At 42.7% G+C, this 72,089-nt stretch overlaps 1 long non-coding RNA gene across 1 annotated transcript; it reads right to left on the minus strand.

Moving 5' to 3' along the window:
- Positions 1–28,350: 28,350 nt before the first annotated feature.
- LOC307221856 lies at positions 28,351–33,307 on the minus strand. Its single transcript, XR_013841571.1, has 3 exons — positions 33,177–33,307; positions 30,596–30,685; positions 28,351–28,553 (listed from the first exon to the last, which is right to left on the minus strand). It is a non-coding gene; the product is annotated as an uncharacterized lncRNA (long non-coding RNA).
- Positions 33,308–72,089: the final 38,782 nt, after the last annotated feature.

Raw genomic sequence — 72,089 nt, forward strand, 5'->3', positions numbered from 1 at the left:
TGCCATTTTCTTCTAGAAGCTCAAGGTGGCATGCATGGTTCTTCCCCATGTCATGTAATCTGCAGAACAACCCTTTGAAGTAGGTTAGGTCGAGGAGCAGTGACCGACCCAAAGCCAACCATTGAGCTTCACGGCCAAGTGGAGATTTGAACCCTGGTCTCCCAGGTCCTAGGCCAAAACTCTAACCACTACACCACACTGGGATGGTCAAGCAGAACTATTCCCCTCTATGGGGAAGCTTGCTCATGCAGTAGCCACACAGGAGCACATGGGGAATCTCTTGTATAGGATAGGTAAGTCCTCCCGACAGTGTTGTATCACTGTGTGTCTATGGGCCCCTTCATAGAAACACAACTTTCCAGTCCAAATGGAAACTGCAAATGCTTTGTGGGATGGCGCGTCGCATGAGCAAGAGTCAGAGAAAGAAAAGTGTCCCTTTTCAGGGAGGGAGGGGGAGGAACCAGTCATAAGGTACAGCTGGGGAAAGATCATTAAGGGACGCACTGAAGCAGGCCACATCTGTGATTGAATACTCCATCTTTTTAGTACCCCACTGCTGTGTTTACTGCTCTTTAATGTGGCATTGTTTACTCACAATTAAACTCTTTACCATTAATTTAACTTTCAGATGTTGAATTGGTCACACAGATTCAAATCCCAAGGCTCGGACAGATGTGTTCTATACACTTGTTTAAACACGGCTCTCATTAGGAAGTAATGCATGTACGGCAAGCTGATTACACCACAAAGCAGGGCGCTTTATCATGGGGGGGGGGGCTCTTGGGAGGCCTTGGCAAGTTTGTCAGCTGCTGCTGTTCCTCTTCTGCCTCTTGCATAATGAGTGACAGGAAGGCTCCAGGCCTACGAGAGCTGAAAGATAGGAGCTGCATTGCTTCAGCCACAGCCTGTCCCCCCCTCACCGCCACCGCCATTCACTCTCCCTCCACCCCCCAGACGAAAGCTGTAGAGCTGCTGGGATAGGAAACATTAATTGTTGTCGGCCTACATTTCACACCAAAGATAACAAATGTTTGCAACCAAGGCACTGTTTAAGGGAGATAAACAAGCCTGCCCCCTCCTTCCCTGGTTCTCTCTCTCCCCCCCCCCCATTCAACCCCATGTAATTAAGCACAGCCTGCCAATTGAATCAAGATGTTTGCTAGAATATAGAAGTTGTGAACCCGTTAAGGGACAGGCATGGCTAGGAAATATTCCTGGGTACAGGTTCTTGATAGGTTATAGTAGGTTTCTGAAACTGGCCCTGCTGTTTTTTTTGCAGAAATGTTTTTTGTACTGCTTTTTTTTGCAGAATTGTTTTATTTATTTATTGTGTGCAGTAAAGGATTTAGGACTGCAACTGTTGTTTTGTAGACAAATTGCCAGGGACACATTGGCCCCAGAGAGAGAGAGAGATAGAGAGAGAGAGATAACACACAAAAATCAGTGAGTCGTATCTGTCAGTGGTTTTTAAGATGTCACAAGTTTCTAACTTTCAAAAAACTTTACACCGGGTATTTTGGTCACGGTGTTTGCTTGAGAAACATAAAAGCAATAGAGCTTCAGGCAGAGTATGAAGCATTGGATGGATGGCAACAAAAAGGTACGGAATTGGGTCACCAAAATTGTCCTCAAGGAAGAAGACAGTGGTAAAAATGTAACCCTTTAAGGCTTACTTGAATCTAAGAGCTGAAGCTACATATGCTCATGGGGTCGGAACAGGCAGTGATTGACCAGGAACGAGACCTTGGGGTCACAGTGGATAGCTTGATGAAGATGTTGACCACCGTGAAACATCTGTGGTGGTGAAAAAGGCAGAAAATTCATCAGGAAGAAATTGAAAATAAAGCTGCTGGTATCCTAATGCCACTATACAAATCAATAGCATGACAACATTTGGAATATTGTGTACAGTTCTGGTCACCTCACCTCAGAAAAGATGTTACAGACCTGGGAAAAGTTCAGAAAAGGGCAACCAAAGGGTTGGAGCAATACTATGGAATTTGCTCCTCCTGGAGGCAATGACGGCCACCAACTTGGATGGCTTTAATAGAGGATTAGAGGAGAGGACTATCAATAGCTACTAACCATGATGGCTGGGCTGTGCCTGCACTGTCAGAGGCAGCAATGCATCTGAATACCAGTTGCTGGAAAACAGCAGGAGAGGGAAGGGATCTTGTGTTCGTGCCCTGCTTGTTTCCTAGAGGCATCTGGTTGGACCATTTGACAATAGGATGCTGCACTAGATGGGCCACTGGACTGATCCAGCAAGATGTTCCTATGTTCTTAGAAATGCATAGAATTATGCATAATATGAAGGAAATGCCATTCTTCTCTTTCCTCCCCCAAAACATGAAGAGTTCAGCACAACTCAAAAGGTGGTGCTCATAATTTTTAACACTGATCATTCCAAATAAATAAAATTTCCTCCCCACTTGCTTTAAACGTGGATACTAAGGTTTTGTCATAGAAAATAAAGGACTTTCACCACTACCCCACTTTGCCATCCCCTACTGATCACTCTTTTTCGTCTTCGCCCATAAAACTCAGAGTCATTCCATGAAGCTGAATGTTGGAAGATTTGGGGCAGATAAAATAAAGTACTTCCTTGCATGGTGCATAGGTAAACTATGGAACTCCCTCCCACAAGAGGCTGTGGTGGCCACCAACTTGGATGGTTTTAAAAGAGGGTTTGACAAATGCAAAGGTAACAAACCTATATCCTGTTTCCACGGTCAGAGGCAATATGCCTCTGAATACCAGTTTCTGGGAATCACATCTGGTTGGCCAATGTAAGAAGAGGATGCTGGACTTCATGGGCCTTTGGCCTGATCCTGTAGGGTTCTTCTTATGTTAATGTGTAAGGGGGTCAAATGAATCTTAACTGGAAGAGAGTTCCACAACTGTGGGGCCACCACTGAGAAGGCCAACGATCTGCAGCAGGCTTGCAAGCAGAGTTGCTCTATTGGACAACAGTGGCTGTATGAGAACATGCCTGTGTTGAGGTTCAGTCCTTGAAATCTCTGGTTAAAGGGGTATCTGATAGCAGGCTTGGAAGTGCCATTCAGGGTGGACACTACTGGGCTAGGTGGGCCAGTGGCCCACCCAGAGTTCTTTAACAGTCCATCCTTCTCCCCAGAAAACTCTGAGAACTGCAAATCAGGGAAGGGAATAGGGGTCTCCCAAGAACTCTCAAAGCCCTTAACAAACTACAGTTCCCAGAATTCTTTGGGGAAAGCCATCACTGCTTAAAACAGTACAATCCTGCCTTAAATGTACAGTGCAGACATGGCCCTAGTGTTTTATAAACTGTGGCTTTATGATTTGCCATTATACTATGAATTTTTTTTAAAATTATGTTTTTAAAGCTCTCCCTGACTTGGGAGAGTTTTATAAAGAAAGAAAGAAAAACACCATTCTTCTTCCAAACACACTTTAACAAAAGAAGGAAGAAGAGAAAAACAAACATTGTATCTTGGGTACTTATTGCTGTTCTAAGGTAGACATACTTTAAGCAGAGAGAGAGAGGGGGAAAAAGATTGTATCACAAATTCTTTCTACATTTCTAAAGGTTAACCCAAAAGCCACAACGCGATATAGAAAATTATGTTTTATAAATTTAAGAGTTTCTAGATTGTATATATAGATTCGAATTAAATTGGCTCTAATACAGCTGCTCAAACATTATTATATTGGGAGAGTTAATCCCTAAAAGGTAGCCTATATGTTTCAAAATAAAATAAATAAGCCAACATGTCCTTGGGAAATCCTTTTTTTCTACTTTTGCCTTATGAAGATCACCATAAGAAAAATCTAGGTGAAATTGATAGGACACAGAAGTGTTCAACTTAGCATGGATCATGCCCATTAGCTCCTGTTTGTTTGATGGCCTGCTTTTCCACCAATATCCACCCCTCCCCTTCCAAAGAGATAGGGGGTTCTGTAGAACTCAGAAACCTTTCTTCTGACTCTGCTTCACAGGGCCTGTATTCCTTAAACCAAAGTTGTCAGCAGGGCCAACGCAAATTTATTTTAAGAATGGGTTCCCTTTGAAATTCAGTTGACTCAAGTAATGACTACTCTGTTGGCAGCAGGACCTCTCTTTTAAAGGCGAGAGTGAAAAAGAAACCCAGTCCCTAGCCCCGTTACTCTAACAAGTGGATCTGGATTACGGTACATTAACTTTTTTGAAATGTCTTTTGCTAATTCTTGCACATTGTGTGGCATTTAAATGGGGAGATTCTTCCCCTGGTGCCCGGGCTGATGCATTCATCCCACTGCATGCACTTTATTAGGTATTGTACTCCTGCCACACCTGCAGGTTTTAAACGACTAACTGGAATGTTAAAATGCTTGTGATTTCAGTCAAAGCAAAAGCGCAAAGGGCAAAGGTCAGTCTATTGTAGCCAGCCGCCCCAAAGACACAGAGGAGAAGTGCTTGTTAATGATAGCTACCCTATTCTGCAAAGATGCTTTCTTCTAAGAGGCTGCTGTGTCAAAACACTAACTGAGCAATTCTGGGCATTGTCCACTGAATAGGAGTTAAATTATTCTGTTTTGTCATTAAGTGATCCTTGATTGGCAATCCAGCACACAAAGGGGGTGATCCTTAAGGGACATAAAATTGTTAGGACTCTTTAAAAATGAATTGTGAATGGAGGGAGGACTCCACAAGGCCCATCTCTTTTGAGAAATTGCAGCTGCCCCAAAAGCACTGATAGAAATGCTTTTGGGTGGTGTTTGAGAAGATTCATCTGCTCAACAAGTCTGCTTAATTTCATATTTTGGGACTGGTTGGCTCTTTATTTCTGGATGGTCATTAATGGTTGGTATAGTGATGGCCACTTCAGTTAGAGGGCTTTTTCTTTTTAAGAATTATACAGATTCATGGGGGATTGGTTGGATCAACAACTATTAACAGACACAGCTAGAGAGAACCATCATGATTTAAGGCAGGACACCTCTGTTTCTGAGGACAACAATATGCTAAGAGCCATCTTCATGGCCACAGTTTGAGACAGGGTACCTGACTAGTTAGACCTTTTAGTCTGATCTAGTTGGAGGGTCCACATAGTTTTTATTTTTTAAAAAAACCCAAATGAAATCTAATTTATTTAATTCCTTACAGTTTGCACCTACTTACTCTCTAACCCAGAGGTTGGCAACCTAAGGCCCATGGGCCACAAGCGACCCACAGGGGTTGTTTTACTGGCCCCTGAGCTCCCCTGAATCAAGCCACCCACTTGGCGAGTCCCCATGTGCTGTGCTAAACCAGTGCAGCACGGCGCAGGACTCACCAAGCGGTGCCGAAATCGCTGGCCCACAGAGGGGGCCTCACGGCAGTGAACTGGCCCAGGCAAGGTAAGCCTTGCTGACTCCTGCTCTAACCTGAGATGTTTTGAGGTTTAGTGGGGGTTAGAGCAAGGATTGGAAACTTTTGGTTCTCTAGATGTTGTTGGACGGCCATCATCCCTAACCATTGGCCATGCTGGCTGGGGCTGTTGGGAGTTGGAATCTCAATTGCATATGGATGGTACTAGGTTCCCCATGCCTGGAATAGGCACTCTAAATGTGATCTGAGTAACTTCTTTTATCATGATTTCCAAGCCTGAACCCTAGAAAAGACGACCCGTTCTAGTGAGCTCTGTCTCAAATGATGTTCTTCATCAATTGGACCGACTTCTTTAGGTGTACCACTGCACAAGTCTCCGTGTTCCTAAGTACTCTGGGAGGCAGAATAGGCCCAACTGATTACCCATGAGACTTAATATAGCTCTGATTCATAACTTCAGTGCATAAAGAGCTGGTCAACTTGTGGAGAGCAGAGATGGAGAAAGTAGACATGATAACACTGTAGGCACATATAGGCTCACTATATATGTACTTTTAGAAGGCCTGGAATTCATTGTGAATTCTGAAAACCCTGTTCTCTGGGACCACAGTATAAATGGGAAATCCTTGAGGCATTTGATGTCTTTGAATTCCAAGGCAAAGCACACTGACCCACATCTCCCAGACTAATGTATGGATTAGAATGCACATCCTTCAGATTTTGTAATTCTCAGAAATGGTGACACAGTTCTTGGTTAAGAAAAATATACCAAGTTGTGTTCTAAAATGTGTATTTTAGATAAAAATTATTTAAGAACGTGTACATTGAGATAAAATACACATATAAATACATATCTGGTGATATGAGGTACAATATTATGTAATACATTATAAAATATGTATGTAGATACAAATTTAGGGGCACATTTTGCTTTAAATTGAGGATTAATGCGGGAAAAAGATGGAAAAGACCTGCAACTTTTACATGACTGTGATATGTCCATCCCTAGTACAAATCCTGAATTGACCGTTGTCTTAAAAACAATCGATCTCCATAGTTATTTATTTGAGTTGTACCCCACTCTTTCTCCTGGAAGTTCCAATGGCTGATAGAACTCATTATTTTGGAATGTGAGCCTGCGTGTGAGTGCATGTGCCCCTCGAAAAGCCCCAGTGTTTGAAATATTAAATGGCCATTAGTTTTGTTTATCTTCTGAGCTGGTCACCAAGATTTACCTGATGATCCATTATAATTAGGTCATTCTTGGACCTTGTGGGTCACTGTTGGAGCAGAGGAGAGAGAGGAAATGCTCATCCACAGTGAAGCCATTTCTTTTTGTGCACAATCCCCCCCTATCCCAACCTGGAGGCTCCTAATCTTAATTGAATCAATTTCTTGGCATATGTTGACAGTGAAAGATTGCTTGAAGCTGAGAGGGCAGGCTGGACGGAGCTTCCAGAACAGGGTGGGGGAAAATCATCCTTAATCATTAATTTGTTCATTCACTCCCATTTACTTCCATTCTTCAATGTCTCAGAAGATGTGCCTCTTGCCACCTACCTCTCCAGCAATTACTTCTAAGTGTTCCTCCCAATATACTTGCCTGTGTTTGAAGAACCTAATTTGCTTGAGATTATAAGATGCTTATTTCTCTCTCTCTCTCTCTCTCTCTCTCTCTCTCTCTCTCTCTCTCTCTCTTAATGTCAAGCTTAGTTTCTGGCTGATTAGAGTCTTGCATCTCAATGCTGAACTTCGTTCATGGGACTAAACAGGGCTGGCCCTACCATTAGGTAGAATGAGGTAACCACTTCAGGTGGGAAGTGCTGGTGGGTGGGGTGAGGTGGAAAGATGTTAGGGGACAAAGGTGTGTGTGCCACATGACTTTCCCAGTGCCTCCTAAATGAACCTGCTGCCTTCAGGAGCAGTGGAAGATGACAACCCATCACAAACATAGATGGGTTCCAGTTGCCGGTTTGATCAGCTACCCACATGTCTTGGGTTAGCCCTGAAATGAAGAATCCATGGGTAGTATTCAGCTACGTTTTACTCAAAGTAGACCCACTGAAATGAAAGAACATTTACCGGTACATTGCATAAAAGTTAGCTGAATACTACCACATGTCTGGACAGGAGTTTTGAAGAAGGGCAGGAGTGCATCTAACCTCTGAGATTCTGATGTGATGAATCCTTCACCCCTCATGATCTCCCCCCACACCTTCTTTATCTCATTACACAATGAATTCTGTAATGACCTCTCCCCCCCCACCTCCCTTCCATTGCCAGAGCTAATGAATCCTGATGAACGTGGGAGAAAAGTCATGACTCAGTAGAAGAGTATCTGCTTTGCACACAGAAGATCCCAAGTTCCATCCCTGGTATCTCCAGGTAGGACTGAGAGAGAACCTTGCCTGAAATTCTGAAGAGTCGTTGCCAGTGAGCGTAGACAATAGATATTATCTGACTCAGTATAAGGCAGCTTCCATCTTTCACATGGTTGTATTCTAATGGGATGCGGGTGGCGCTGTGGGTAAAACCTCAGTACCTAGGACTTGCCAATCGCATGGTCAGTGGTTCGAATCCCCGCGGTGGGGTGAGCTCCCGTCTTTTTTTTTTTTTTTAAATGATATTTATTAAGATTTTCCATAAAATCTTTTTCCCAATAACATCTTTTCGGGACTTCCCCTCCCCTCCCCCTCCTGTATTCCAATTCTTACAAATAAACAAAAAAAAAAAATTCAACAAATTCTTATCCCAAATTTAAACTTATTATCATTGACTCAATTTTAAAAATATTTTCCCATCCCCTAAAATCGACCTGTTCCCTACCGCGAGTTCCCCCCTTTGTTATGCAATACAGATTACAATAGAAGAAAAATAAAATAATAATTTTACGCCCTTTGGATTCCAAATTTCCCTCCCCCCTTTCCCGGTTGCGTTCCCAATGTTCCTCGACGTCTGATGTCTTCCTGGAGTTCCCACATCTCTCTAAACCATAGTCCTTTCCCAGTCATCTTTAGTTTCAAATGTCCAATCTTGGAAGGAGTCTGTCTCAAAAAAGGCCCATTTCTTCCATCCAGATTTTTATATCTAGGAGTAAAAGCTCCAATTTTATTTCTTTAAACCTGTCAAATCTGGATGTCCCAAATGTTCCCACTTCCAGCTTTAACCAGTTCTTATTATTTTTGTTGTTCTTGTTGATCTCACTCCTCCTTTTTTTTTTTCCCCTGCTCTCCTGCACAAATGTTCCAATTCCAAAAGCTTCTAATTCCTCTGCAGAGGCTTGTTATTCAAGAACAAAACATTACGTCAAGTCCCTTTCATTCTTCAATAGATAAATCTATTGTCTCCTTTAGTGCGTAGACCTCTGTAGACAAAATAGTGTTCCATTTCTGCAGTTTCCCAGGAGATAGAAAGTTCTGGTCAAATTCCACGCCAACAATACTTGTAATGTCCCTCGGCTCCTCTAGGTGGTTTGCAATAACTAAATTCCCTTCCAGATCACGTCCACCAGTCAAAATAACTTGTTATTCCTTGTTTGTAACAATTTGTATCCAATTTGTAACAAATGTAACCGGCAAAGTCCTCGTAACAAAGTTCTCTATTTTATTCTTCCGCTTTGACAGCTCTTTGACAGCTGTCAAAACCTCTATTTCTCTTCTCCCGGCGCTCTCACAAATCGCTCCCAGGGTTCCAGGGGGGGGGTGTTGCTTTTAATTCAATTCAATTCCACCTTTCTCCTCCAGCTCAGTCTTATGATTTTCCCTCGCGGAGTTAATAACTTTGTCAAAGTAGGGTTGCACTCGATCTTAGTTGTCAAATCCTTTGCTTTAACTCTTCTACAACGGGGGGGGGCTGACTTCCTTTTTGCGCCTCCCCCGCTCGCTCCGAATTTTTTTTTAAAAAAAATTATCCCCCTTTTTAGTCCAGGTTCCGATTACTCACGGGTTATTCTTTTAAGTCCAAATTTTCAATAGAAGAAGTCAGCGCTCTCCGTCAAATGGCATGCGGCTTCGCTCGGCAGGGGAAGCGAAGGACTCAAAGCACCACCCCCCCTGTCACCCGCTCCGCAGCCTTTAAAAAGGCTCCTTCGTGGGTCGGGGGGCGCAAAAGGTGCCCACCGAGTCACCATGTCCATGGGTTTCAGCGCCCATGGTTTTTGAGGGTCGACGCGGTAGGACCCAGCCCCTGCCGAGCAGGCTCCCTCCGGAGCTCGGAGGGAGTCTGCCATTCGGCGATGGCGCCAACCCGGAAGTGAGCTCCCGTCTTTTGGTCCCAGCTCCTGCCCACCTAGCAGTTCGAAAGCACCCCGAAGTGCAAGTAGATAAATAGGTACCGCTTTATAGCGGGAAGGTAAACAGCATTTCCGTGTGCTGCGCTGGTGCTGGCTCGCCAAAGCAGCTTCGTCACGCTGGCCACGTGACCCGGAAGTGTCTCCAGACAGCGCTGGCCCCCAGCCTCTTAAGTGAGATAGGCGCACAACCCTAGAGTCGGACACTTGCCTGTATGGGCAGGAGTACCTTTACCTTTACATCTTTCACATGGTTGTATTCTAATGTGTCAGATCTTGGGAGGTACATATCATGGCTTTCACACTTGCTGCATGCCCTGCCTAAGTGATCCTTTGGAAGAACTACTGTAGCCTGAGGCTTCCAACCTGATTCCATATTATAATGAATGTGCATCACACTATATGAAACTATATTTAGACAAACCAGAAGCAGAGAAAAGTGCAAGGGTAATGGGTGGCAAGGATAATAACACTCGATGTTGTTTGGATGGAACCCACCAGAGCAACTCTGTACTACAAAAGATGAAGTACAAAATAGAAATGTCAACTGTGTAAAGCCCCAAATACTTGTATAACCACTCAGAACTTTCATTGCCAACTAAGGAATGGTAGGTGTGTTTGTGGAACAAAGCCTTCTTGGTGGTGACTCCCATCTTTTGGAATTTTCTGCTTGGGATCCTGATTGGCTGCCTTCTTACTTGTTTTTATATACAAGAGATTGCAAGGTCCCATCATCTCAACATGCTTTTGCTCTGGAGAGTTAAGTCCTTTCCTTAACTGCACACAGTTCTCTCTGATTTTGCTGCTTCTTTGATCTTGGTTGACTGCTGCTTTAGCTATGATGATCCATGTGTTATGGATTGCTGCTAGCCATCTTGACGTCCCCACATCCTCAATGCAGGAGCCAGAAGGCCTTGAATACATGGGAATAAGAATCTGGATGTGGGTTATGCTTAACAGATGCAGAATGTATTGCTAAGGTTCTTTCCCAGTACTCTATACAGCCACTCCTCTTCTTCCTTCTAGAATGTTCCCTTGTCCTCCTAGTCTAGCATGGATTCTGAATTTGACCAACGTGTCATAAACCCAAGGCATTCTGAAATACCGGCTTGGACCAAATAATGGATGTCACTAGCATCATGTGCAGAATAAAGTTACCTCCACACTAGCACACTGCTTCCCCCAAAGAATCCTGGGAACTGTAGTTTGTTAAGGGTGCTGGGAATTATACATTTGTGAGGGATAAACTCTGTTCCTGGGATACTTTGGGGGGAAGTCATGTGCTTCAAATGTATGATGTAGATGTGATCCAACTGCATTATAACTTAAAAACCCCCAACAACTTATAGATTTGTTGGATACAGTTTCTTTCTATACAAATTTGAAATAAGTCTACTTTACAGGATTGCCGTAATGCCCAACATAGCTGTATAAATATTAATGCTCACCAGAAGCCTTAAGGAGAGATGGCAGGAAAATGATGATGATGATGATGCTTGATAAGAATAACATTTAGCATATGAGTTGTTGGTGTTTAAAAGTCTGGAAACAGTATTTTTTTTTAAAAAACAACAACTTGATTTACATCTTCATGGTGGAATAATTAAAATGTTTACAAATAATGGATGTTAAGCTTGTTCTACTTCTGGTGAAGGTAATAAATCCACACACACGTAGCTCTCTGTATTTGAGAGATCCTTGAAGCAAGTGCAATTTTAACATTTTGATGACAGCTTTAGGGCACTACGAGGCAGTGATAAAGCTAGGAATTACACCATGTGATAATTCTGCCTTTCATTATGAAAAGCACTGGTTCCTCCATACTAAACGAAGAGAAGACTCAGGAAGTTATCTAAGGGCGAAATTCATTCATTATGCATGTGTGTGATTCCTCTAAAAACAAACCAGCAAACAAACAACAGGCCAACAACAAGCCCATCTTGATATTTATAGTACCTTTTAAATAAGTGAGTTTACATACATGAACGTTTCCAGACCTATTTACCTTTTCTTTATCATAAAGATGTTGGCAAATACAATCGGGGTTTAAAGTGATGGCTGGAAGGGTGTAAGTCAGATAATTTTTATTTTATAGAGAAATGGGGAAAGCTTGGGGTTTATCCTCTATTTTATTTACTAATTCATGCTGACCCTGAAATATTGATGTTTTCAGCTGGTAAATCCATGCCTACATAGGAGAAAGTGGGAGTGGTAGGACACCCAACTGAATAGTGCCTACGACAAAGGAAGAAAGGACATGCTTTCCAAGCAACATGGCTATAGCTTAAGCCCGCAATCCTGTGGTACCTGGGATAGTGTTGTGTTGCAGGGAACATAGGAAGCTTCCTTATATTGAGTCTGTTGGTCCATCCATCTCATTACTGTTTACACTGACTGGCAGTGGGCCGCCAGGGTTTCAGGCAGCCATCTCTCTCAGTCCTACTTGGAGATGACAGGGATTGAACCTGGGACCTTCTGCATGCAAAGCAGATGCTCTGCCAGCTGAGCTAGACCCTTCCTATACAAGCCATCAGGTTTGTTTCTTGAAGGCCACAGAGACAGATCGATCCTTGGAGAAGGAGGTCCAATGTAGGACGCCTCCTCTTTGGCAACATCAACACCATACATTTAAAGCAGGCTTCCTCAACCTTGGCCCTCCGGATGTTTTTGGACTACAACTCCCACCATCCCTAGCTAGCAGGACCAGTGGTCAGGGATGATGGGAACTGTAGTCTCAAAACATCTGGAGGGCTGAGGTTGAGGAAGCCTGATTTAAAGCATCATGATGCCACTTTTAAAAAGTCATGGCATTTCCCAAAGGATTCTGGGAACTGGTGTTTGTTAAAGGTGCTGAGAGGAAGCCCCTGTTCCCCTCACAGAGATATAATTCCCAGAGTTCCCTGGGAAGAGGAATTGACTGTTAAACCACTCTGGGAATTGTAGCTCTGTGACCCAACTCCTCCCCATCCCACTAAAATATAAAGCAGAAAATGTACTCTGAATTGAATTACCCACCCACCCCTAACTTGGAGTAGGCCTGTTGAAATTAATAGACCTAACAGTCATGTTTATTCATTTCAGTGGGTTATTCAGAGTAGAATATATTTGGATACAATCCATATATCTCAGGCCACTATCTCCTAGTTTTCTACCTGCAAGGGGAGAGTTCAAACTTGTGACCCCACAGCCTGCAGTCTGTTTTTAGCAGGTGTCAAAAGCAGCACAATGATATCAATAGGCAGGGAGTTCCAAAGTGTGGGTGCTGCAGACCCTCCAAGTATCCCCATGTTCCAGGGTCAGTCCCAGATTTACAGAAGCTGTCCCTGTTTCTGATTTGATCCTGGAATGCCCCGCTTTTCCTTAGGACGCCCCTATTTTCATTGGAGAAATGTTGGAGGGTATGGGAATTATGCAACATCCGAGTGAAAGAGATAAGTAACTATGCAACCTTTAGAAGACATCTGAAGAGGGAGGTTTTTTGATGGTTAATGTTTTATTATGTTTTTATATATGTTGGAAGCCACGTAGAGTGGCTGAGGCAACCCAGTCTGAAGGGCAGGGTATAAATAATAAAATTGTTGTTGTTGTTGACGACATCCCAATTTTCATCAGATAGATGTTGGAGGGTATGGTGCTGGCACACTAAAAATAAATAAATAAAAATTTCTTGCCAATCTGAAATGAGTATTATGTAGCATCTATAACAATGCCAGTTCTGCAAACTGGTCAAGTGGACACATACAGTGTAAGGCAATCTCACAGGTAGGTATTTCCTAAGCTGCTTTATGTACTAATACCCAGTGCTTTTTTTTCTGGGGGTACACATATTCCTAAACATTTTGTGAATCTAAGTTTGGCCTCATTGAGGGGCAGTACAGTGGTACCTCAGGTTAAGTACTTAATTCGTTCCAGAGGTCTGTTCTTAACCTGAAACTGTTCTTAACCTGAAGCACCACTTTAGCTAATGGAGCCTCCCGCTGCTGCTGTGCCGCCGGAGCACGATTTCTGTTCTCATCCTGAAGCAAAGTTCTTAACCCGAGGTAATATTTCTGGATTAGCTGAGTCTGTAACCTGAAGCGTATGTAACCTGAAGCGTATGTAACCCGAGGTACCACTGTATTTCAATATGAGCAGGATAATGAGAGTACCCCTAAACATTTTTTAAATAGAAAAAAAGCACTGCTAATTTTGTTGTTGTTTAGTCATTTAGTCGTGTCCGACTCTTCGTGACCCCGTGGACCAGAGCACGCCAGGCACTCCTGTCTTCCACTGCCTCCCGCAGTTTGGTCAGACCCATGTCTGTAGCTTCGAGAACACTGTCCAACCATCTTGTCCTCTAGCACTGCTAATAGTGAAACCTTAAACTTGGCCAGGTAGCAAAAGTGCAATTGTTGCTCCAACAGGTCATTCAGCATAAATGCTGCACACGTGTCTCAAGATGTTCAGCAGAGCATCCCGACAAGCTCTGTGTTTCCTACGTGAGAATTGCTGTCTTATGAATATGTCCAAAGGGTCTGTCATCTGCCATGGGGAGCCTTCTCCTCCGAGTGTTGCAGTTACACGTCCTTAGCCACGAGGCAAAGATATCACAGCTGGGCGTGGGGGTTGGCACAGGAAGGAGCTGCATTCCCTCGAAACGTTTGAGGCTCCAGAAGAATTAGAAGAGCTTTCAGGAAACATCACCGCTGTCCCCCCCTCTCTTTTAAAGCCGCAAACCTCTTTTTCTAACTGTGCAAGCAGGTCAGCAAATCGTTCCAGGGACTGAAACTCCCACCTCGCTGCGCAAACACTCTTCTGTGAGCTTTTGTTTAATTGCACTTGGACATCATTATTTCTTTGAGGGAGGCGGGGGTGGCGGGGGTCTGTCAGCAAGCCAGCCAGCATCACGAATGCAAAGAATTTATCTCTACACCTCTACTGTCTTAGGGAAGATGGTATCAACAGTTCCAGATGGGCTCCACTGGAAAATAAATTCCACTTCCTTTTATCGCTGACAGCCATCCCATTTACATATTCTACTGGCGGAACTGATAATCGGGAAAGTGATTAATGTCCTGTGATCTGGAGATACCTGTTTTGATCAATGTCCAGTGGATAAAATGTCTTTTGTTGAGGGTGCTCAGAGTCCAAAAAATAAAAGAAATAAAAGAAATCCACTACACCACCCACCCCATGATTAATGTAACTAAATGTTTAGGGTCAGCTAGTGCTGTCCCAGGTTCAGTTTCAGACTAAAGAGAGGTCACAGAAAAGTAAATTCATCATGTGAAGAAAAACATATAGAAGTTGGTAGCTTCAGATATTTCCTAAAAGATTGCATTTTTGTGTCTGGTGTGTGTATGTGTGTGTGTTTAGGCTGGCGTCTATGTATGTTGGCTCTTCCCTTTTGTAAGTTGCTGCGCGCGCGCGCACACACACACACACACACATGTTAGCTTAAAAACGTTCCAAAATAAAATCAGGAGTTCTACAAGATACATATACATACATACATAGCAGATAGGGATTTTGACGATTAAGTGGTATATAAATGCTGTTGCATATTTTTTTTACTTGTTTTTTTAAAAAACAACAATATTTTCCATATGCAAATAAAGTTGCTTTAAATAAAGCCTCTTCATTGAAGTTTGTATTTATGGTGATGTATTTATTAGTCAGTTACCCAGGAAAAATCCAGGTCTCTGAAGTTATTCCCGAAGGCATGTGCTTCAAAAAGGCTGGAGAGAGAGAGAGAAAGAGGGAGGGAGGGAGGAAAATAAAAGGCATTAAAGAAGAGTTAAAGAGATGTAAATGTGCTAACTGACAAGAGAAAGGTTTTCCAGAAGTGAAAATCTAACATGTACACACAATTTTCAGAGGCCATGAATGGACCTGAGGGATGTTTTACGGGTGTGATTCCAAGATGAGCCAGACCTGATCCACACCTCCTGAACCAGGGTCAGAAAACATCCAACCCATGAGTCTAAATGAGCCAGATTAAAGCTCTGCTTTATCCATTAGGTTTACAGGGCTGCCTCAGGTGATGGTGACATTTGAGAAGCCACTGGTGCTCAATGTCACCTGTTCTAAGACAATATACCTGTGATTCACAAGTGCTGGAGTATGGCTGGGGGAGAGGAGTTTGTGGCCTGAAGAAACTCCTGAGGACCAGACAGACATACCTGAGGGCTGCATTCGTCCCCTGGTCCTGAAGCTCTCTACCTCAAAGGTTGCATGTATCCACATGTTTACTGCACGAGACAATGTAAACTTTTGGGAAAAGGGCCTCCTATTGCCTTCATCCCACTGCTATCTTTGGAACCATTTTGCGAGCTGTGTCTATTATTTGGATCCTGCTGTTGCAGGCATAGTTTTAAGTAGCTTGAAGATTTGCATGGATGGCAGGTTGCTTGTCGTTCCATGTGATCCGATGTTCCCCAGAGGTCAGCCGAGGAGTGAGATGAGAAACAAACAGGCTGAGAAATGAAGAGACAGACAAGCCTTCACCGTTCAGATAAAATTCTGAAAGCCCACAGGGCCCCGAAGCTTTCATTTTTCACCCAGATTTTCGAGTTCTAGAATTGCTAAGAATTTGCATTCAGGATATAAAGCCAGAGCCCAAAATAAACACAGACATGACTGTAGTGATTGCCTTGTGATCCGATGAAGAGTCTGTCTTACGCAGTATCAGACCCTCCAAACGTCCTTATTTTCCAGGGGTACCCCTGATTTAGAGAAGCCATCCCAGTTTCTGATTTGATCCCAGAATGTCCCACTTTTCCTTAGGACATTCCATTTTCAGCGGAGAAATGTTGGAGGCTATGGAGTTATCTGACCTCCTGAACCGTCCAAAGGCAATCCTGTATAGGAAAGGGTTTTTTTTTTTTTAAAAAAAAAAGTTTAATGTTTTATTGTGTTTTTATATATCGTATCATTGGATCAATGTTGGAGGGTATGCAGTAGCCCTCAGCATGTATGCTGCTGTTTTATGTCACATCCACACCACCTTACATGTAAAGCACTAATTATTATTATTATTATTATTATTATTATTATTATTATTATTATTATTACCCCACCCATCTGGCTGGGTTTCCCCAGCCACTCTGGGATGCTTCCAGCAAAATATTAAAATACAACAATTCATCAAATATTAAAAGCTTCCCTAAACAGGGCTGCCTTCAGGTGTCTTCTAAAAGTCAGATAGTTGTTTATTTCTTGGACATCTGGTGGGAGGGTGGGTGCCACAGCTGAGAAGGCCCTCTGCCTGGTTCCCTGTAACTTCGCTTCTCGCAGTGAGGGAACCTCCAGAAGGCCCTCGGTGCTGTCCTTCAGGTAGCCACTTGAACAGTCGTGGCATCCCCCAAGGAATCCTGGAGCTAAAATTTGTTAAGGGCATTGAGTATTCCCTGTTCTCCACCCAGAATGACAATTCCCGGAATTCACTGGGAAGAGGGATTGATTGTGAAGCCACTGTGGAAACTGTAGCTTGTGATGGGAATAGGGGTCTCCTCACATTTCTCAGTACTATTAACAAACTACACTTCCCAAGATTCTGGGGTGGGGGAGTCATAACTGTTTAAAGTGATGTAAGAGTGCTTTAAACATGTAGTCAAGATGGGGGCCAGAGTTACAATTTCCAGCACCTTTAATAAACTACAGTTCCCATGGTTATTTGAGGGAAATAGAGTAGAATATAGCACATGTATGTATATTTGCTATTTGAAAAAACAACAACACACAAAACCCACTGGCAAATAATGTGGAAATGAGCAGTATACTCGCACTGTATTCCATTATATTTCTAGAATCAGCTTTTGCATTGTGTGAAAGCTCAAATATAATGTGAAAATTAACAGGGGAATGTTGGTAAAATGGGATAAACTGTCATGTGAATGTACCCAAAGCCCCATATCTGGAGGGCAAAGTCCCATCACCCCTGTTCCAAAATGTGTACCAGGTTTCAAGTGAGGCAGAGAAATCATTTTTCTTAAAATGGTAGCTAAATGTGCTGCTTGGCTTTTAGTTGGGGTGTATTTATTTAGCGGGACGCAGGTGGCGCTGTGGGTTAAAGCCTCAGCGCCTAGGGCTTGCCGATCGAAAGGTCGGCGGTTCGAATCCCTGCGGCGGGGTGCGCTCCCGCTGCTCGGTCCCAGCGCCTGCCAACCTAGCAGTTCGAAAGCACCTCCGGGTGCAAGTAGATAAATAGGGACCGCTTACCAGTGGGAAGGTAAACGGCGTTTCTGTGTGCGGCTCTGGCTCTGGCTCTGGCTCTGGCCAGAGCAGCGATGTCACGCTGGCCACGTGACCCGGAAGTGTCTCCGGACAGCGCTGGCCCCTGGCCTCTTAAGTGAGATGGGCGCACAACCCCAGAGTCTGTCAAGACTGGCCCGTACGGGCAGGGGTACCTTTACCTTTACCTTTTTATTTATTTAGCACTCATTTCTATGAATGCATTCATTGATTTTTTAATTAAGATTTAGAGGTTAACCACCGTGTTTTTCAAAGAACAGTAATATATGGTCTCATCTGCTGTTATGGCTAGCTGTAAACTATCAGTATATAATAATTTTATTTGCAGAGTGTTCTGCCCTTCACCCGACACACACTCTCCCTCCCACTCATAATAATAATATTTTTTGTTGTTGTTTCATCTGTTTAAACAGCTATAATATCAGTTTGAGCCATTTAAGACTTCCTCTCATTAAACTCAGGAGTTATGTCACCATCAGTCATTTTCTAAGGTGTAATCACTTAAACGATAAAAATAGCTTATTATAACAGCAAGTTCAGGCCGCTGGAGTAAAAGGAGACTCAGCATTTCCCATTACAAATCTCATTATTGAGGAGTTTACAGCTTGGTTGTTAAAAAATAAATAAAATAAAGTGAGAGGAAAAATGAAATATGTCACATGCTGGGACTCTTATTGTCTTGCTCTAGAGGTGATGTATTAATCTACCCCATCCCATTACAACCGCTTTGAACAAAAGCCGTGAAGGGCTCTAAACTCCCCTTCTGCCCAATAAAATTACCGAGAGAAGATGAAGAGCTGCAGTTGGAATGGACAGGACAGCAACATACAGGGACACTGTCAATGAAGGCCATTGTGGGAATGGAGAAACATCTATGCATGATATGGAGAAAGTGGATGGAGAAAAGATTTCTTTCTTTCATAACACTAGAACATCCATCTAACAGGACTGAATGTTGGAAGATGGACTTCTTCATGGAGCACATAGTTAGACTATGGAATGAGCTCCCACAGGAGGCAGTGATGGCCACCAACTTGGATGGCTTTAAAGAAGGATTGGACAAATTTGTGGAGAGGGCTATCGAAGGCTACTAGCCGTGATGGCTATGCGCAGTCAGAGGGAACAATGCTTTTGAATACCAGTTGCTGGAAACCCCAGGAGGTCTCTTGTGCTCAGCTCCTGGTTGCAGGTTTCTGGCCAATGAGGAACAGGGTACAGGACTAGATGGTCCACTGGCCTCATCCAACAGGCTCTTCTCATGTTCTTAGGTTAAGGATGGAGGAGAATTTTTTTACAGTTCACTTTTAAGAGCTTAAGAAGAGCCAACTGTGGAGGTAGAGCATGGCTATTGTGGCTAGCAGCTATTGGTTTAAGGGTAAAATTGCCAAATCCACACTTTCTTAAACAATCTGCGAACCACCACCTTTCACAACACACTTGTCTGTGACTGTTCCAGCCAAACAATGTCTGCAAATGAACACATTTGGGGGTCAAGCGTGCATAAGAATGCACACATTAGGGGAAAGAACATTCCAAAATGAATTTTATTCAGGGACATTGCTTTGCAAACACACGTATATTAGGGGAAATTCACACAAAAAGACTGATGAATTTTCGCAAGGACTTCATTTTTAAATCACAGTGATGTGGAAATGTGGAGAACTGAACTTAAGAATGGAATGGTGAGAAATGGAGAGAAATGGAAACCAAAAGATTTGCCCATCCCTCTCTTCCATGTGTTTACATGGAAGTAAGCCACATTCAGTTCAATGGCACTCAGGTATGTGTCTCTAAGACTGCAGTCTTAGTTGCCTTTTTATGTATATGCATAATAACCAGAACAATGATAATGACCAAGTAGTATTCGAGAGTGTCTGCTGCATGGAGATGGTAGGCAGAATAGGGGAGGGAAAAATAAATAGATTTTGACTGACTAATCTTTTGCTTTCTGATGTGGCTTCTACACTTTGAAATATTCAAGGCTCCCACAAGTTGCTGGGGAAAGTGGTGCACGCCACACAGCCCGTTGATCCTTATACTTTAATCTCTCTTTAATTGCTGTGGTCAAGTTACCCCACACTTAATAACCCGCAGCTTGGTATATTATTTAATATGGTTGACACATACTTTGTCTGAAATGTCAGCGCCGGTAGAATCCCCGGAGTTGGAAACGCCGCTCATGATGGATGGCAGAAGAGCTGCATCATCTGTTCTTTGTCTGCAATGTTATGTTAGCTGCAACATTTTTTTGTTTTAATACTGTGACACTCAAGTTGGTGCCAAAGTCAAAGCTACTAAGCGAGTAATGTTATCCCCTTGCTTCTGACATTGGCAGCTAAACATTCTCCACTTCCTTGGCTGTGGTTTCCCCTCCCCACTTCTTCTTCGCCTCGTCTTCTTCTTCTTCCCAGGAACGTGTAATGGTATATCGCTCAAGTCTCCAGCATTGTTTCAAACAGGTTGATTTAATTATTTCTTCACCCGGTGTCTCCCCACCCCCTCTTTTTGTTATGAAGTGGCTTACACCATGCCATACTTTTTGTCTCATTATGTTATTTACACCAGAGACAGGAATAGCATCTGTTGGGCAAAGAATATACACTTGTAAAGTGGCCTGGATACTAATTTGCACAAACAGCAACTGAGACCTGGGGAAGGCTGTTAAATTTCAGCACGTCAGTTTCTTGTATGTTTCAAACGTGGCTTTGCCTTTCCTTATTGCCACAAACCAAACAACCGGAAAAGAGTGAGGAAGCGGATACCATGTTCTAGGCCTGTATTAATATAGATGTCAATGACACTATAGATTAGGGCTCTAGCCCAGTGGTAGCCAAGGGGGTGTCCTCCATATGCTGTTGGACTACAACTCCCATAATCCCAGTTCATTGGCCACACTGGCTGGGGATGATAGGAGTTGTAGTCCACACCTGAAGGGCATCATGTTGACAATCCTGTTCTAGGTAAACCAGATCACCTGTTCCATTCACTCTCTATTGTCCACAGACCAGAACTTTTCTACTCAGTCACTCGCTGATGACATATTTTCTTTCCAAATATGGCATGAATACCACTGATGGTGCCGTTTATGAGATTTCTAAAATGCAAATCAGCTGCCAATCTTGAAAGAGTCAAGGAAAGCAGGTTAAACTCACCAGCTAAAAAATCAAGACTACAAAATTGGAGAGCATCAAGAAAGTGTGTAGCGGGATTATTTACCATTTTATTTCTTTTGAATACTGGGATCTCACCTTCAAGTTTTGAGAGGATCTCTGGGGCCACCATACATTAAAACAAAGTTGGGGCTTTTACCACTACATTCAGCTGCACACAGAGGCAGCTGTGACTATCCATTCTTTTTAATTCTAAATTTTAATTTGTTGTAACCCATCCTGGGACTTGCCAGTGAAGGAGGGTAATAAATTTAATCATAATCATAATCATAACAGTGTTCTAAGGAGAATGTTGTCACTCTTCTGTGTCAGTACACTGCTTAAAAAACCCCAAAAACATTTCTCCTATTGTTTTATTTATTAGCTTCCCTCCCACTTTTTATCCCCCCTTTCAGACAATTATTGTCTCCCAATAATTGGGAAATGCTGATGCCCTCATTCCTCACCACCATGCTTCAACATTTGACCCAGACTTGTGTGAAGCATCTCCTCTAAAATGGTTTACATATAAAGTAATGTGGAATTGCACCAAAGACCCCATTCATGCACCATTGGCATACGCAGGTCACCACTTGGTGCTGCTGTTCTCAACTGATGAACAGGCATGCATGGAGCTGCGTCAGCCAAGAATAGAGGTGGCTAACCTGTGGCTGTGCAGAAGTTGTGGGACTAAAACTCTCATCATCCCTGACCACTGCTGAGCGAAGACAACACCATGCTGGAATGCCTGTAGAGTTGCAGAACAATTTATTCAGTAGCTTTTACAGATATCTAGAATATATCTAGAATATATTCCAAACATCTCACAATGCTGATGTGTTTTTAGTTTACAGCTGGTTTTAATTTTCTGAATCTTGTAATTGCTTTCTATAAGCTGCTTTGAGGTTTCTTCTTCTTCTTCTTGCAATTGAGCAGTACATAAATTCTATGAAATAAATAATAAAAACCTTCAGTGCCACTGGTTAGCCATCCACGAACTAGAGAAATACACGCAATATCCGCTGGAGAAATGTTGGCAAAGTATACGTAAAGCGGGAGGGGAGTTTGAAGAACAATGAGATGGGGATAGAAAGACATAAAAGCAGATCTGTCTGGAAATGAAGGAGGTCGTTTTCAGTGGTGTAGCTATCAGTGCAAAGAAGAGGAGAAAGTGTAACAGGAGCAAAGGAAGATAACGTAGGGAGGTGACATTGATACTGCACTTGCAAAATCTTGCCTAACAGGTGGGTGGAGTGGAGTTGACTTAGATGGGCACAGAGTTAAGGTGTTTGCAAGAATAGCTTAGATTGTGGGAAAAGAGGATTAGAAAATTAGTGCAATCCAATATATGTTTACTCAAAAGTAAACCCCATTGACTTCATTGTGGCTTACTCCCAGGTAAGGACACTGGAGCTTTGAATGAAACCCCATTGACTTCATTGTGGCTTACTCCCAGGTAAGGACACTGGAGCTTTGAATGCATTCTCCAGTCAACATTCCCTTTAACCAGACTCTTGCCTTTTACATACAACTTGTGTGCATTTAACGTATGCACAGTCAGCTTTACACATGTGACAATATTTTAAAAATAAAATTAAAAGGGCGTGGGGTTCTGGGAAAAATGACTTTGGCAACCCCACCCGCCACTGAACCCAATAGGTCTTGACTATACATGAGTTTGACTTTAGGAGTGATCCACAGAATGTAAACCACCCCCTGTGTAAATTGTAAGCCTAATATATACTATATGTTATATGACAACCTGAGTTTCCAAAGTTTATTTCCATCCTCTAGCTTTCCCTGCCTGCTCTCTCAAGCTTCCTTGTTCCAAGGAGGGCATTCTGCTGACACTGAGAGCAGCTCTCCATGTCCAAGAGACTTAAGTTTCTCCCAACCCTAAGCGGAGATGCCGAGGATTGAACCTGAGACCTTTTGCATTCAGAACAAATGCTCTACCACTGAGCTACGGCCTTTTCACTTAATGTGCAGCATTGCATTAGAATAGGAACATAGAAAGCTGCCTTATACTGAGTCAGACCATTGGTCCATCTTACTCAGTATTGTCTACACTGATTGGCAGCAACTCTCCAGGTTTTCATTCAGGCAGGTGTTTCTCTCAACCCAACCTAGAGATTGAACCTGAGACCTTCTTCACACAATACCTTCTTCACTCCAACTGTCGCTATTTTGCCAGGACAGCCACTACCATGGATTCTGTCTTTATCATAGAAAGTGCCTGATTAAGAGAACTCTATACTATAATAGGTAAGGCAAAGTGGGGTCAGGTGGTGGGCAAGTGGTGTTGCCCATTGCTGGGTCCTGCCACCAGCAAAGCAGCCCCCCTGCCATTGCTTCCGCTGCCTCTTCCCTCCTTCTCCAGCCACCCTGTCCTGATTTTCTTTGCCCAAATGTTGGAAGGTGTGGGGGAGCAATAATGGCATGGAATTTTCCTAGCCATCAGCCAAGGTACCAAAGGCCACACCAGAAAGCTGTTCCCTTGCCTCCTGGGAAGAATATCATGGCAAGGTGGAGACCAACTGGGCTTTGTCAGTTACCCAGAGAAGGAGATGCTGCAGGGAACTTGCTCCCCACCTCTCTTCCTGGAAAGAAAACTCACAAAAACTTTGAACCATACTCAAGTTCCAGAGATTGCTTTTTACCTCATCCCTCTCATTTCCTTTTCCTTTTGTGTTGCATCTTTTAGACTTTAGGCCTTACGGTAAGAACTGTTATACTAATGATCTCTGTAAGCTGTTCTGCTCTGTAAGCCTTTCCCCCCCTCTGAAGAGCAGGTTAAAAATACTACTTAAGTAGCTAAGTAACTACTTTTTTTTGCCAATAAGGAAACATCTGTGCCTCTGACAGTGTTTTAAAGGGCTAACGAAAAACTGAACCCAGACAGCATGGCATAAAAATAGCTGGACTATTGCTTCTTTGACCCCTCTTTTATTAAAATAAAATTTATTAGTATGGAAGTGTGTGTGTTTTTTATAAAAGAAAAAGTGTTGCAAAACCTGTTCTCCACCACGCTCCTGGTTTGCTAGCACCCATCACGCAAAAACAAATAATTGTGTTTTTTAAAAAGAAAGGTAGAAACATTTGTGTTTGATTTGCTAACTTCAGCATAATCCGGCAAAAACATCAGCACCACCTGTGATATGAGGATCAGATTTATTATCATCTTTGCGGGGATTGCGACAGACTTGCCTGGCCCCACCCGCCTCTTAATAAATCAGGTGCTGAAACTACTTCTAAGGAGTGCAGTGCTGGGAAGAGAGCAGGGGGATCAAAGACACCAACTCAGCTGAAGTGGCCACTTGACCTTTTCTCAGAGCCAAAAGGGTGCAGAGAATTACAAAAAAAAGGGGGGGGGGGCTTGAGATCATTCACAATGGGCATGATTGTGAGATTCAAGAGATTATAGACTAATTCAGGGAAGAGAGGAGGCAACTAGCTATGATACAGAATGGCAAAAATGCATGATGGAAAAGCTGTGGTTCTCTGGATGTTGTTTAACTCCAACTCCCACCAGCCAGTGTGGCCAATGGTCATGGTTATGGGAGTTGTAGTCCAGCAACAGCTAGAGAGCCACATCCTGCCAAAATGTTCCTAGGAGGTATGCCACTTGATGTGGGCCACTGGTGAGAAACCATGGTGGTGTTGACTTCATATTTTGCTTGTTGATTTCCTGGAGTCATCTGACGGTCTGCTGTTGGAAGCATGTTGCTAGGCTAGAGTGTATCTTTTGATCCCACCCAGCTGAGCTCTTGTTGTGACTGAAAGGAGTGAAGCAGGTTGAAATGTTGGAATTAAGACCAAATATCATTGAAATGCAAGAACTGAAATGGCTTACTATCTCACATTGACCAATGATTATTTTTTGCAGAGAATAAACTTGGTTTGCACATGTGCTTAAACACCTGTTGTGGGGATTCATTGAGGAAGGGGAAAACAATGTAAGCTACCCTTGAGCTCCTTGGGGGTTAAGGTGACAAATAAATGCAATATTTATCAGCATCTAACATCAATTGACCAATTATGCACCAGTGGTGATCCAGCACTTCTCCTTCTCCTTCATCTGTAAGCTGACTTGCAGAAAGAACATTTATATGGTGGCAACTTTACAGGGATCATATTTTCACAGGCATTAGCTGTACTTCAAACATAGCTGTCAACGTTTCCCCCTTTTTTTAAGGGAAATTCCCTTATTCTGAATAGGATTCCTTGCAAGAAGAGGGGAAAGTTGACAGCTATGACTTCAACATTACACACACACACACAAACACACACAGACAGCATCAACCGGCTTTTCCTCCATGTCACTGAGTCTCCCATTTTTGTTTGAGTTCTTCACGTTCTTTGACTAGAGGGTTGTGACAGGAGACAAGCTGTTGTGATGAGTCTTGCCTCTGTGTTAGCTGTGCTTTTCAATTACAGAGAGAGCCAGCTCAATTAAAAGAAGAATATTCTGTACCCACATATGCATCAACCGGGCAATAACATTAATTTATCCTCTGCTTGTCATAAGCAGGGATGGGCCATTGCATTCCATGTTCTCCAGGTCTGATGTACTCTGCATACAATGCTACAGAAACAAGAAAAGTGTTCAGCAGCACAGACGAAAACCCACAAGGTGCTCAGGCTCTGGCTTAACCAAATGGGCACCACTGAATGGTCTATTTGCTGAATGGATCAGGACACATCCAACCAAGATATTTAAAGCACTCTTATAGCATTTTAATGGTCATGGCCTCCCTGCAAAATCATGGGAACTCACATTGGTTAAGGGTGCTGACCACACAGAGATACAGTTCCCAGCACCCATAGCACCTCATGGAGCTTTCTGGGATAGTTCAGTCAATAGAGCATGAGACTCTTAATCTCAGGGTCATGGGTTTAAGCTCCATGTTGAGCAAAAAAGATTCCTGCATTGCAAGGTGTTGGACTAGATGACCCTTATGGTCCTTTCCAACTCTTCAATTATATGACTGCAGTTCCCAGGATCCTCCATGACTGTTAGAGGGGTAAAAATGATACACAATAAAATTTTGATATCTCTACCACATCTCCCTCCCCCCTCTCTCTGTGTGTGCATATAATAAAAATATAAGAATGACATCACACTGTATTTCACTTGGACACAGAATGACCGCTCCCCACTTAAAACGGGGGGCGCCTTTTGCGTGGATGCGTGCAGCCCTGGATCTGGAGTGGCCCCATCAGCATAGGCTTTGCCTTCCCTCAGGTGGGATACCTGGAGGTCCCCGCCTAACCCCAGTGAGTTGTCCAATCCCACCTGGGGGAAGCGTTGCCAGGGAAACCAGGCCAGGTAAGGGGAGGGATTACCTGCCCACACAATAGAGGGTGGATCTTACTTGTTAATCCTCACTTGGCACAGAATCAGGACAGATAAAAGTGCTTCTTCACACAGCACATAAACAGAAGGCAGTGATGACCACCAACCTGGATGGGTTTAAAAGAGGAGTATACCAGTCCATGGAGGGAGGATAGCTCTATTAGTGGGTCCTAGCCCATGTATGCCCTGCCTCCATGTTTGGTGGCAATAATGCTTCCGAATACCAGTTGCTGGAAACCACAGGACGGTGGGAGAGTGCTCTTGTGTTCAGGTCCTGTTTGTGGGGTTCCCACAGGCAACACAGGTTGGCCCCTATGAGAACAAGATTCTCGACTAGATGGCGCACTGGCCTAACCCAGCAGACTCTTCTGATGTTTTTATGTTATTCATGAATTGGTCTAATCTGCTTCTGAAGCCATCCAAGTTGGCGGCCATCACTGCTTCTTGTTGGAGCGAATTCCAAAGTTCCACAGTGCACTTTGTCAATTTGGGACACATTGTGATTGCAACACGCCTCCCTTCCCACCACCTTGCCCCTCCCCTTCCAAGTAATCAACAGCTTCGAGATAAGTGCCAGGGCTTCATATGAGAAGCAAAAGCAGGTCCTATGCCAGCAGTTTTTTTCCCCTTGCCAGGAACAGCAGCCCCATCTGAAGCACCGACTGAGGGCTGAGCCCATTTTTCCCACTCTTTTGAAGGAAGCCAACCTAAATATCTTGGCACATCCATCCCTGTGTAGGTGGTGAGAACATGAGCGAAGACAACACCATGCTGGAATGCCTGGAGAGTCACAGAGCAATTTATTCAGTAGCTTTTACAGATCATAATGTACTTTAGAAAAGAAAAGAAAACAATATTGGGTGTCCTTCTCTGAATTTTGTAATGCAGTTCTCCAGCCAAGTAATGTGTACCCAAAAGCATATTCTAGCACAACATGTACATATAAACACATCTATTTCTGAAAGCAACATACAAGAATGCAACACATTAGGGAAAATTGAATTGCAAACAATGTGTACTTTGGAGGAAATCCCATACAGTGTATTTTTTGGGGGAGAAATTTGCATCAAAACACTAATGAATTTTCATGATGATTTTTAAAAAGCAAAGTGATGTGGAAATCTAGAGTAGGAAAATGAGGAACTGAAATTGACATATTTGCCCATCTGTCTCCTGACACTCCTTGAATAATTCCCAATATCATGCAAATCTCTCCACTCTTGATGATTTCACAGCATTGCAATGTTCAAAACTAACAGTCCAATCCTACACCTATTAACTTACTCAGAAGAAAATATTCACCAAAGTAATGTAACACTTACATAGGAGCAAGCCCCACTGAACGAAGTGGGACATACTTTGAAGAAACATGCATAAACTTACCCTGTCAACAAAGGGCAGTAACAGCCATCATACATTTATACAGGATCCTTATTCTCCCATGAAGCCTACATAGTGTCACAGCAAATTAAAAATTATTTCAGACATCCAGAAATAGGTGAGTTATTTGAAATATTCTAAAATGGCCACTGGTTCCAGGAGGATTTGGTTTTTTTAAAAAAGCATTGCAGAATCAAACCTTAATGTACTCTTAAGAAATAGTAATAATAATCCATAAAACAAACAACAAAGAAAATCAATCTTCCGTCCAACTTAATTAATTGGTTGTTTTTTTAATTACAAATGCAGGTTTGTTTTTGTTTTCATAAAATAAAAGCTCATCTCATGCCTTTTGAAGTATACAGTAATTAAGATCTGTCACCCTTAGTCCATGCTGGTAAAATTAAATGTGCTGAACAAAAAATAAAATGTGGGGATTGGACTATCAAATAGGATTGTGATATCAAAGTCTACAGGAAAAGATGGGCAGAAGCAGAAACAGTCACACTACGAAGCAAATCCCTTCTGCAGGCTTGGTTGGTATACAGCCAGCTTTTAAAAATAATAATAAGAAGGAAAAAAGTGCTTCTTTCTCTTTAAAACCCAGAAGGGGAAACTTGACATCTTTTATCAAAAAGACAGACAATTCTTATCCCGTGACAATTTGAGATTATGGATCCCAAGAGGCTTCCCTTACATTGGTATTTTATCACTGAAATCACAGCCGGCGCTGTTTATTTTCTGTACCTCCACATAGTTTTCAAGGTGTTGCCAGCAGGACCTCGACTGACACTGACATGTGTTGTCATATTGCAAGATCTGAAAGAAAACACCAGATAAATAAATATCAAGGGGTTCTTGATCTCCTGTTGCTTGCTGAGTTTTCGGAGACACCGGCGCTAGCTGATGCTCAAACCTTCTGTGTTTTGCTGGGCTCTCAAATGCACCAGTCTCAACTTCTCTGGGAAATTAATTATTTCCCAGAGTTTTGCCGGCCTTTCCCCCTCGATTGTTTTCCTTTTCCCTTAAGAAGCTACATAGGTACAACTACTTAGCTGTAAGCTAAGTGGACTGGCCCACAACTTCATTGGAATGTTTGGTGGCAAGGTAAGTGAGATGAGTCTGGAGAAGTTTTGTTCACCCTGGACATTGCTGGACTCACATTAGCCCTAGCCAGTGTGGCTAATGGTCAGAAATGATAGGTGTTGAGGTTCAGTAGCACTTGGAAGGCAGGCACCAGGGTGATGAAAGATGGCCTGGAAGCATGACTTTGGCCAAGACCATGGTCAATTGACCAACTGGGCATTCTTCCAGTTCTTGGTCCCCATCTATAAACATGGTGTAGATGTGGGAAACCTCAGCACCATCAAGCATGGTCAACAGACAGGGGCTCCAACTATAATCATCATCATCATCTCAATTTTTTTTACAACAATAAATAAATCCTAGAATGATAGAATTGTAGAACTGGGAGGAATCCTAAGAGTCATCTATTCCACCCCCTTGAAATGCAGGAATCACAACAAGTGCTGGCCACTTGGAGTCAGAAGCAACCAGAACAAAAATAAAATAGAATAAAGTCAAAAGCTCGTTTGTATTTTTAAAAGGCAGGACTAAAACACACCACCCACTGAAGGAAGTTGCAGCTTAGTAACATCTGGAAAGCCAAGAGGATCCCACACTTGTAGCAGTGGCTGAGTATGAATAGATACATGTTCTAAATTAGGGGCAGGCAATGTCAGGGCCGAGACCCAAATGCAGCCCTCCAAGTCTTTCTGTCTGGTCCCTCCATCATCTTCCTGGTCACATCCTCTCTCTCAACACCTCTCACCAACCTTGCCTTGCACCTTCATTGAGAATTCTTGAATTCTGAGAATGCCTCTTGCTTGCCTGAACAGAGGACAGAGAGAGGGTGAGAAGTCTCCTGTCTCCTGTAATATTTACATTAGATGTTCCCGTTGTTGCAGTCACCACTTGCATGCAACCTCTGGAATGTTGCTTAGAATGGAATACAACCCTTAGACTGAAAAGAGTTCCCCACCTCTGTTCTAAATTAACTTTGGAACTAACTACTGATGGAGAGAGCAGACTACCCACTCTTTGCACCTACTTTCTTCCTAGGATGGGTATTTGCTGTATTGCAATATATGATGGATAATATATGAACATAAGAAACAACCTTATATTCAGACAGGCTATTGCTCCATTTAGCTATTGACCCATTAGTCATTTAGCTATGGGTCCATTCAGCCATTGATACATTAGTCTTGTTTTGATCCATTTAGCCATTGATCCACACTGGTCCACTTAGCCACTGGTCCATATGAGCATATGAAACTACCATATATTTACACAGGTTTTGGTCCATTTAGCCTTGTTTTGTCTACTTTGAGATCCTTTTAACTGGACTCACCAGACTGATCCTAGGGCATTCTGGAGGCAAATCAGGTCCTCTGCTCTTGAACTAAGGACCAGACCCCGGTATTGCTCAACTACAACTCTTATCATTCCATGTTGGTTGGATTGGTGGGAGTTATAAACCAATGTTTGTAGGATCAGACCTTCCCTGCTTCTGATGCTACCAGTGGCTGCTTCCATGGATCTCTATCTCCCATCTATCCATTTGCCAATAAAATAAGTGAAGTCTTGACCCTATTCCTCCTCCAAACTCCAACAATCTGGTGCTCTGATCTTAGGAATGTTCCTTTGTGGCTGCAAAGGACCATTATTCACAAGGAGCAATCAACTCTGTGCACCAAGTCCTGCCAAGAAAAATGCCTCACCACCCACCATCCTGCCTCTAAGTTGTAATAGTTCATATAGACAACCATTTATTAAGTGATAACATGATCATGGCATACATGCAGCCACTGGGTAAGCTGGTTTTCTGTGTTGTCTTACCAGTTGATGAAGAAACTCTGACTGTGTTGATGTTTTTGGTGCAATACTCCCTGGAAAATAAAAAGGGGAAGGATATGACCTTTCACTATGAAATGTGGAGACTTCTTTCCTTTTCTTAGCAAAGCACTGGTCAAAAGGATGCGAGGGATGCCACTGGGCTTCATGTATCTCAGTCACTTTGAGAGACTGAAGGATTCAGTCAGGCATTGCAGATGGCTGCTAGCCGAACCATTGCCTCTGTTTCCCCTAACCAAAGATTGCTGAAATTGTGTATGGACCCCACCTATACCAGCTGTATTCTGTCAGGAATCCAAATAAACAGGATGTGGTGGGTTGGCTCCCTCTCCCTCTCCAGCAGTGGTCTCATCTGCACTATACATTTAAAGCAGAATTTGCTGTCCCAGAGCTACAGTTCCCAGAGTTCCTTGGGAAGAGGGACTGATAGATAAACCACTCTGAGAATTGCAGCTGTAGGAGGGGAATAAGGGGTCTCCTAGTGACTCTCACACCTTTAACAAATGAGAGCTCTCAGAATTCCTTGGGGGAAGCCCATGTATGGCATGAATATGGCTTGGGTTTGTTCATATTCAGTTGATAAACCTTCCACAAATGTCTAAGCAGGACACAATCTTCATTTTTATTCACCCTCACCCACCCTTAGTTTATTTCTCAACATTTATATCTCACTCATTTATTTTAAAGGAAGTATCCCAATTGCCAAACAACACCAAGGCAAAGAAAGTATCCTACACAAACAAAGAGACGGAAACCATGGCTGTTTAAAATGGAATCATAGTGGTTGAAATGTATGGAATGAATGTGGCCTTAGTTAGATCCATGAATTTGAATATCACCTTTAAAAAACCAAAACCAACCCCCCCCCCCAACCTTTTTTCAAAAGGTTGAGAAGTGTCCTGATTTCTTTGGAAAGGTTGAGTTATAAATGTAAACATGCAAATGTACAAATAAGTCAACAACAACAACAGCAATGCTTTGTCCTAGGGTTGGAAGCAACGGTAGTGATGCAACCAAACCCAGCACACAGCGGAGAAGCTGTCTCTGCTACTCCTCGATGTGTCAGTTGAAATGTCACTCAGGTATCTTCCCTCTGGATTTTTCTCCCTCTTGGGATCGAGTAGTACACAAGAATGACCCATCCCCGGCGTACTGGTATTCTGAAACTCATGATTTGTCATGGTTGCAAACCTCAAAAGCCAGGCTTGAGCTGTGTGAGAACAGCAGGTTCTACATGGCGGCTCCCCTGTGGCTTCACCAGCTTTGCTTTGCTGACTATCAGGAGGGAGGGATAGAGGCTTTGGTTCTCTTTCCTTTTATGTGTAGTTTTTTCCCCAAAGATCTAACTCTTTGAAAAAAAAATGGGGGTGGGGGTAAGGAAGGCTTTCACCTGAGCTGGCTCTCCTGATACTCTTTGTAGATTTTGTATATAAGGGGGCACTTTTGAAATGATGTACAAAGAAGGTGCATGTTCATGGATCGATAATGCTTTAGTTTCTCATAAAGGTGGGGAGCTGGACCAGAAGCAGCTTTTGGTGATTTACAGGGTGACCTAATTTACCCCTACAGCCTTGGTGAAAAAACCCAACAGTAAGGTGCTGAGATGTCAGCATAGAACATAAGAAGAGGCTGCTATATCAGGCAAATGGGCCATCTAGTCAAGCGTTCTGTTCACACAATGGCCAAATAGATGATCTAGTAGCCAACCAGATTATTTTGAGGGGTTCACAGACAGGGCATGAAAGCAACAGCCCTTCCTTCCTGTTACTCATAAGAACATTTGAGGAGCCCTACTGGATCAGACCAAAACCCATCTAATCCAGCATCCTGTTTCCAAAGTGTCCAATCAGATACCTATGGAAATCCTTAAGCAAAGCCCAAGAACAACACCCAGTAGGGTGGGTCTTGGATAAGGTGGGTACCCAGGCAATTTTTGGCACTTCCTTGTTTGCAATTAGTCTTAGGCCAGACTGCATTGTGGTTGTGTAAGCTTATTGGAGCCTCTTATTGCCACGACAGTTTTGCAGCAGGAGGTCCTTGTGGTGGGGTTATGTAGGAGATGGTGACATATGCATGCATGGAGGGAGACGGTAGCAAGGGTGTGGTCTGCATGGTACCATGTGGCATAGGCATCCCATGCTCTGCCTAGGCTCCATGACCACTTGAATAGAAGATGAATCATGCTGTGCTTCACACTCTAAGGATGGAGGAAACTGCATTCTACCAGGTCAGGGGACGGGCAATGGCTCAATGGTACAGCACCGACATTTTCATGCAGAAGGTCTTAGGTTCAATCTCCAGCATTTTCAGGTAGCGCTGGGATAAGACCCCTGTCTGAAAATTCTAGAGACCTGCTGCCAGTCAGCATGTAGACAACGCTGAGCTAGAGGGACCAATGGTCTGACTAAGTATAAGGCAGCTTCCTGTGTTTCCCCCAACTTATTCATTCGGCATCTTCATTACGCAGCTGAAGACACACTTCCCCCCCAGTTTTTGACATTGAAGATGCATATTTTTAGGACCCACCCTATTTCAGAGATCAGAACTGTGGTGCTGGGCTTTATGCTTGTGCATATACAGGCAAGAATCTTCATGTGCAGAATACAGAGTTTAGAACTGACCTTCAGGCCACTTTCATCCAGTTTGGGACCTTTTCGAATTCCGAGTGGTAATAGGGAGAAAGGAAGATCATTTCTGTCTCATGTGTTGAATGCAGCACTCAGCCCTTCTTGCAACACATCCTCCTCAGCACTCTTTACACACATTAGCTAATGATCCTTATTTCTAATTAGTAGAAATTGACTATGGTCAAAAGGGACACTTGAGTCAATTAGCCAAATTATATATTCAAATCTCTGAGCTCCTGACCCGGAGCTTTTGAACAGCTGATGAAGACATCACTAGGCAACTGTACAGCACCCAAATTAAAGTCTCTTGACTAAAGTGTAGCAGGGTGAAGAATACGACTGTAAGAAAGTGTATCTAATCTTATCATTCTGGAATGAAAGCTTTCCCCTTGAGACGGAAGCATGAAAAAGGAAAGGTCTGGTTCAGAAATCCCTCTATTCATAACCACTTGTCCCATTTCAGTCACTTCAAATTAAATTCTTTTCCATATTTAGTGTGTGGTGTGTGTGTGTGTGTCAGTAGATGGTCAATAGGCCATGGCACCTAGGCATAAGGAGGAGTCATTGAGAGCATTTTGCCAACTTCAGAGACTGGAAAGTCCTGTTCTGGCATTGTTCGAAGCAGGAAGTGGTAAGAAGTAGGTAAGTAAATGTAATTTTCCATTCTAGAATTAAAACTTCTCCTCACTTTAAAATTGGTGTGGGGTCCTTCAAATGTTGTTGGGGTCCATGGGTCATAGTCAGGGAATGTGGAAGCCATAGTCAAACTACACCCAGATGGTGACGATTTCCCTATCACCCACTTTCAATGATAGTTTGCTAATGCATGCATATGGCTTGACTTTTGCTACCATAGATCCTTGTAACCTTGGTGGCAGAAAATATATTTTCTTTTGGAATCAAAAACTGGACCTTAGCAAGCAGTCTCATAATGAAATGGATCGAGGCCATCATCAGTTGGTCTGCCAACAATTCCACGTCATACCAAATGTCACCTGACTGGTACATATTTATTATGCCAACCCTGATCTTTGGTTGCAAACAGTTTATTTGACTCTACAAAAACCCCAAAATCAATAAAGGGGCATACCTAGATTTTGAAGGCATTGGTGAATGTAATACTCATAAATGTGAGTAGTTTATCTTAATCCACTATAAGTGCTTTTAAAATGCAGGTAGTATCATCCTCAACTAATTCTGATCTGTATCTCCCTAGAGAGGCAATTTTGCTTTGGCATTTGCACTATTTCCTTTCTTAATTATACATTATAATTGACTCAGGAGAGTAAACAGTAAAGGGCTGGCTCATGTTTGTTCTAGATAGTGCAGGGAAGGGAACCTGTAGCCCTTCAGAAGCAAAAGGACTACAAGTCTTATCATCCCTGACCATCACCCTTCACCAGTGGCCATGTTGGCTGGGGCTGATGGGTATTGGAACCCAACATCTGGAAGGCTGCAGGCTCTTCATCCCCAAGAAAGTGTTTTCATCCAGCTGATTTCCCAATAAAACTGCTAGCAAAGCTAAGCAGGGTCCTGCATGGCTTCAAATTGGATGGGAGACCACATGTTGAGATGATGACCCTCAAAGTCCCTTCTAACTCTACAGTTTAATGATTCAATATTTGCATCACTAGAATAACAAATCTATTGATCTTTGGTTGTCATATTTTTTTCTAAAATATATTATTTGGTTATTCCCAACAATGGTACAAGCAAGAACAAAACAAAAGAACCACATCTTGTACAACCCATCGTGGTATGGCCTCCTTTGTCATAAGGCAATAAAGCAATGTCACCACTCTCCGAAAGCATTGGTGAGACTAAGTGCTTCTTTGAAGTACCCTTGGTTGCAGTTTTGACAAATTAAATAAAAATTGTCTCCCACTTCCCCATGTGGGAAGAAGACAAAATCCAATGTTAAAATGTTGAGTGCTCTTTGGACAACAGGACACTAGAAATAAGGAATGTAGTGCTGGACTAAAAATTCTTCGGGGTTTTCCTTCTTCTTTTGACCATTTACTGAAAGTTCAGTTCAGTTTGCATGGAGAATTTACCTAATTTGTGCACTCCAAAACAATGCACAAACCCAACTGCAGCTGTTTGCTGCAATTCTCACTCCTGACTTTTGTGATGCATTCCTCCAACCCAAAGCTATGCGTAATTAATGCTTGCAAAAATTATTGCTTGCCTTACTAGTAGCTTCTTGTATGCTGCTATTTCCACATCTTCTCTGAGAAGATCTTAGTCAAGTAATAAATGGGCATATAAGAAATGCACACTCAAGTGGAGACTAATCTTTAAGTGGACTATATTAAAAAATCACAAACTGATGTGGAATGTGGAAGATTGGAAAAATGGGTAATGAAGAGAGGGGAGTAGGAGAGAGAAATTAACACTCGCCCATTTCTCCTGCTACCCCCCTGTTGTTGCTGCCCATTGTTGTTTCTTCCTGTTCAGCTGCCTACTTTGAGCATGCAAGCAAACAGTAGCAAGAGTGAAGAGATTGAAAAGGCTATCCTGCCTACCTTGTGTTCACTTTGCTGGGTAGTAAATAGAGTGCTTGAAATGGACAGAAAAGGCAGTGGAGAAGGAGAGGTTCCTGCTGGCCTCCTTTCCAATCCTGAATTCACCCCTGGTGGTAAGTTAGCAATTTATGTGAAGAGCTATAAGGAGATGACTTGTTTATGTTGCGGGAAGAGTGAATACTTTAACCCTGAACAACAGTTTGTGTACTCCAGGAGATTAATATCTACATTGCACGGGCTTGCTGTGAATAAATTAACTCTTGACTACACAATTACTGTCTTAGCGGTGTTCATTGCAGACAATTACATGGTGCATATGATATTTAATGTAGTTTTGTGATGAATTTCGGAAATGATAGAGTCAGATGACAGAGCCTCATTCCGTGTCACACTAGGACACCAATAAGCTGCTGATTATCTGTAAGGAGAAATGTAAATCATCTGTTCTCTTTGTAATGAGAACAATACTGGGCTAATCATTCATAAAGAATAATTTATCTCCCCATTTATTTACTTATTTAGTTCCCCTTTACTACTTTGGCCTACAGACTATTGATCATTCATCTGGTAGTTGGTTCCAAAGATGTTGAGGAGATGGGATTAAAGATAGCACCAAGCAGGCAAGCAAGCAAAAAACCCACAACAACAATTAGTACTTTGCCATATTATTATGGTGTGTAAATATTCATTGGCCAGTCTTAGTTATATATCTATCTTTCAGTGGACAGAGTATGGAGGAGGAAAATTAACATATTGTTATCTGAGCTGAGCACTTAAAGTTGTTTTTGATCCCTGTAAATAAGTAATAAGATAAAGCAAACACCTGGACATAAATAAATATTCCCTCTCTCTCTGGGGTAGACAATCCAGTATCCTCCAGAGGTTGCTAAACTCCAGCTTACATCAGCCCTAGTCAGGCGATGATGGGAAACATAATGAAACAATATTTTGAGGGTGCTATGTTAGTTATCACCTATCTGCCTATCTGTCAGGAATATTTGTTTGTTTGTATTTGCTTTATTTCGCTTACTTATTTACCCACTTACTGGAGATAGTTAGCTACTGAAGGACAGTTTGTCTGAAAATAAATAAAACAAACAATACTCAGCCTACATCACTTCTGGAAAATCCAAGAGTTCAAGCTTTGGCGAGTCTCTAATGACAGAAAGAACCAAAATCCAAAGGTTTTTTTTAAAGGTTTAAAAAAAACAACCCCCCCCAAACCTCCCCTTTAATCCAAATCTATTATTCTGATCATAGTCAACTAGTCAACCCCAATACTAAAACCAACCCACTGTTTCCTTCTTCTAGCATGAGACTCACCATTCCCTTGCTGCTACTTCAGGAGACTTTTACGGCACGGCGCTGCATGTAAAGTTCACCGTTTTGCCATGACCTTTCCTCTTTTAAATTGTTTCATCATTGTGACCGACATGAACCAAAGGGAAGATGTAAAAATGTTAAGGAAGTTCATTTCTAAGAAGGTTAAGCAACTCTTGCAGTGCCCTTTCCACATTATCCAGGACCTCCTAGGGGCACCATAACATGATAATGATGGTTTCTTTAATTGCATTTTGTTGTCAAAGAAGGCATGTTTGAAATGGATGGCAATTAAACATTCTGCTTCTCAAGGATCATCTCTGTAGTTTCATCCAGGATCACAGAGTTCAAAGGTTCTCTGGTTTTCTGGAGTATCAATTAAAGAAAAAACAAAAAAGTCAGGCATTCAAGAAAATGCAATACTTGGTAATGCATATTATATTTATCTATATTTAAATACAGAAAAGGAATTCATCCAATCCCCTTTTCACAGTGTACCAATCCAATCTGATGTTTCCAAACTTCCATGTGGATCAAAACTCCCACTTGGATTATTCACTCCTTTGGATGTTATGATGCAGTTTTGGTGCAAAAGGTGCACCCCAAACCATGTACAGTGGTACCTCGGGTTACATACGCTTCAGGTTACATACGCTTCAGGTTACACACTCTGCTAACCTAGAAATAGTGCTTCAGGTTAAGAACAGAAATTGGGCTCCGGTGGCGCGGCGGCAGCAGGAAGCCCCATTAGCTAAAGAGGTGCTACAGGTTAAGAAAAGTTTCAGGTTAAGTACGGACCTCCGGAATGAATTAAGTACTTAACCTGAGGTACCACTGTATTATTCATTAACCAATTTACACAAAATGTGAATTTCACAGAATTTTTTTTGTGGTGGAAAATTTCGAAAAATGTGTATTTTTCATACAGAGTGCAAACACGAATGCAAAGGTTATGCTGCCAATGTGCACAATGTGTGTACATTTTAATTGCAGACTTTTTGTGCACACAAAATGGGACAGGATCTATGACCGAGTGCCCGTGAAGCTTAAACAGAACAGCAGTTCATCCCTATTTATATCCTGCCTCTCCATTGTCCTACTTCAGGTAGCAAAAAACCATAAAAAAATACACAGAGTAATTAGAAGAAACCAATACAAAACATAATCTTGATAATCCAGTGAAAAAATGAACAGCCGCTGACAACTGTTCATCTTCTATCAACCGTTTTAATGAACTTAAAGAAGTTGAATTAATCATCTTAGATCAAAGAACTCAAATTAAAAACATGCAGATTTCACATGCTGCCACCAAATGCAAGTGTAGAAATAGCTTTTCCATTCAATTTCTTCCCTCCTTTAAAAGGAATAATTTATTGAAACAAATTTTGAGAAATACACTGGTATAAGAAGCCCAAGTAATGATACTTATGTTCACATAAAGCTATACTTTTTTTTTTTTGTTAAGCAGAGCAGACCTTGTAGATATGGACCAGTGGTGAACACTTTGTATTTTGATCCCCAACCAATTCCCCATCTCTGCAAGGTCAGGAACAAAGCTAGTGCGTGATATCCAAATCTTGTCCTACTCAGAGATACCCATTGAAGTTAACAGACAATGTTTTGCTTCAGTATTCAGGAGATCGTAATATGTTTTGAACCTAGTCTGATTGGTTTTCAGTTACATTCTTGAGTCTGCGGGTTCACTTCACTCTGTGACTCACTGGCTGGTTGACGTGCAAATGTGAACCCTGATTAGAACTGCAAATTAACAATTTGGACAAATTAAGAACTTGAAAGGTGACTATGAATGAGTTCATAAGACTTAGATGTCCTTGTACTGTTCCATTTTGAGGACTGATTTGTTTCTTCCATTTTCATTGTAAATGGAAGGATGAACATTTTAACAGTTGTACAGAGTTTATTTTCTTGTCACTGTTACCATTTTTCTAATTTAGGGCCCCTTCAAATGTCCTTTTTATTGTGCATTCAGAATTATTTGTGCTCATGAAGGTACAGCTTTTGTAAAACATACAATCCCACTTTCAATGCTGTTTATGCCTTCAAATGTTCTGGGTCAGACATACTGCTTCATTACCAATTGGTGCATGTCACTGCTGAAATCTTGCAACTTTTCATATCACATTTTTTTTTAAAAAAAATTATTGCTTTTTTTGTGCTAAAGTGCAAGAGTGCCCTCCCAGAAAGCAATTGTGCAGCAACACTGGGGAAGCACCACAGAATAATGAATAAAGTGGAATGTGGTGTGGACAGTTCCGAATATATCCACAAACAAAACAAAACAAAACTCTCCAAGCTGGAGGGGCCCTCATTGCACACAAGCTTGGTTTTAAAACTTATCTGGTTTCACCTGTTTGTTGACTTAGCGAACTGATATATTTCCACTGGCAAAGAACTATTCAATGGGTTGTATGCAATACTAGTTCTACTCAGAGTCGAGCCATTTAAATCATGGACATAACTTGCAGGTTCATTAATTTCTATGCGTCTACTCCGAGTAGTTGGATACAACCCAGTCTTTCCACAGTGCACAATGCCATTAGGATTTGTAGTTTTTGTTTTCGTTGGACACCTCTACGAAGACCTTGAGCATAGATTTATGCAAAACAAAACCTCACCCACTGATGATCCTACGCTGGGAACAATGCAGTGTGAAACTTCAGGTTGGCATGACAATGCAGTAGAATGTCCACTTCCCACTCAGACAGGATGGATGGTTTCTGTGAAATCTTTTTGGGTTGGGTGTGGGAGTTTCATGGAACACATTGTTTGTGAACTGCCACAACTGGGCCAAAGAGGCTGCCAGGCTCTTTGATACAACATGAATCACATCTCCCTGGAGCTCTGTGGCCAAGAATGTTGATGAGTGGTTGGCACTGAGCTTCCAAACAAATTAGAATGTAACGAGAAGTACATGGATCAGTACATAATGGCAGGATGCCTCTGCATACTTTCATATATCACAACCACTTTATTTGTGTTTGCAAAACAAGGGCAAAGGCTTCTTTCCCCCCTCTCTCTTTTTTAAATGGTACACCCAGGCTCCACATAGTCATACCATTCAAAAGTACCTGTTTAACAGTACAAGTGCCAAAACATGTTCTACAATTTCTCAAAAGTTTCCTTCCTTGGAAAAATAGGAAGATTTCTTCACAGAACTCTAGCCCAATGGTTGCCATCAATTTGATTTGAACTGAATTGATTTTAGAATGCTGTATTATTTTACTGTTGTTACCCGCTCTGAGCCTGGCTTCAGCTGGGGAGGGTGGGATATAAATAAATTATTATTATTATTATTATTATTATTATTATTGGAGATTTCCACTTTTTCTGCCTCATTCTCAGGACACTTCAGAATTTCTTGAAATTATTGGTGGGCTCTGAGGTTCCCTCACTGTTGCATGGTGGCCGAAGGTGTGGATGGGTAGAAGGGTTAGATGGAGAAACAATCCAGAATTTGGACTGAAAAGTGGACTCACCTGATTTGATCTGCGTGGATCGTGACTCAGATCAGATTGTGAATCCATTTTAGGGTGCATCCAGACTTCCCTTTGTCCCACAATTTCTTCTATTTGCTAGGCATGGGTCTGAGAGGTTTTTCTTCTCTTCCTGAAACTCTCCGCAGTAAAACCTACTGTTTACTGCTGTAATGGAACAGATGTTAATCTGCTGGTTCACGTTTGCTCCAAATCAGCTGTAAACAGCGGGTTTACAGGGAAAAGTGGAGGTACCAAAGAAAACCCTCTCAGACCCATGCCTAGGTACAGGGAAAAGTGGAGGTACCAAAGAAAACCCTCTCAGACTCATGCCTCTCAGACCCATGCCTAGAAGCCATGGACCAAACAGAAGTAGGGACAAGCCCTTAGTCTGCTTTAGAATCTGCAGTCCTGCAGTTTCCATTATTGCATGGTCTGAAGGCAACAAAGCTGAATTTGTCCATTCTCTCCCCCCTCCCCTTTTCCAAAGCTCCAGAAGTCATCCAGGCACGGACAGTCTGAAGTGGCTAGCGCAGAAGGCTTCTTGCTGTTAAATGTTAATAGAACAGTGCATGTCCCCATGGGAGTGATGTTTCATTGTTCTCAGAGGCAACTGTACAGAAAAAGCCCACGGCTGTCCCCTTATAAACTTGGGGCTTATATGCTCCTCCTCCTCTGTTTCTTTCTGATGCAGCCACAAGAAGGAGATTGGAAGCTTCTGCTTCCATTTTTATCTAACCACTGTAAAGCATCATGCCAAAATTCTGATAAATTGTGCTTTGTTTTAACTATGGGTTGTATAGAATATACAGGCTTGCAGTATTTACTGATCAAAGGTTTTTTTCAATGTAGCTAAAGAATATGTTTCTGATAATCTAATTTGCACATTTTTGTCAGCTCTTAAAACTTTCTAGAAGCACTTTTTCCTCATCATGTACAGGTTATTAAGAGTTGCACAATGAAAGTGAGAAAAATGAAACAAATAGTACAAATGAAAGACATTCAGTGATGGGTTCTTGCAGTTAGCCTTCTTTGACTTCTTGCTTCTAGGACAAGTAACTTGTCCCAGAGGTTAACCCTACAGAATTCTTACCAGGTTTTCCACTGAGCTCAGTGCATGCTGGGAGAAGCTTTAGGGGATTAGTCCGCGCTGTGTGACCACAGATGAGGTACAGATGTGATCAATAAGGCTCATGCTTTATGTACTACCCTATCAACGCTCAACTCCCTCGATTTCTGAAGTTCTCCAGTAACCTAGGACAGAACATTTTTCGCCTCACAGGGATGCTGTGTGGATTAAATCATTAATGATGGGAAAGGGCTTTGAAGTCTGAAACACTCTCTCTGCCAAGTGTTAAGTACTAATATGTCCTAAGTCACCTTCTCCCACCCCTCTCCACGTCTGCCACTAACTTCTTAAACGGCCACACACCCTACAGAGGCTGAGCTTCAAGGCAGCTAGATATTCAACCCTGAGCTCCAGTTAGTCTGCAGCTGGTGGAGCTCATGCAAATGTTCTCCAGCTGAAATTTTTTTTACCTCTCAAATCTCCACCAAGTAGATGAAATCAAAACCCTTGCCAAAAAACTAAACAAAAAAGCCTGTGACGTTTTCCTTTCCATTTTATCCAACCAGCTGCTTTTACACGTATTTCTGCCCCCTCTTTTTATTACACTAACTTCTGCTCCTTAAAGTCCTCCATTGAACACTCTCTAGGAGGGTTTATGGGGCATTGCAGGAGCCACCCACAAGGCTTCATCACAGCTTTTGCAACAATCCTGCATTCAAGTTCACTTGTACTGCAGCCTTATGGAAAGTTCCTCAGAAGAAAGTCTCAGTCGACTCAGCTTACTCCCAAGATTAGAGCTGAAAAATGTGGAATCTCTTCACTTACAGAATATGGCATTAGTTTAAGGGGGGACTTTACCATCATCATTTATCAGCTGAACCTTTTCACCTACTAGAAGTAATCTTCTGAAGGCTTGCCTATTGGTTTAGCAGGTTGCTGGTGGGCATTTTTCAGTGATTTTCCTGATTTTGTTGGACGATAGCATAACATGCATGAGAATCCTTTATGCTAGTCTTCCTTGGGTCAGTTCCTGGATCAGTTGCCTTGAAAACTGTAGGGTTGGTGAGTCTGTGCTTTACTTCAGCAATATCTACTTAGGCATGTGCCTTAAGAATGTAAGAACCCTGCTGGATCAGGCTAAAGGCCCACCTGGTCCAGAATCCTGTCTTCACAGTGGCCAATCAGATGCCTGTGGGAAACTTGCAAGCATGACCTGGGTGCAAAAGCAGTCTCCCCTCTTGTCATTCCCAGCAACTGGTATTCAGAGGCATATTCTTTCCGACAGTGGAGAAAGAACATAACCACCATGGCTAGCAGCCAACGAGAGCCTTATCTTCTAATAATTTGCCTAACCCTCTTTCATAGACACCCAAGTTGATAGCCATTGCTACATCTTACAGGAGCAAATTCCATCATTTAACTATGCGCTGTGAGGAGGAGGAGAAGCTGAAGTTGAGATACGAGTCATTCTATGGGCTGGATCTGCCTTTGCTAACCTGATGCCCACAGCTCTTCAAAATTTGTGCTGGCTGGGGCAGAAGGGAGTCGTAGTTCAAAACATCTGGAGGGCATCAGGTGGGCAAAGGCTGGGCTAGATGATGGAGCAACCTCACAATGCCTCCTCACGCTACATATCAGCTGTGGGAGAGAAACAGAAGCCAGTGTAAATTTGTCTAGCGTAATTGGGCATAATTCTGGAAGTCTCATGCGGGTTGTGCAAGAGCGTCATATGCTTGCAACAATAAATATCTTCTTGCAGATCATGATGTGCTGACAACAGAGAAGAAGCAACAATCTGGGCATGGCCCAAGTTAATAATGTACATTCAAAGAGATTATACAGATACCGGGAGCATGTTTAGCAAAGCCTCTATTGTTTAGCTTACCAGTTTCCCTGGTGACAATGGAGTAATGCGAAGCAGTAGGAGGAGAAACAAGGGCTGCCTTAGTTGATTGCTATCTGTGGCCAGGTGGGGCTCTTGGCAGATGTGTGTTTACAGAGTGCTTTAAACGATTTTAAGTAATTGTTGAGATTGTTTGTGTGTGTCAAGAAGGTAGCCTACAAAAGCATTTCCGATCATGCTACTTAGAACCGTGATTACTTTGGAGGAGGAAGTAATATGGAGAGAGGATTCTTGCAAACATGGTTTTACTTTGTTTTGCAAAGGTGCTTAAAGGGGCAGCTGGAGATACGTATGGGAAACAAACTCAATTCAGTTTGCAATCAAAGGCAAACCTACCTCATTTGTGTGGGAAACTGTAGTCAGACATAACTATGCATGAGTGTTAATTAGTGCATAGAACTGTGTTCCTAGACCCACTATTCTCAGAAGAGGAAGTAAAACCTTCTCTTCCTGTTCTCTCTCTCTCTCCCCCCCATGCCATGTAACTGACCAAGATACGTCTAAGTTTTGCTCTAAGCTTAGAACACATGATTGAAGCTATCTCTTTATATTTTCTACCCAAGACTTTTTTTTACCTGTGTTCTCCTTGCTGCTGCTTGAAAAAAATTGAATTTGTAAGTAAAGCATTTAAACTTACTTAACAGTGTGGCCTGTTCATTGCAGGAATAGAAAGAGGGGAGCACTTGGCACACTACTAAACAGGATAAAAGTATCTAACAATCTATATTCCTAGTACTATACCGCTGCTTGACCTTTGTGTTACTAGCAGCTCTCACCTGCTGGAGAATGAATTTAGCCCTGAATTTTGAATGCAGACACCCAGCTGATTCTTTCCACACATGTGGGCCACAGGGATTCATATTTTTTCATCTCACAATTTGCACTTCCCAAAACAATTCACAAACTGAAGCATAGCCATCCTCCAAGATGTGCACTTCTTTCTTAAGATAAATAATTTTAAAAGGAAAAAAGAAGAAATTTGCACTTTTCTGAATTTTGTACTGCAGTTCTCTAGCCAAGCAATGTATACAGAAACGCATATGGTAGGTACAGTGTGCATAAAAATGCATGTATTTGTGAAAATAACATGCAAAAGTGCATTCTACTGGGGAAATTGGTTTGAAAAAACGATGTGTATGTTAGGAGGAATTTGCACTAAAATGATGAATTTTCACAATGAACCCCCCCCCCCCCAATAAATAAATTGCAAAGTAAGGTGGAAATGTGGAGAACCGAAAAACATTGGATACCAAGAGAAACTTAAATTGACAGACTCGCTCATCCTAGCCTGAGGGGAGGGAGCAGGTGCCACACTGAGCATTCCATATACAGGAGCAGGCCACACTAGCAGCTGAAACTTGTTTTAATATTAGGAACATAGGAAGTGAGTCAGACCATTGATCCATCTATACTGATTGGCAGTGGCTCTCCAGGCTTTCAGACAGAGGACACTCCCTGGAGATGCTGGAGATTGAACCCGGGACCTTCCACATGCAAGGTTGATACTCTGCCACTGAGCTATGGCCCTTTCCCATTAGGGGAATTAGAATAGTATAGTTTCCTCCACTGCACTTAAGGAGTGCAGGCCAGTCATGGGGTTGCAGATGCTTCGCATGGCACACAGCCCTGTTCTCCAACCAAAGGGTGCAGTCAGGAAGGACGGCTGCTGCTCCTGCCCCCAAAATCTGCCACTTGTGACTGATACCTCACTCTGCTTCATAGCAGAGCTGGCCCTGTGTATGTAAAGTGTCATCTTTTCACTGTTTTTTTCCTTACCATGGAAAGCAATACTTTGGACTAAGGAATTTGAACCAAGCTCTTTCGAAGCCAACCATTTATTGGCAGAAACATGGCAAAATTAAAATGCTAGTCATGTGCAAATTTGGGGTGGGTGGGAGAAAAAAGGCCAAAATAAAGGCATATATGCTGCAGAAGATTGTGGGCTCAAACTCTACAGGGCAAAATTCAGATTGGATCTAGAAACCAAGTGGAAGGCATGAAAACCATGGAGGACAAAGTGATCGATGGCTATCCTTGTGGGCCATGCTCTGCCTCCACAGTCAGAGGCAGTAGTGCTTATGAACTCCAGTTGTTGGGAACCACAGAAGGGAAAGGTACTCTTGTGCCCAGATCCTGATTACTGGTTTCCCACAGGCATCCGGTTGACCACTAGCCTGATCCAGCAGCTCTGCTCTGTCCTAATCCAACACATTAACCACAACTCCATAATGATAAATGCAAGTGGCCATTTGTTTAACGTGAGACAGGAGCACAGCTAGTCGTATGACAGAGCCACCTAGCTTAGTCCTATCAACGCAGTGGCTCTCCAGAATTGCAAGTGGGTGTCTTTTCCAGTCTTGCTTGTAGACCCCAGGGTAGGAGTGGGGCACATTTTCCAGCCGAGGGTCACATCCTCTTCTGTGGGCCACAAATCACTGGTGGGCAGGGCCAGAGGCAAAAGTGGACAGAAGAAAGGATGCAAATTTTACCTTTGTATGGTTTCTAGACACAGGGACACACGCCTCCATCCAAGTAAGTAAGAAGCATTATCAGAGTTTAAGGACTCATTCCTGCCAGGTCAAAAACATGCAAGGAGGACCCAGAACAGGGCTGGTGAGAGGTGTGGCCTAGGGAGAAGGTGTGTGGCTTGGGGACAGTCTTGAGGGACAGATAGCGAGGTTTGGAGGACCTGTCTCTGGGCCTAGGGTTCCCCACCCCTGCACTAGTGCATGCAAAGGAGACACTCTACGGCCTGCAAAGTGTTCCTCCTCTCACGCAACCACCAGACTGGTGTTAAGCGTTGTCCACCATTGCTTCACTTTCTTCTGACTAGTTTCCAATGTTCCTGGCACCCAGAGGCTAGCTAAAGAACACCTGCAAGGGGAGGCCAGGATAGCATTTATAGAAGGCGGCGGAAAGCCTCTCACTCCTTACCTTGGGCTGACGTCAGCTTAATTCGTATAATTTATTTGTATCATTTAATTGACTGAAATTAAGCCACCACTGAGCAAAACAAAGCAAAGCACAACCTTTCAGCAAGCACTGCGTGCTACCAGTTTAATTTCTTAAATGGGACGGGGCGGGGGGTGGCATGGTGCCAAAAGCACAGGCTGATTCTTTACAAGCATGGTCCTGTGAGGAGGGTGGAGCATTATTATTATTATTATTAATAATAATAATTTACAAGTGGTGTGGTCTTCCCTTGCTGCTTAAAGCTAGAATTTCAAATAGTTTTTAGTCTTGCGCTTGCTCTAAAACCTGCTCATAAATCAGGAATGCTTCTTTTTTCCTGGTTTGTTAAAGTGTGGAAATAATAATGAGTGGGGGGAAGAGTTCGCTGCTCTATTTCCCACCAACCCCCCCCACCCTGTTTCCCAAACTCTGTTCTGAGAAGGTGGTAGTTTGGTGTCATGATTTACAGCTCCTATTTTGTGTTTTTAATTGGGAGTTTACACAATAATTTGTGGCTACACCGATTACACTGAGATTATCTTATAAAATGATCTAGGACAGTTGTTTTGGAAACCCTAGGGGCACATACCAGCTTCTCCTGCTATTCAGCCAACTGCTGTTGAATTGTTTTTTTCCTTTTTTCTTTTAAGAGGGAGAGAAACCGAGAGAGGGAGCGAAGTGGGCCTTTCAGAAGTGGTTTGATCTTTTTTGGAAAGGTCAAAGGTCAAATGACTCATAAATGAAGAAAGAGTGGTTAAATCCAGAGAACCTTGTGCTGTTATTGTAAAACAATATTCACCCACGACGGGGAAAATGCTGTATAAATGACAAACTGTGTAGTAATGGGAGTTGTTATTACATCACCCAGATCTTCACCTGTGCTACATTTATGACTCCATAAACATAGGTTTATTTAACAGCTGCGGGGACACCTATGGCCACTTTGTGCGAAAGGTCAATGGTCCTAAATTTCAGTCTTGCACACTCGACTTTGAGGTTGGGAAGCTGGGTTCATAAAATGCGATGCCTCATATTAAAACGCACACAACTATACATAAATTCTTTTTTAAATGGTGACAAGATAATACTAGGAGATGATCGCTAACCATTTTAGTTTTGTCCAAACATGCTTGTCTCTAGTCAGGCCTAGGGTCTGACTTTGAAGGAGGGGTGGCTTGGCATGGGACCCCACTCCAACAACACCCCAAATCAGGGCAGGATCAAGCCCTCTTGTAGTGATCATGGCTGCAGTTGCTACAAGCTTTCTTTGCCACTCCTGTGGCACTACTGCCACAATGGTGGTGGCAGCAGTGCTACTCCTGCTCCAGTGGCAGACATGTGACAATTCTTTTGAATAGGTACTAAGATGATTTCCCATGCATGGTGCCTGCCTTCCATCTTGAGTTACCCAGAATGCAATGTCCCAGCCTGTAGATGGGCAGAGGGCATCAAATTACAAGCAACTTAAAATGGCGGCTGGCCAAAGTGATGGAATCTTAGCTTGACTGCCTTTCAAAAGCAACAAAGTAGTCTCTCCCAGCTCTACTTGGAGATGCCAAGCATAGGACCAGGCAAGTGGGTTTGTTGCAGATGACTCCCAATCAACTATAATTACAGAACCTGAATTTTCCAGTATGTGATTAAATCTCACCCCAAAATAGTGACAATCTGGAAGGGCCCTTGGCCAGAATTCTGAATGTTCCACCTCAGCACAGTGGTACCTTGGTAGTCAAACATCTTGGCTTCAGAACAAAGCAGCTCCCAAATGCCGCAAACCCAGAAGTGAGTGTTCCGCTTTGCGAATGTTTTTTGGAAGCTGAACATCCGACGTGGCTTCCAGTTGAGTGCAGGAAGCTCCTGCAGCCAATTTAAAGCCGTGCCTTGGTTTCCAAACCATTTCAAACTCCTGGAATGGATTGATGTATTTTTCTATTTATAAGACAATATTTTTCCTTAGAAAAAATAAGCAAAAATTGCAGGTTGTCTTATACATGGAGAGCAGAGGGGGGACAGCCGATTGGTGGTAACATCCAGCAGGAGATTGGCAGTGGCGATTTGGTGTGTGATTGGTTGCTACGGCAAGGCCTACTGACGATTGGCTGTGGCTGTGGCAACTGGGCGGTCAATTTACAGCAGCAGCAAAAGCATGTGTGCAATCATCTGTGGTTGCGTTGAGTGGGCAGGTGGGCTTTTGACTGCAAGTGTGCAGATGATTGGTGGCCGTGTCGATTTGTGCGATTTGTAGTTGCGCGCATGCTGTAGAGCGATTGGCGGCAGTGGACCTCCCCCGCAAAAAAGCTCAACAACTCTGGGCAATCTCCCCCTCAAAGATTCTTGTTGTGGTCCAAAAAATAGGGTTTGTATTATACATGGGGACATTTGATACATGGAAAGATATGTGAGAACCAGTGTAACACTGTATTATCAACAGAGGCAGGCTTGGTAGAAGACACACTTTCACTCCTCTCCACACATGTGGGAAGATAGACTATGGGACAGGAATCATTTAACCTGGCCCTTGGTTGTTTCTGCAGCCACAGATAATCCTGGTAACCTTATTTTGCCCCTCACAGAACCAGAGTTCCCAGCACCTTTAACCGACCACGGTCCCCAGAATTCTTTGGTGGAAGTGGTGGGGTGGGATAGGAGGAGATGTGCTTTAAATGTGCATTCAACATATGGTATATATGCAGCCTAACAAAGCTTTCCATTCTGGTTTATGTAAATAGCATTTCTTTAAGAAGATCCAATAAGACTAAGTCACCTAGCAGCTCTGTTAAAGTAACCTCCCCCATAAGGTTCTATTGAATCAGGTTTAAACACTTGGGGGGGGGTAGTCAGTTTCCTTTGTATTTAAAGACTGAACTGCCTACTGAGAGATGTAACAAGATGGCTCTTATTTGGCGTTGTTTAGAGCTCCCCCCACCCCGCCCCGGTAATGCCACAGACGCATATCTAGCCCAATGTTCTCTTGCCATCCCCACCCATCTTGTTGCTTCAGGTGTTGCCCTGTTGCTCAGTCAATGTTAGCAGATTCTGAACAAATTTGCAACAACAGTCCAGCCTTCCAAAAGGGATTATGATGACTAAACCAATAAACCCTTGTCGGCTTTCACGGCCTTCTTAGTTTAACAAACTTTCCACGCTATATGGTTTGATGCCAATTTGCTTATATTTTGGATTATTATAATTTTTTGGCCTGTCTGTTTGGTGATCACTTATTACTCCAAGATTATGAGATAATTACTGGTGTTTTTTTAAGGGTGGAGTATTTTTTTTTATTGTGTATGTGTGTGTGGGTAGTTGTAGAACACAGATGCGATCAGATTTTTATTTTTTTTAAGGGACAAAAGGACATGAAGCAATCAAGCAGCTGTCATGAAGCAATGGTAGACATATCTTTCTTCAGCAGCGTTTGATAAGTCGAGCTGTAATCTTGGCAGTGGTGATATAATTAAGGATGTTGATGACACTCCCTTTAGTCTTTTTTTATGACTGCTTGTTGCTGTGAATCTACTTAAGAGCAATAGACTGTAATTAGCAATGAATCTGCTGATATGCAAATACAAGATTGAGCATGGTGATTTCGCAAGGCTAGTCTTGTTCTTCCTTCATTTGCCTTCCTTCTACCTGGGGAAAGTTTAGAACCCAAGCAAAATGTGTTCACTAGCCTCAAAGAGGGCCATGATTTGAATCACATTTCCTTCTGCACAAGTTTCCAGGCTGCCCAAGGCAGTAGTGGGTCAGACCAGGAGCATAAGTGAGAAAAATAAACACTCCCTCACAAAAGCAGAGCGATGAATTTATTTTAAACTGTGGGATCTTCAAGATGCAGTCAATAGCTTCTGCTTCTCCATAGCCTGTTCCACAAGTGGAGAAGTTCTATATGAACAGAATCATAAAATCATAGAATTGGAGGTGACCCTGAGGATCATCTATTCCACCCCCCCATGCAGCTGTCCCATATGGGATTCGAACCTGCAACCTTGGCATTATCAACGCCACACTCTAACTATTGTGTGTAATAATCTGTACCTGCCAATAGAAACAATAGTTTACTTACAGAGGAGTCATTACAAAGTTTTGTTTTTATGGGCTCCAGATAATGGGTCCTCAGGTCTGAGTACTGGGGGCACTCTCTTCAGTTGTGCACTGTGCCCTCCTCCTTAAGGCAGCTAGCTGGGAAATATCTACTCATCTTGTTCTGAGCCCTATTAGGCCCCTTCAACTCCATCAGCTGTACAGAATCTAACTTACATTTTGCCAAAAGCAACCTCAGCTACATATTCAAATAAAACAAAACTATTTTTTTAAAAAGAAATCAACAAGATCTGAAAACCAAAATGGTCAAACAACTGACAGATCCCTAGGGAAAAAGAAGACAGACTTGTAATATTCAACAAAACCTAAGTAAGCCCGAGAATTAGGCATGGGGCAGTGATGACAGTCAGTGCTCAAAGTATAGTGATGACTTCAAGGGATGGGTCTGGCCTGTCTGATTATTAGATTAAGAAATCCTTACTATCCTAAGGGTGAATTATCCAAAGAAGCTCTCTGCAGTCTTTAGCAAGTGCTGGGCAAGACACACATACTCTGACCACAGACACATCGATCCAGAGGATGTGGTGTGGAATACAGCAACTTAACCATTTATTTTATTTATTTATTAGACTTGTATCCCTCCCGAAAAATACAACCATCTGGGTTCACAGCTAATCATTTATCAGCTGCCCAGAACAGATAGTTTTGCCATCAAATACCTGAGTCAGCAATGATGTTGTTACATTCCCCCTAAAAGTTAGTGCTCATAGGATCCTCCAAGGAAACCTCCAAGAGGACCATACTATGACACCACTGAGCATGGGAGGGCTCCAAAATCGCTCACTGTCAAGGTTGTGCTGGAACCTTGTTTCCCATATCCCACAGACAGTGCTTTCAACAAAGTGGGGGAGTCAAACATATGCCCCCATCCCTGTGTTCTGAAATCATATGATCCAGGAGAGCAGTATGGCCGCTTGCTCTTTCTGAATGTTTCATGGGGCGATTTCCCCACCTTCCCCCCCAAACAGGGATTACAGAATAAATTAAATGGGCAGTGTAGGGACCCCACAAGAGTCCCACAAATTGACCTTGAGGACACCCTCTCTGCACCTCTGAATCATCATATCTACTTCTGTAGAGCTGTTAAAGTGCTGTATCTTGAATGAGAACTGTTGCCATGCTGACAAAACTTTGGTAGAAATCTAGGACAAAGGCTTTCTGGAATTATGAGTGAGCCCTGGAATAAAAATATTGCAATTGTGGGGTGCTCCTGTTCGGAGTGCAAGCCAGACAGCAATTCCTTCCTTCTAGATACTCCAGTCCACACACACACACACACACACACACACACACACACATTTTAATGTCCCCAGACAGCATTCTCTGGTCACTCCTCATTGGCCTCTTTTAGTGTGCTCCCTCCTTAAAGGAAAGGTGAGATATGAATGTACTAAATATGTAAGATAAGCATGCATACATGCATGTGTGTGTGTTTTCAAATCCTACCCTTAAACCCTGATGCCTAATCCTTGTTCAACAGAAATCGCCGAACTATTTGTGCACACAAACACAAACAGACTGTGGAGAGTATCACATTTCAGACAAAGTTGACATTTGAGTGTCTCGGAATGATCCGTCTTAGCAATGCACACCTCGCTTGAAGCTGTTCAAATACAGGAAGAGGGCAGGGTACTGGTACGACCAGTATTTAGAAATGATCGCAGGCCTGGGAATTAATTAATCTTCCACTGTACGAGCCTCTTTGTGATGTAAAGCAAGTGCTGACACTTTTGTGTAAACATGAAGATTAGCATATTTACAAACTGGTGTATGTTACTTTGATCAGTTGATGCTCTCCCTGCAAAGGCACCGCTGGCAGGCGGGTTTTCGCTCTTCATGTGACAAAGATCCCTAATCCCTTTTACACTATCCTCAGATCCATATTTACCATTTCTGACTTGTCTCGTCCCAGCTCCACTTGAGCTGAGCTTTGGAGTTTATTTAGGCAGCTTCCGTCTTCTTTCTTCTTTTTAACTCTCTCTGGTGGTGACCCAGAGCTGTCTTTTTGTTTTCTTTCCAAAATAGGCAGTAAAATTCCAAAGAGGCAAAACGATCTGAGTGGAAACCCTTAAATGCTTATATTTAATTACAAGGGCAAATTGGAACCATTTGTAGGCACCGATTGGGGGGCGGGGGGAGGGAGGCGGGTGTTGATGGCCTATATAAAGGTTTCAATGTTTGCCCTCGGTTTTTTCCTCCCATTCTTTTTTTTTAACTGAGAAGTTTAGATAAGGAGGGTGAGAGAGTTAGAAAGCCCAAATGCCTGTCAATTATAAAATAGATTTGCCTCAAGCAGGCTAGTATTCCAGGAGGTGCGGGCATGCCTTGATTTTCTACTACCATGAAATTAAAAGTGACTATTGTGCACCCCATTTTTAGCAGTTTGGCAAGTTATTTTTATTAATTTATATTTATATATCACCTCCATTTCCTCCATCATGGAAAACAAGGCACATTTGTTGTTGTTTATATACTGTCTTTCCCCCAGACCTGGACTCAAGGTGGCTTACACAAATTGAAACAACACGGGTAAAATACAAAAAATTAAAAACATATGAAAAACAAATTGAAACAAAAAAGATAAAATACAGAAAGTAATAAATAAATAAATATGAAAGGTAATCATTAAAAAGTAAACAAACAATAACAGAATTAAAAGATTATAAAACACAAATCTATTAAAGCACAGATAATAAAAACAGCAGTATTAAATAAATATTTTAAAGTACAGATAATAAAACACACCAGTATTAAAACAATTTATGGCTTTTTAAACTTGGGGGTGGTATTATTTTTCTTACTATGTTATATATTTTTGCATTTTTATTTTGTAAACTACTCTGTGATCCTTAGATAAAGGGTTGTATAGAATTATTATTATTATTATTATTATTATTATTATTATTATGGATGAGGGAGAAGGCCACCTCCTTTGTCCCCACCAAGTGTGCCTTTGAGGCTGTTGGGACTGAAAGAAGGGCCTCCCCTAATGAACTTGGAGCCCATGCAGGTTTGTATGGGAGAATATTGTCTTTCAGATAGCCTAAGCCTATAATGTATATCAAAGGTTGAGGGTAGCACAGCTTTCATTTAGAACACAACAAGCGGCATAAAGCAGACTTGCAGCAGTTAGATCCGAGCTTCAGCTAGCTCAGTAATGTCTACATTGATTGACAGAAGCTGGCTAGAGTTCTGGGTGGGTGGCATACCCAGTCCTACCTGGAGGTGCCACGGATTGAACTGGAGACCTTCTGCACATGAAGCAGGTACTCTACTAAGCTCTGGCAGTTCCTCAAATGTCCCTCTTAGCTGTGCATAGGCAGTTATCCATGGAATCAGGAACACTTTTTTTTAGGGTTCCTGATCACACTAGCAGATGCAACTATCTTATATCAAAGGTGCTGCCAGAAGATCCTTTGAGTAACCATGTGTGCTGATTTGTTTGCAGAGAGATTCCAACTGGCATTGAGTCAAAACAAGTGTTATCCCACACTTGAAGATGCAATCCACAACAGTTTCATAGCCAAAGCAGAAAATGCAAATGACCCCCCCCCCCCACCTCCAGCTATGGTAGAAATGTAACAGTAAATAAAATACTGTAACTGGTAATTGACTGCCCTTTAATAACACAAATGCCCCAAATCTGAGGCCTAGGGCAAGTGCTTTGTTTTGCCCTGCCTCACAGTTATGGCCAGCCCTTTGAAACACTCTCTTTGAATATTCAGTGCGGTGCTTCACTGAAAACTTTAGCAAATGGGTGGCTAAACCAGTTATGAGAGAGGGAAGATGGGTTACAAAACAACAGTGTGAATTTGTAGGCTGCCTATCTAGTCAACCTATATTAAGGCCAATGAGATCATGAGACTCAACAAAGCTTTGCATGTTTGGAGATAATGGCTTCACAACCTGGCTATTATAAAAGAGTTTGTGGCCTCCCAGGGAGGCAGCACAAACATGTTTTGATAGTTCCCCAGCTGAGAGATTGCAGAGAAGGGCTCACAAATCATCTGAGGCTGGGATAGACTTGGGCCACATTCACACCATGCATTTCATAAGTCATAGAACTGGAGAGTTGGAAGGGACCCTGGGGGGTCATCTAGTTGAATCCCCTGCAATGCAGGAAAATCAACTAAAGCATCCATGACAGATGGCCATCCAACCTCGGCTTAAAAATCTCCAACGAAGGAGAGTCCACAACCTTCTGAGGGAGTCTGTTCCAGTGTCAAACAACTCTTACTGTCAAAAAGTTCTTCCTGATGTTTAGTCAGAATCTCCTTTATTGTTACTGTAATCTATTGCAAGTGCTATGATACCACTTTATTCAGTCATGGGTTCCCCCAAAGCTTTCTTGATAGTGTAGTTTGTTAAGGGTGCTTAGAGTTGTTCAGAAGCCTTTATTCCCTTCACAGGCCCTCTACACTTCTGAAGATGGACACTAAAGTAGGTTGGCTGCAATGACAATTTAAGTTGGTCTTGCTCACATGTGGGTATTTTGGATGATGAGGACAAATGTACAGACTTCCCCTTTAATTGGGGAGTGAGATGCCAAGCAAATACCTTATTTTGTTTTTATTTGTCAAATCCCTGCTCTCTTACATAGATATTCCGTCCATAAGACATTCCTACTACCAGGGGTCCCCTTTCCCTTCATCCTTCTACACTCACTTTGACTGCTGTGCAAAAAGTGTCATGGTACATTGTCTTCCAGGACTATACGTTTCCAGAGACTGGGTGGGTGTATTGCCCATGTAAATGCCACAACATCTCCACATGAGTAAAAACAAAAGCCAGAGGGAAGTGGTCAGTCTAATGTTTTTGTCTTCATCCCCCCCCAACCCCCCAAAAGCAGCAGCACCCTGAAGTGGTGCTGTCCAGAAAATGCTTTAGAATTTGCGTCTGCTCATTATTAAAAGTGGCCTTTTTGTGTGTGTCTGAGAAATCAGCAAGCACAGTAGTGGGCATTTGAGGATTTACAGTGAAACATTTGAGGATTTACAGTACATGTCTACTCAGCAGTAAGCCCAATTGAGTCCAATTGGGACTTACTCTCAGGTAAGTGTGATTAGGCTTGCAACCCCAGAACCCTCACCAGATTCCCTACCCTGCTTTTTTCCTCTTTATATTTAGTTCTGAAGACTTTTAATAACAGGTTGTGATTATTATCAGAAAGCTAATTTTGTTTTTCAAATAGCAAATTCTGAACCAATCTGTCTGCAGCTTATATATGGTGTCCATTAGGAGTTTAGTGCTGGTAGTTGTCCAGGGCAGTTTGATGTTGCCCTTTTAAAAGTGGGCTTAGCTTTATCACTCTGTTTTCATGTGGTCATATTTCACCCTTCTGATGCTTTTAGATGTTTACTACACAGGACACAAATTTAGGCTCCCTGTTTGTTTTTATTGCTGGGACCTCTTTCCTCTCTTCAACATTCTCAAATGTTCTCTGGTTTAAGTCAAGTTATCTAAGGTAATCCGCTCTTGCCCTTACCAGGGATATTCCACTTTGTTCATAAGCACATAACATAACTCTAGTCCCTGGTGATTTCATTGTGAAATTAAAACCCAGACACTCATCCAGATGTCTTAGAAGATAAGGGCAGGCCTAATCCTTCTGTCACAGAGGACTTGAAGACCAGGAATTCACCTATACATCATCACATCCTTATTAGCTTGGACCATGGCGATCCCAGGACAAACATTTTCTACAGGGTCTGCATTGAAGCTTAGCAGTGTTAAGAAAACAGCCTCTGGCGATGTGTTATTTTAGGCTGAAACAAAAGTCGACATGAATGGCAATAGAAACAGAGAAGTATTGTTTTCATTTTCAATGCAAACCTATAACTGGTCTTAAATGAAAATCCAAGTCAACTTTAGATGTAAAACGCCGTCGAGCAGAAATGGGCTATCGGGTATCAACGCCCTCCTTCTGTGGGGTGGAATGCCGAAGCCCTCATCTTAAGCAGCTGTGATGCATGATGGGAAGGACAATTAAGATAGCAGAAGCTGAAAGCTTTATCTGATTAAAACTGATATGCTGATTGACTTTGACAGAGTGAAATCACTTCCAGTTCGGAGAGAGAGAGAGAGAGAGAGAGAGAGAGAGAGAGAGAGAGAGAAATAGAGGGTTTGGGGGGGGTGCAGAGAGAGACTGTGGTGTTGGTATAAATCTGTCGTTCAAATAAACCACTCATTGGATTTAGGGTGAAAAAGGGATATTTGGGACTAACAGGAAAGCAAGTCTTACCTGTTTTTAGGGTGTCTATGAGTTCTATTTGACAGAGTTCAATCCTTGGTTTAAAGGGATGTTGAAGAACAGTTCTCTGTTTAAAGTGATGCCCCATCCAAGTCTGGTTCAAAAATACAAGAACTATCCGAAAGGAGAGCTGGCATCTCAGATTTGCCCATCTATACTCAGTACCTGAAGAACAGACTGAGCTGGCAAACATGGGTCACTGTCTTCCCCACAATCATGAGATGTGTTGTATTTTCTTTTAAATTATAGGAATTATTTCTGAATTTTCATCTCTACATCTAAATTTGCATATGAAAATTCTATGCAAATGTATTTCCTCTTTTGCCATCCCCCTTTTTGGTGCTGCGTTTTCTTTTTTCTTCATTTGTAAGTGGGCACCCTATACATAAAATTAAAAAAAATGAAATGAAAATCAGAGCAGAAGTTTGAGCCAGGACACGAAGACACATGCCTTTACTGGGGATTCCCACAGAGCCTGTAGTGTGTGATTTTCTTGACAGGATTAAGGGCAGCTCCAAAAAATAACAAACAATTATTCTCATTAATGCCTGCCATTTGCTCCAGCTGACTGAAACACTGAGTTGGGTTTACCCAATATAGCTGGCACTGGAAGCTTGATGCCTGAGAATTCTGGTCACCTCACTGAAAAAGAAGTGGGAGATATTGTAGAGCTGGAAAAGATTCAGAAAAGGGCAACCAAAATGATCAAGAGGATGGAGCAATGGAACTTTCCACTTCAGTTAGTCTAGTCCTGGTCAGTATCACTTTCGCATGTCCCCCTCCAATTTTGTTCTGATTCTCTGTTAATCTGATACTGTTTTCTTCCTAATGAAATTCCTCTTAAAATACCTAAATACATACATTGAGATGTGTTTTTAGGATGTATATTTTCTCTCATCAAAATGTGTTTGAATACATTTAAACTGCATCAAACTGTGGCACAATATTCAAAGAAAAACAAAAACATCTGGATAGCTAAATTTGCAATTCCACTTTACACATCAGTGGAAGAGGTGTCGATCAGGTCAGTTTGTATAGGAATTCACAAAATTCCAATTCCTCAAAGCATCCCTAAACTCAAACCTCTTTGGTCTATTTTATTTCAGGCTCCCCCCACAGCCATGCCCATTTCCCCCTATCCTCCTTGCCTCTAGACTTCTTTTCCCTTTACTGAAACTTCTTCCCAGTCCTCAGCTTGCCCTAATGTGAGGCTTCAGTCTCAGTCCACTTGACAATACCCTCTTCCCTCACAGAAATTTAGCTGCAAATGGTTTAATTCACTGAGCAACTGAGCAGTCTGAAGCATGACATTAGCTCAGCCAATCACTGCCAGAGACTTCACAGCAACACAATATAGATAGTGGCTGGTTGTTGGGATCTGCCTCCTTCCTGGCGCATTGCAGGGGGGAAAACCCCTCAAGTGTTCTCATTTTTCTACCACTTAGCATTCTGTCGTTAGAAGAAACAGGCTTTTCATTGTGATGGCTGCTCCTCTAATAACTTTATTGCTGTAAATTGAGGCTTCTTAATTTGGCCCATAGGACCTGTTAGCTTCTTTAAACTTTTATAAAACCCTTTAATGAGATTCTCGGCCCAGTGCTTTGTGTGTGAAAGCTGAGAGCTAGGGACTAAAGCCATACACCTGTTAGAAAGATTAGGATGGGGAACGCATGAAAAACAGTGTTTCCTCCCTACCTTGAGAAGCTAGGTAGATTTTTTTGTGTGTTTTCCAATGTTGTTGATGTTAATGGAATTAGATTAACTCCCCCCCCCCCCCGCCGCCTTTATTCTTCAAGGATAGGAATTCCTTCAGCGGTAACATTTGTTATGGCTAAAGCACTTAGGTATGGACAAATCTGTTGATCTTGGTTCATTTCAGTTTCTCCTCCTCACTTCCATCAGTTTTCACTTCTCACATTTCCACATCGATCTGAAATTAATTATTTTTTAAAGTCCTTATGTCAGGGACTGGGCTGATGAAGAGGAATCGTGGAGACCACCTCCCCATAAGCCTTCCAGAGAGGAAGAAGGGCAGATAGTATAGATCTAGAGGAGTGGTTTGGCACAGGTCACACCCCAGAAGAAGTTAGGAAATACAGTCGTACCTCGGCTCCCGAAAACCTTGGGAGTTGAACATTCTGGCTCCCAATTGAAAACTAGAAGTGAGTGTTTTCGAACGTTCTTTTGGAAGCCGAACGTCTGATGGAGCATCCGATTGGCTGCAGGAGCTTCCTGCAGCCAATCAGAAGCCGCACTTTGGAAGTTGAATTGATTCTGTTTGACTTCCGAGGTACGACTATAATGGAAGATGATGAGCAGGAACCATGTAGCATAGAACAGGCAGAGTATGAGCAGCAGCTGACTGATACACTGTCACTTGAGTTTATTCCAGACTGTGTTTCCACCCTCAAAACCAGGCATTCGTTGAGAGTAGCAGAGAAGAGGGCTCAAAGATTGGTGGCACTTAACAGCCACCGTAATAGGGAGGAGGGAGGAGGAGTCTGATGAATAGGGAAGTACAGAGAAGGGGAGGCGGAGCTTCACTCAAGGCAATGTCAGATAATGAATGGTGTGGATGGAATTTTGTCCTGGTAATTCTAATAATAAAAAGGAACTGAAAAGCTCACTTTTTCTCTGTGTCTCTGCTTTACTGGGCAGGCAGCCAGTAGCCACCGACAGCACCCTGACACCATATGACAATTATGATATGACTATTCTCTTATATAAACATTTTTTGCAAGCAATTTATCCTAATATAATGCATTTTTTTGCAAGTTATGTTCATGAACAGATGCACACTCCGTCCCCACCCACCATGTGCTCATCGTTGCACATGTAGTACATTGCAAAATTCAGAGAAGTAAAAGTCAGGAAGGATAGCTGTGTGTCATTTTGGGAAGGGCAAATTTAAGTCAGATCGCATTTAAACAGAAGCCAAACCAAATTTCTGCCCCAACTCTAAAAGCCATTTTGTCTTAAACAAATATGCAGTCATCAAACCCCCGGTGATTTAAGAGTTAGTCTCTAACATGCTAGCTCAAGCTCCACTAAGGGTGATGGCTTAATGAACAGCAATGATGTTGCACAGTGTCATAAATTATGCATGCTTATGATGCATACATCATATACTGCTCCATGCATCTATACTGTTCCTTGTTCTATCATGCCCAAACCCAGATGGAGAGGATGGCCTGGTACCAGCAAAGATACACTGCTTGGCCCTGGTCCTTTATTGCCTTATGGAGTACCTGAGCCTTGTTGTATAGCTAGAGGAATTCTCCCATGAGTTGATCCACTGCTTACATCAGCAGTACCTGCAACCCACTCAGCAGATTTGGCCTCATATAGAGCTGTTCAGTTAGTGTGGGCAGGGAGAATCTTTGCTCAGACTTGCTACCAGATTTATTTCTTTAATTCAAACGATAGTTATTTTAGCTGACAGTGAAAACAGGGGGAAATTGTGGGAGGGCAGCTCACCGGTTAGATAGCTGTACGAAATCTGAAGGAAATAAAAGGAATTTCAATAAAAATGAATGAAATCTATCAAGAAAGGTACCTAAAAAATGCTCGTAGATACCACTGCTATTTGCAGGCTCGGAGAAAGCTGATGAATAGGCAAGTTGGAGTCATGGTGTGGTCTAATGATGTGGGGTGAAGTCACCTTCCTGGCATTGGCGGTGCTGCAGGTGACCTGGAGAGGGCAGTGTGGCAATCAGCACAGGGCTATGTCAATGCATTAGCAGAAGTGCTGGATTGGCTCTGCTGGTGCATCCTCACAGCCCCAACTTCACCACATGCCCTTCACCATTACTGGTGTTGGGAAGACGGTTCTGCAATTCCATCACACAGGCTGCTACTGCTGGGGGCAAAGTTTTAAAGCCCCCTTCCCTTACACCCTGGCCCTGATCTAGTTCCCATAGCCCCTACGACTGCTGTTGCTTAACACACATACACATGAGCTCAGGATGTGATTAATGTAATGCCTGTTGGTAGCACAACAGCAAGGATCATTCAGCTAGTAATCCAATGGTCAATTTTGTTGATAGCCCACCCACAAATGGAGGTGTTGCCTAGCAACCAGCCAGACTGGCACGATCCTTGCTGAGGTAATGTGTTCTGATTGGCTATGTAGTTCTGACAAATTTCCCCCTGTATGATTAGTTGTTGAATGTCTTCCTACTATGAACAAGGCCTGATCTAAGAAAGACAAACCCCATTCTGTTTGTGTCCCCTCAAGTTATACTCTCTTCTTGCTCAGTTTACCAAGTACAGTGGTACCTCGGGTTAAGTACTTAATTCATTCCGGAGGTCCGTTCTTAACCTGAAACTGTTCTTAACCAGAAGCACCACTTTAGCTAATGGGGCCTCCTGCTGCTGCCGCGCCGCCGCAGCACGATTTCTGTTCTCATCCTGAAGCAAAGTTCTTAATCTGAAGCACTATTTCTGGGTTAGCGGAGTCTGTAACCTGAAGCGTATGTAACCCGAGGTACCACTGTAAAGCATTATCCATCTCTTTCCTCTCTGGACTCTGCATTATTCAAGTGATTCTGCTAACAATGTCTACGTTGGCCTGCCTTCAGAGGATAAAAGAAGAAGAAGAAGAAACATGACAAAACGTGAAAAGGCAGTGAAAAGAGAGAGTGAAAAGCAAGAGAGAGAGGCAAAAGTGAAAATGGAAAGAGGTTCAGAGGAGCCGGGGGAAAGGAGAGCAGCTCAGCTGTAGGATTATTAACAACAAGGTCTGTTGTCTTTTTAAAAGGAATACCATCAGATGTGCAGAAATGACTGGAGTTTGGGTATTATAAATGGTGGCCAGAGCAAAGCGGCTATGCCTGCTAAGCATCTGTCTCCACTGCCAATCTTATCACTGGATCTCTTGTTAATGATGATGTGCTCCATTTCATCTTTTGGTTTCTGTTGTGTCAGCAAGGAAACAGACCCTGAGTTAGGTAACAGCAGGAACATGTTTATCCAGATATAACTGCCAGAGTGTGGAGGTGAGCCTTAAATGAACCTAATGACTGACTGCCCAGAAAGAATTACCTCTGATGGCACCGCAGGAAACCACATCCAGGATGTTCACTATGCTCCACCCTTTCCTCCAAGATTCCACTAGCTAATTTGGCATAATTAATTCCATTATTATCAGTGGCACTTAAGTACTTAAAATGGCATTATTGCATACTCCTGGTAGCTTTAGAACTCTACACCTAAATAATGTTACCAGCTGTGAGCTATCTTGAAGTGTTTGGTTAATAAAAAAATAAAAAAGTAAAAAATTGGTGTGTCCCCATATCCCAAACAAACCCATATTTTTTACTGGGTGTTACAGATTGTGGCTTCCTGACAAAGTTTGAAATATGCTTTCGTCACACTCACACTTCTCCTTTTGAAGTATACGCTTACAATCTTTCAGGTACACACCTAAAATCTGTAATGTGCAAAATGGTCATTACACCTTGTTCCTTCATGCTTGCTTTCCCTGTTCATCATCACTACCCCCATCATCATGATTATTTTAGTTTCTTACCCGCCCTTCTGCATATGATCCCAGGTTGGGTTACAGCAAGTTAGAAACAGTGTTGCATGCACCCCACTCTTGGAACCAAGAGAGACTTCAGGGCTGCCAATGCTTACCTTGGTTTGGGCTTTCTTAGAATGAAAGTCATTGGAGACTGCATTGTTTTTATGACATACGATTTTATTTACACACACACACACACACACACACACACACATATGTTGTAGGGGCTCACAGCATTGACACTCCATCAGACCCTCCTCATTAGGCTTCCAGGCAGTGCCCCAACACCTCCCACCAGGTGAGGGAGGAGAAGACCTGCCCCTTCCATCTGGAGGCAACTGGCTAGCTGTTTCTATGGCAACACACCTATATCTGACCAACTCTTTAGACACATAAAAAGGATGTTTAGCGGATTTGGCTAGGGCTATTAACTTAGCAAAAAGACCAGTTTCACCACTTCAGCAGTTCCTTCTACTGGACACTCACATCTTACAGATACAATACCACAGACAATACCACCAGGCCTCCCAAACTAATCCCAGAACAGTATTTAAATCAGTTCAAAATAAATTATGGTCACAAGAAAAGAGTGGGTCCAGAGGTGGTGTTAGGTTGCACTGGGCGGTATGCCACTACAATGCTGTTGAATGGAGTGCAAGTGGTAAGGTGCACTGAATTTTAGTGTCACACAAGGTGCCTCTGCAGTTTGAGAGCCCAGAGTCTGCCACTGGTAGGTCCATACATTTCAGGTGTCAAAGGCCACTTTATGACTGGCAGTTGAATGTATAGACGGACTCCATGAATGATCATAACAGTGGTTGATATGATGAAACAAGATTAGAAAGTCAGACTGATAGAGTTGAGCAGGACTTCAAAGATAATCAAGTCCAAACCCCCCTACCGCAGCAACCTTGATAATGAGCCATTTAGCCTAAAGTGTAGTTGAAATCCCATTTTTTCAATCCTAGTTTAAGCAAAGGAAGGAGACCCTGCAGGAACCAGGGAAGGCATCTCTGTGTGAATGTGCATCCATAGATGCCATGTTGGCAACCCTTGTTCTGACATACATTTGGTGTATTCAGTCACCTTCTCCAGCCTGACCAACCACATGCTGGATCTTTGTCATAAACCCTGAGGAATTCCTATTCTGTCTTTCACACTTCTTTCTAAGGTTGTGGAGAATATAACTTTCATAGCAACTAAAGAGTTTTCAAACTGGAGAGACAAGAAAAAGGTCTCCTTTCTTTCTTATTTCATTTCCTGTCGTGATACTTGACCCCCTGGTCTTCTTCAGCTGGCTTGACACTTGCAATATTTTAATGGAGGTGAGTGAAGGCAGCCTTCACAACTGTGTTTCATCTCTTGCCTGGTCTGAATCCCTGTTTAGAGTACATTCACCCCAAGGTGCCCTTTTTCTTCTCTGATTGAAACGCTCCTGGGAAACTGAGCCCCCGCAGGCATTTTCTGGGTTTGTGTGTTTAGCTGACAGCAGAACTGGAGAAGAGAAATATGAATGTCTTTTTATCCAGATTACAGCTCTCCTCTTTGCTCTGACCCCCCTCTTTTTTGCTATTCCCTTAACTCCCTGCTTTTACTCTCTCTACTACAACTACACACACACTTGTAAAAAAAAGAGGTCCTACTGGAAGAACATTGTCAAGGAACAGTACAATAGCAACAGTTGGATTTCAGCAGCAATCACCCAGAAGAGGAAGAAATCGTTGCTGTTCTTTCTAAGTGCACCCTTGTCATTTATAGGTTGGGTTCCTTTAAAAAAAAAAAGTTCTGCTGGAGGGAAAAAAATAAGTGTTCTTCCCACATTTAGCTGATGCTTTGGTATCTACCAAAGAGCTGTCCAAGCCTGGTGTAGAGATAAAGGGCCCTTAGAAGGGTAACCAACAGGGGTCCTGAAGTTGCCAACCAACAGCTGACAGTCCTTGGACCACATTCATGCCATACATTTAATTGTATACATGGTGGGTGTGGGGGACTCTCTGGTCCTGAACAGGATAACCGTGCCTCGGAAAAACCAGGTGTGCAGCCTGGGAGTCATTTTGGACTCATAGCTGTCCATGGAGGCCTAGGTCAATTCTGTGTCCAGGGCAGCTGCCTACCAGTTCCACCTGGTACGCAGGCTGAGACCCTACCTACCCACAGACTGTCTCACCAGAGTGGTGCATGCTCTAGTTATCTCCTGCTTGGACTACTGCAATGCACTCTCTGTGTGGCTACCTTTGAAGGTGACTTGGAAACTACAACTAATCCAGAATCCGTCAGCTAGACTGGTGACTAGGAGTGGCTGCCGGGACCATATAACACCAGTCCTAAAGGATCTTCACTGGCTCCCAGTACATTTCCAAGCAGAAGTCAAAGTGTTGGTGCTGACCTTTAAAGCCCTAAACAGCCTCGGCCCAGTTTACCTGAAGGAGCATCTACACCTTCATCACTCAGCCCAGACACTGAGGTCCAGCTCTGAGGGCCTTCTGGCAGTTCCCTCACTGCGAGAAGTGGAGCTACAGAGAATTAGACAGAGGGCCTTCTCAGTAGTGGTGCCTTCCCTGTGGAATACCCTCCCTTCGGATGTCAAGGAGATAAATAATTACACAACTTCTAGAAGACATCTGAAGGCAATCCTGTTTAGGGAAGTTTTTTCAGTTATGGGTCTTCTTAGTTTTGTGCCCCCTGGCTCAACACCCTGTTCAGGGGAACCTCTTGCACCACCCTAAATCCAGCGCTGACAACTCTTAGCACCCTGAGCAAACTACAGCACCCAGAATCCTTTGGGGGAAGCCATGACACTTAAAGTGTTGTCATGCTGATTTATGCGTATGGCGTGAATGTGGCCCTGGTCACAGGGCAGCTGCTTACTATTTTCCCTACTAAGCTAATGTGTATATTTCTATTTAATTTAAAGGCATTATTTCTAAATTTGCACCTATACTTATAAATTAGCCAGTATACATGTCATGCAAATGTGTGTCCCTATTTGTCCTCTTTTCAGTCATTCATAATTCAGCACCCTGCAGACAGGCCAGATCTCCCCCCCCCCCCCCGCAATGAGTTGTCAATTCCAGTTCTCTACTTTATGCAGAGTGGGGGAAAGTAAATGTTTCATTTTTCCTAGATCCCCCTTATATTTTCCTGGCATTCATAAAAAAGGAGGGGGCAGTTACTTTTTTCTGGCTGTGCCATTGTGGTCTAAAAGTTCAGCATCTAAGTTTTTAAATGTTGCAAGGCCAAAGCTTTCTTACTTTTGACTTCTTCACACCTATGTTGAGACATATAATTAACCTTAATGATTCATTAGCATCCACTGCATGTTCTACTTTGAAAGGCAGTTGTCAACCACTTATATAAATGCTTGGGAAAGAGGAACTGATGTCTTAACATATTAAAAGTTCCCTCTGCACATTTTGAATAGCTGCACTGGCTTCTATGGGCTGCATCAAGGGAGGAGATCCGTGGCAGAGGAAACAAACGTGGGGAATTAACAAAAACTTAACAAAAGATGAAACAATTTGAATTCATCTGCAGCAATGAAAAGCTTGCTTGCTTTTTGATATTTTATAGTGTGTGTGTATATATATATATATATATATATGTGTGTGTGTGTGTGTTGCAAAATGCTTGCATTTATAAAGCTTGTTTTCTGCCTTTTGAGCATAAGGGATGCAGTTCAGTGGCAGAGCACCTGCTTTGTATCTCCAGAGTGGGGCTGGGAATGCCCCCTGCCTCAAACCCTGGGGAGCTTCCAGTCAGTGTAGACAATACTGAGCTGGTTGGACCAATGATGCAATCTGGTATAACGATTGCGATGTTTCTATGCCTTGACCTCTTGAGAATAAAGGGTAAATATGTGTATAGCCAAAGGCACGCACACAACCTGTTCTTTGGTGTAGCAACAGAAAACATGCTCATGTTCTTTGCTGTTCATTCTGTTCTAGCGAGCTAAATAATTGGCATAATTACATACCTTGTACAAATCTAATATTTTACAATGTAACCCAGGACATCAGGCTACACACACACACACACACACAATTATCTATCATCTAGCTAGCTAGGTAGCTAGCTAGCTAGCTATCTTCCAACACAACAAATGGTGTCAATTAGCATTTTTCACTGGGTTTCACCATTTCCCAACCAACATTTTGTAAGAGCAAATGCAACCGCATTGCAAAAATATTTCAAGGAAGTCAAATCAATTATTCAAATGGGCAGCTTTGGTATAGTTTACCGTATGTTTTTTCTATCCCACCGCCCCTGTAATTTTTATCTGCATCGTTTGTTATAGCTAGTAAAATACTGATAGCTTTAAAAAAGATTAAAGATTATTTACTTTCTCTAGACTTTGGTGTTAGCCATTGCTAATTAATATTGTCCTTCTTGATGGCATTTCAGAAGGCCCGATACAAACAAACCAGTTATAAATGATTTTCTCAATCTAAACTTTTAAACACCGTAGCCTCAGGGGTAGCTGAACATAAAAGTGCATTCTAGAAAATGTAAGGTTTGGTTAAGGTCAGGGATATCTCCATTAGTGATGGATGTCAGTGTAAAAATGTCTGGGTTTGGGTGGTAACTGTTCCTTAAAGACTAAACAAAATGATACAGGCAGCCATAAATAGGAAGAAAAATACACACAATTAGGGATAGACAAATCTCTCAATTTCAGTTTTTCATTTTCACAATCTTAAATTAAATTACCCCAATTTCCACTGCAATTTGTATTTTTTTTAAAAAAACAATAATGCAAAGTTCTTAGAGTAAACACGTTTTTGCATGCAGTTTTGACTGATAAGCACATTTTTATTTGCTAAATATTTTCTGACCACATGGCTTGGAATCCAGTTTTAACTCCTTAACTCAGACTTGCTCTGCTGTAGTTTCTTAGAGCTCAGAGTAAGAATAGCTAACTCATTTTGCCCTGTCAATGTTGTTGGACTTCAAAATCCATCTGCCCCAGCCAGCATGGCCAATGTTTAAGATTAAGAATGACTGCCAATATTTGGAGGGCACCATATTCCCCATCTTTGGGCTATGACAATAGTGAATTTAGGAGACAGAAGGGGTAGAAGGTAGAAGGGGTGTTCAGAAGGATGAGAGGGGGAGGCCTTTGGGCAGAAGCAGCTACGTACCGACTTCAGAGTAGTGAGGAGAGCTGGATTTCCTTTAATGAATAAAAATAACAGGATTGTTGGAATAATTTGAGTTCATTCTACTGGTGTTCATCCCAAACTCCTTGGAGTAATTGGAAATTCCACAGTGCCTGTGCTAAGACCCCATGAGCAATAAATCCAGCATCTGTTATCACCACTTCATTAACGAGAGTTATTCCTGAATAATTAGTGAGTCACACTCTCTGTTCCTAGGTGTGTTTTTTTTTAAAAGAGGCTGACGACTACTGTTTTTCAATCAGCCATAGGTAAATTTAGAATTTGACAACAGCAGAAAATAGATTACAGTGTATTGTGTGCACTAGAATGAGGTAATTTTTGGTTGTTGTTTTTTTTTAAAAAAAACTGTCTCCGTTTATTATTTATGTCTAAGACATGATGAGAATTCCCTCTGTTTGGGATGTAAAGTATATGAGGATGTGGGCCAAAAATGCCAGCTTGCCCTAAGTATCACAGGGATTACTATTGTCAGAAATGTGTTTAACCAAGCTATACATCTTTTCAGTACATAACAACTTCTCTCGTTCTTGCCATTCTTTATTTCATTTCTGTTTTTATTAAGAAAGTTTGTCAGCGTGAAATCAATCACAAAATGGAGGGAGTGGAAATGGGGTTGACATCAGTTTAGCATTTTTGTGCTGAGTTACAAGAGGGGTGGGTGAGATCTGACAACCTCTCCAGGCCTCTCTAGCGACCTTCAGGACTCTTACCAAATCACACCATATCCCCAGCCAACCCTCACTTAGATAACCCTTTTTAACAGCCCTGCTTCACACCCTGCTTGTCTATGTCTAGCTGGGATGTTTTCTTGGACTCCAATGATGCTTCCTGCTTGCCTGGATGGAGGGTAGAAAGGGACGCACTGTTCAAAGGTAAAATGGCTCCTTGCCTGTCACCTTTTCTTCTGGCCTTGAAGGCCCCATCTGCCCCAGCCATTTAAAGCAGTATTATACCACTCTACACTGAACCAGCTACTTTTTCAGGGGTGGAGAACTAAATATAGCTGATGGCCTGGATATTTAACTCTCCACAGGCCAACTCTGACAGGTAGACATGGCCACACACCTGTCAATCATTTGACATCACGATGACATCACGTGACACTTTCAAAAGTTCTCACTCTCAGTCCTGATCAGCTGACAGGCACTGGGAGGGAGCCCCTTTGAGGTGTGGTTGCAAGTGAGGTATGGATTCAGCCCTTTCAGCTCTGCAGTTTCCATGGTGGGTTCCAATTTTTTTGTTAATGATGCTTGGGCTGTATGACATATCTTGGTGAGCTGGCTTCTAGGTTACTTTGTCTTGGCTGAAAGTTCCCTAACCTCTGTGTGTGTGCATTTCCCCACCGCCATCCCAGAGGCTGGGGAAATGTACACATATTTATTTTTCTGCTTACTCCATCTCCTTTTTGTGTGTGTTCATTTGTTAGGTGCTCAAAGGAGAGGAGGTGGCTTGTGCACACAGGATAAAAAAGCCTTATGAATTCCAAAGTGTTTGCTTTATTGCAAAAAAACACACTGAGCAAAGTGTGGAGGGGGGGATGGAGAGAGAGAGAAAGAGAGAAATAAATAAATGAACCAGGAACATAATGTGTGCATTTTTAATGAAAGCTGAGCTAACAGTGCGCATAAAAGCCTCCCTTCTTTCCTCCTACCTGTGGCAGCGTTTTATTCATTTGGGAGAGTACTGTGCAGAAGATATTTCTTAGCCCTGTGCTGGCTGCTCTTTCGTTTTTAATAAATTAAATTGTTTCTATCAATGTAATATTCCTTAGACAAGCACTTCCAAGAGAGATTAGAAATGAACTTAAGGGGATTAAAAGCTTCTCTTGCGACAAACAATGTTTCATCTGGGAAATCCACTTATTTATGTCAGTTTCAGTGGAAAACTCCCCCCCCCCTCCGCCTTTACTCTTTAATATGTTGCTGTTGCTTCTTACCAAAAGCTTTGGGTTTCCTCGCAATTCCTGATTCTGTAGTGCTGTCTTCCCTAGGCATGTTGTATTTAATTTTTGGTTGGTACAGTAAGTCACTTGGAACAAGGTGGATGGCTTCTCAGTAATTGCAGGGGACCCATTTTCTCTCCCGTTTAGTGAATGCCCGGTGCTGAGTAGGTCTGTCATTTTAAATAACATTAGTCTATCTTGCAAATAAGGAAACTGGAGAGAAATGTCACCTGTGTGACATGCAGATGGAAGCCTGGACACTGTTTCCCAGGCACACGCAAGGCAAAAGAGCCATAACTCAGAGGGATAGCATCTGCTTTCCACACAGGAGGTCTCAGAATCAATCCCCAGCATCTCCATATATGGCTGGGAAAGACCCCAGTGTAAGCAAGACTGAGCTAGATGCACTAATGATGAGACTGAGTATAATGCAGCCGGCTTAGAGAAGACTGAGCTGGAAGCAGTGGTGTGACTCAGCAAAATACACTTTCCTAGACAATACTGAGTTAGATGGAACCAATGATGTGACTCAGCATAATGTACCTAGCTATGCTCCTTCCTAGACAATGTTGAGCTGGACAGGGCAGTGATCAGGGTTTGCAGACTCTCCAAGTGTCCCTAGTTTCCAGGGATGTCCCTGATTTAGAGAAGCCATGCTGGTTTCTGTTTTGATCCCGGAATGTCCCGCTTTTCCTTAGGACGTCCCTATTTTCATTGGAGAAATGTTGGAGGGTATGGAGTTATCCAAGCCCCAAGCCACCTGAAGACAATCCTCTAGGGAAGTTTTTTTTAAAAAAATGTTTCATGCTTATTATGTTTTTATATATGTTGGAAGCCACACAGAGTAGCTGGGACAACCCAGTAAGATGTGTGGTGTATAAATAGTAAAATTATCATTATGTAGTAGGGTGTCCCTATTTTCATCAGAGAAATGTTGGAGGGTGTGAGCTTTTTCTAGGGAAGGGCCCTAAGCTTAGTGATAGAGCATCTGCCTCACATACAGAATGTCCTAGGTTTAATCCTTGGCATCTGCAGTCTGGACTGGGAGTGTCCCCTGCCTGAAACCCCAGAGAAAGACTGCCAATCAGTGTGGTTAATACTGAACTGGACAGAGCAATGGTTAGACTTGATATAAGGCAGCTTCCTTTGTTCCTCTGAAAGAGAATTATCTTCCTCATACTGCTGCAGTTGTCACAAAGTTTGGTTTTATAAGAGCTGGCACTATGTACTGGCTAACAGACTGAAAGCCAGAAGTAGCACCTACAACCCTTGAGCTGTTGTGAAGCCCTGGAGCATTGGGAGAACCTACTGGTACTGATGGTGTACTGTGCGATCCTAACCATGTCTACTCAGATGTAAGTGCTAATATAAGCACTGTAACAGGCTGGTGAATGTCAAGGTGCTTCGAAATACACTGGATATAACCATATCATGGTGGGACGCAGGTGGCGCTGTGGGTTAAAGCCTCAGCGCCTAGGACTTGCTAATCGAAAGGTCGGCGGTTCGAATCCCTGCGGCGGGGTGCGCTCCCGCTGCTCGGTCCCAGCGCCTGCCAACCTAGCAGTTCGAAAGCACCTCCGGGTGCAAGTAGATAAATAGGGACCGCTTACCAGCGGGAAGGTAAACGGCGTTTCCGTGTGCGGCTTTGGCTCGCCAGAGCAGCGATGTCACACTGGCCACGTGACCCGGAAGTGTCTCCGGACAGCGCTGGCCCCTGGCCTCTTGAGTGAGATGGGCGCACAACCCCAGAGTCTGTCAAGACTGGCCCGTATGGGCAGGGGTACCTTTACCTTTACCTTTAACCATATCATATTAAGCATGGGTGTCTTACACTCTGAGAAACAAACATGCATCTAGCTTGCGTTGGAGAACAACAGAAAAAAACAACCCACATTGGATCTTCATCTCTCATTTTTATTAGAGATCTCATTAATTTAACAGCCCAGATATATACTGACAATAAATATGGTGTGAATATGTTGCTCGTTTATAATTGTGCTTTTAGGAGCAAAATACTGTCAGTGACTCATCCACATTGTTTTAATTTAAGTTCCACAAACCATCAGTGGAGTTCACATTGCTTTGATTACCTAAACTCAACTTTATGAACGCTCACCCAGTCTCAATTATGCTATCTAGGGTCAGCCTGTGGTGTCACCTGAGGAGAACTGAGATTTGGACTGATCATAGGTCACCCTACTCAGCCTTTAGACATGGCTCTCCCATTATCTTCTGGGGATAGCTTCCCTGTAACTTCCCTTGTTCCAGAGCCACACAGACTTATGGGTCTGCATAATTAGCTATGGGTCCCTTAAGGGAAAGCCCTGCCAGCCTTATCAAACCTTTATATGACTCTGCCCCTTTGCTGAGACAACATCTTCCATAGCTCAGTCAGGAGAGCCCACTGGGAGCTGCCCGGGGTCCTGACTTGCCGCAACATGACTGGAAGACTCTGCTAAATGCCATCTCTTCCCTAGCAAGCCGAACAGCAGAACAAGGTAAACTGGGGCTGAGGCTGCAGAGCATCTTGAAGTTGGGTAAGCCAAAGGCAGGGT

Source organism: Podarcis cretensis (genome assembly GCF_951804945.1).
Source record: "Podarcis cretensis genome assembly, chromosome: 8".
NCBI lineage: Eukaryota > Metazoa > Chordata > Lepidosauria > Squamata > Lacertidae > Podarcis > Podarcis cretensis.